Source organism: Procambarus clarkii, chromosome 55, assembly GCF_040958095.1.
Source record: "Procambarus clarkii isolate CNS0578487 chromosome 55, FALCON_Pclarkii_2.0, whole genome shotgun sequence".
NCBI classification, from domain to species: Eukaryota; Metazoa; Arthropoda; class Malacostraca; order Decapoda; family Cambaridae; genus Procambarus; species Procambarus clarkii.
This window is the reverse complement of record NC_091204.1, coordinates 12,634,676-12,706,764: the sequence shown is the minus strand read 5'-3', so window position 1 is coordinate 12,706,764 and position 72,089 is coordinate 12,634,676. Positions and strand designations below refer to the sequence as shown.

At 43.9% G+C, this 72,089-nt stretch overlaps 1 protein-coding gene across 1 annotated transcript; it reads left to right on the top strand.

Moving 5' to 3' along the window:
• The first annotated feature begins 38,556 nt into the window (after positions 1-38,556).
• On the top strand, positions 38,557-62,527 carry LOC138352936 (putative mediator of RNA polymerase II transcription subunit 26). The gene is made up of 5 exons (XM_069305592.1): positions 38,557-38,577; positions 46,637-47,122; positions 47,765-47,959; positions 48,092-48,286; positions 62,465-62,527. The coding sequence occupies exons 1-5, from the start codon at positions 38,557-38,559 to the stop codon at positions 62,525-62,527; spliced, it is 960 nt and encodes a 319-aa protein (XP_069161693.1).
• Positions 62,528-72,089: the final 9,562 nt, after the last annotated feature.

Below are 72,089 nucleotides of genomic sequence, written 5' to 3'. Positions count from 1 at the left end.
CAAGGTAATTAAGGTGAGTATCAGGAGAAAAGTGCTAAACTAGTGCCTCATACAAATACCTCATACATATTCGTGCCTCATTCAGGCGAACAGCTTATACATACGCATGCCTAATTCCAACGAAAACCTCATAAACATGCATACCTCACGTAAATGAATAGCTTATACATAAGCATACCTCATTCAGATGAATGCATCATACACACACTCATGCTTCATGCAAATGAAGTATGTGTGTACACGACTTGGCATATGCAACAAACGATGAGCTTTAGAACAAGAACAAATTGCATCTAAAGCGAGTGAGCTGCCACTACAGACGACTGGAACACACTAGCGGGCCACCCACAGGTGTTGCACATATATCAAGGGGTTTGAATCCCCTTCATCGGGGGGGGGGGGAAGAGGATTCATGAAAATCCCCCGATTTTATGAAATTAACATGAAAATCTTCTTGTCGTTCAACAGCAGCACGCATACACAGTTATCTTCCTCATACCTGTCTTCCTCATACCTGTCTTCCTCATACCTGTCTTCCTCATACCTGTCTTCCTCATACCTGCCTTCCTCATACCTGTCTTCCTCATACCTGTCTTCCTCATACCTGCCTTCCTCATACCTGTCTTCCTCATACCTGCCTTCCTCATACCTGTCTTCCTCATGCCTGTCTTCCTCATACCTGTCTTCCTCATACCTGTCTTCCTCATACCTGACTTCCTCATACCTGCCTTCCTCATACCTGTCTTCCTCATACCTGCCGTCCTCATACCTGTCTTCCTCATACCTGTCTTCCTCATACCTGCCTTCCTCATACCTGTCTGCTGACAGAGTCACATCATTTGGCTGGTAAATCACAGACGATTGGAAACTCCTCTCTACTCCAGCAGTGTTGAATCCTCCCTATCGTGGGTCCTCAGTGGCGACTACAGGGTATTGGATCATAAATCCTCATCAGGCGACCCTCCACCGCCCCCTTCACTCGAGTCAACACTCAACTGTGTCAATTATAAGCTTAAAAGACATTCAACTCAACACTTGGGACCCCAGACACGATTCCATGTTTTCAACTATTCCGGGAAATGGACTGGAAAACCTCTACACATTTCTGGGGATGAAATTTTACGCTCGTGTTAGTGTAAAAAAGTGTAGTGTAGTGTAGTGTCTCGTGTTAGTGTGTTTGTGTATTCCCCAGGATGTGCTTTAGGTCGAACATTAGCTCCCAAGCCCTGCCTTTCTGAACATCTGGTTAATTAATGCGATGAATGTCATTCCTTATGTTTCATGTCGTATTTTTGGAAAAATGGCTAATTGAATGTACCTGGATTGTCACTTTTTGTAGCCATTTCCATTATTTGCGACGCATACGGTAAAGATGGCAGGTCTTCCACTCATCTCTGTCTCTAGTGTTCACTGTGGCTTATAGTTCTATCATATCTAATTGTGAACAAAAGCAATTTGCCTGTAAACACAGAATAAGTTGTGCATATACAATATAACAAGCATATAGAATAATTACGTCTAGAATGCAAAGTTTGAACGACTGAACAAGCACAACACAAACTGAGCTGTTGGGTATTTATCTATCCACTAAGTACCGTAAACTCAAAGGGGGGCGGAGTAGTATTTAATCTCTAAAACTATTAAGTAGTTTTAAGTAGAAAAAAATAGTAGTTAGCAACAGTTGATTGGCAGTGGAGAGGCGGGCCGAAAGAGCAGAGCTCAACCCCCGCAAGCACAACTAGGTGAGTACACACAGCTAACATAACCCCAATATACAACAGGGTGAAAGGCACTGAACTACAGGCCGGTGTAGTTCACCGGCCTGTAGTTGGCCTGTAGCTCCATTAGTTCTCACTAATTTGTATTTCATGCAAGGTGATGAAGATCACGAGAAAAAATCAGTAGGTCATCTGGAGACTATGTAACACATCACCAGCACAAGGGAACTATCAGGAGGAAAGTGCCAAGGTATTTTGACTATATATCACTTAAAAGGGGTCAGGATAAGGATTTGGGATGGGACGGAGGGAAGGACTGTCGAAGAGAATATCTTTAGTATAGCATATGCCAGGTTGGCTAACATAAGAATGGCCATTAGAAACTTGTGTAAAGAATCATTTAGAACCTTGAATACCACATGTGTCAGACCAATCCTGGAGTATGCAACTCCATTGAGGAGTACATATCTAGTCAAATACATGTAATTAATTATCCAAAGAAGGCCCCAGACCGGAAAGACTATGTTGTGTAGCAAAGGAGAAGTTAGAGACAGCTGAGAGTTATGTCACCAGACTTGTCCTGGAGCTAAGCGGTATGAGTTATGAGGAAAGGCTATTAAAATTTAACCTCTCATCACTGGTACAGAGAAGAGTTAGGGAAGACATGATTACCACCTACAAAATTCTCAGAGGAATTGACAGGGAAGAAAAAGACAGAATTTTTAGTACAGGTGGTTCATGAAGAAAGGGACACAGGTGGAAACTTAGTACCCAATGAGCCACAGGGACGTTAGAAAGAATTTTGTCAGCGTAAAAGTAGTTAGGAAGTGAAGTGCGCTAGAAAGTGATGTGGTGGAGGCAGACGCCATACACAAGTTTCAAATGCAGCTGTAATAGAGCCCAATAGGCTCAGGAACTTGTACACCAGTTGATTGACAGTTGAGAAGCGGGACGAAAGGGTCGAAGCTCAACTTGGCGAATACACATAATACACATAATAAATACACACAATAAAACATAATGTTGTATTTGACGTTTTCTTGGTTGCTCATTTTAAGTGAAAGACGTATCTGATGAAGAAGAACATCTTCCAACAACCATTCAGAACAGCCCGTTCTTCCAGTGTTCCCCCCCCCCCCCCCCCCCCCCCGAAAAAATAAAAAGTCAGTGAACTATTGTAGTTCCCAAACCTAACCTGGAAGACCCCCGAACAGAAAACGGGCCATCATGTTAATTTCGCAAGTCGCTGTACATAGGTTTTTGCCTTTAGGGAAATTATACGTCAAAATGCGATGTAGTTTTCGAGAGAACTTGTAGGTTTTGAAGCCCTGGCCAGCAGTTATCCTTTGGCATCTGGTTCAACAGTCTCGACACCCAATGAGGAGGTTCCTCGTATTCCCTCACCAGCGGGATGGATTAACATTAATATCAAATCAATCTCCTTGGTGTTACAGCCAGTCTTGGTAGCCTGAACAAATCCACAAGGGCCGTGACGAGGATTCGAACCTACGTCCGAGAGCATCCCAGACGCTGCCTTAATCGACTGAGCTACGACATGGTCAAAAAGAGTTGAAACCAGAAGTTCTACTGAACTTGGATCCTGCAGCCTCTCCGAGACACAAACCAGGATTTTACCAGGTAAAAAAAAAACTTGGTAGCCTGGCTTGGAATAAAAGACCAGTCAGTCATACGGTCGCTGGTAATAGGTCTCGTTATAGCGGAGCTTCCACTGCCGCCACACCTAGTGTTGGTGGGGGCAGACTGAGGGTTGGTCCATCAATCTCTGAGAATAACCATTATAAACTCCTGGTTGATGGGGTGTAGACAGCCTGCTCTGCCTCGCCTCTGGTGCTCTTTGGCCAGGAGAGTTGAAGAGCCAGATGGTGATGACGAGGAGGCTAGAAGAGATGGGGGTCGGCGATTGACAAGGAAATGAGTACAAGAGGAAAAGAATGGAGATGAAGGAATAACGATGATGGAGGGAAAGAATGTTGAAGTGGATGAGAAAATATTATTTTTTTTAGTCTTGCCTTTAGGCTGCACTGAGTGCTTGCAATAGCATGTCATGCCCATTGACCAAATTGCTGACCATCGCTATGCCAATCTGGGGCCAGATTCACGAAGCAGTTACGCAAGTACTTACGAACCCTGGGGCCAGATTCATGAAGCAGGTACGCAAGCACTTACGAACGTGTACATCTTTCCTCAATCTTTGGCGGCTTTGGTTACATTTAATAAGCAGTTTACAAGTATGAAAACTTGCCAATCAACTGTTGTTATTGTTATAACCAGTAACGAACCTGTACATCTTTTCTCAATCTTTGGTGGCTTTGTTTACAATTATTCTACAATCCTCTACTCCCCGTCTTCCTCCTTCCCTAAGGTCACGTCTCTGGCCGGAAACGTTATGATATAACTCACTCTCTCTCTCTCTCTCTCTCTCTCTCTCTCTCTCTCTCTCTCTCTCTCTCTCTCTCTCTCTCTCTCTCTCTCTCTCTCTCTCTCTCTCTCTCATGTAATAATGGTGTATTTATGTAGGTTTATGAACGCATTAAGTGTTTTGTTTGTTTCTTTGCGTGGCCGGCCCTTCATTCCAACATGCTCCACCTCCCTCACACCCCCACACGGCTCACCTGACGAGGCGGGTGAGGTGGGATCAGATTCTGTTGGTGGTAAATTGGGAGAGAACTAAATCCTCAAGACATTAAAGTCAGATCTAACTATGATCCACCGACAACCAGGGGCCATATTCACGAAGCAGTTACGCAAGCACTTACGAAGCTGTACATCTTTTCTCAATCATTGGCCGCTTTGTTTACAATTATTAAACAGTTAATGAGCTCCAAAGCACCAGGAGGCTGTTTATAACAATAACAACAGTTCATTGGCAATTTTTCATGCTTGTAAACTGTTTAATAAAGGTAACCAAAGTCGTCAAAAGATTGAGGAAAGATGTACACGTTCGTAAGTGCTTGCGTAACTGCTTCGTGAATCTGGCCCTTCCCTAAGGCCCCCCCCCCTTCGTGAATCTGTGCGTAAGACGTGCAACTGAGATATTAAGCAAGTCCGGCCAGTCGGAGAGTTCGAGCCCTGCGCATGGTGGCTCGATGTTGTTTCTATCTTCTTGAGGTTATCTTGAGGTTATCTTGAGATGATTTCGGGGCTTTAGTGTCCCCGCGGCCCGGTCCTCGACCAGGCCTCCACCCCCAGGAAGCAGCCCGTGACAGCTGACTAACACCCAGGTACCTATTTTACTGCTAGGTAACAGGGGCATAGGGGTGAAAGAAACTCTGCCCATTGTTTCTCGCCGGCGCCTGGGATCGAACCCAGGACCACAGGATCACAAGTCCAGCGTGCTGTCCGCTCGGCCGACCGGCTCCCTCATTCCAACTTAGATGTGATATTATTCTTACCTTTATTGAGTTTTTTTTAATGTATTTCCGGTGTTGTTGATTCCTCCCATCAAGGCAAGGAATGAGGCCCCATCTCTCCTTATGTGGACTTGAAACATTACATTTTAGACGAGTGTATTCTGTTCATAGTGCAATAAAACCTAGATATTTAGCTGTATTTTCAACTTGATTGTATTTTTATGTGTCGTAATGGCTTGGCGCTTTCCCCTGATATGTGCCTTCTTTTGCGTCGCCGAAGACAGCTTTCAAAATTGCTGCAATATTAAAAAAATTGTCAGTTGGCATTTATTTGTCTACGAAAGTATAGAGCATAATCACATTAAAACACACGACCCTGTAAACAGTATACAATGTATACTAGGGGAAGTTATACATATGCAGGCGATGAGTCACAATAACGTGGCTGAAGCATGTTGACCAATCCACACACTAGAAAATGAAGGGACGACGACGTTTCGGTCCGTCCTGGACCATTCTCGACTTGAGAATGGTCCAGGACGGCCCGAAACGTCGTCGTCCCCTCATTTTCTAGTGTGTGGATTGGTCAACAAGTTATACATAGTTATGTATACCGGGGGGAAGCCATATTTCTGGGGAAGAAAATCAACAAGTTATACATAGTTATGTATACCGGGGGGAAGCCATATTTCTGGGGAAGAAAATCTCAAATTACAAAATACAGTTATTTTGGTTAAACATAATATAATCAACGTTGTATTAATCCGATTTGTGTTTGTTCTCTTAACAATTTGTTCTCTTAACAATTTGTTCTCTTAACAATTTGTTCTCTTAACAATTTGTTCTCTTAACAATTTGTTCTCTTAACAATTTGTTCTCTTAACAATTTGTTCTCTTAACAATTTGTTCTCTTAACAATTTGTTCTCTTAACAATTTGTTCTCTTAACAATTTGTTCTCTTAACAATTTCCACACTGCTGAGAGTAACAAACCCAGCTGATGTTACCCGATGTTCTAAATTACAAAATATTTTAATGTTTGACGCATTTTTGAATGCTCTTAAAATAGTTACAATTATTTGTTGACAAATCTGAAATGTTAACTGATTTAAAAACAAAATAATGATAATAAATTAAATAACGCCAGCAACACCCCAAAGATTAGCAATTAGTCCTTGGGGTGTATTGGCATACATAGACGCGATAAAGCACCTAAATTATTGGGATCGTCTCAAAGCTCTCCAAATGTACTCACTAGAAAGGAGACGAGAAAAATACCAAATAATATACACCTGGAAAATACTGGAGGGTCAGGTACCAAATCTACACAGTAAAATAACAACGTACTGGAGTGAACGATATGGAAGAACATGCAGAATAGAACCAGTGAAGAGCAGGGGTGCCATAGGCACAATCAGAGAACACTGTATAAACATCAGAGGTCCACGGTTGTTCAACATCCTCCCAGCGAGCATAAGAAATATTGCCGGAACAACCGTGGACATCTTCAAGAGGAAACTAGATAGTTTCCTCCAAGGAGTGCCAGACCAACCGGGCTGTGGTGGGTATGTGGGCCTGCGGGCCGCTCCAAGCAACAGCCTGGTGGACCAAACTCTCACAAGTCAAGCCTGGCCTCGGGCCGGGCTTGGGGAGTACAAGAACTCCCAGAATCCCATCAAGCAGCTAACAAGCAGTTCCTTAGGGTATTGACCTTTGGGTTCAAGCCCACTACGGGCTCACCATAGCCCGTGCTACTTGGAACTTTTATTCCGACTAGCTGAATCTAAAACAACAACCACCACCCTTTGGTTATTGATCCTAGTGGTATTGACCTTTGGGTTATTGATCCTAGTGGCAGTGACCCTTGGGGTAGTGACCCTTGGGGTATTCGTCCTTACGGTATTGGTTCTTGGAATATTGACTCTTAGAGGGTATTGACCTTTGGGATATTAACCCTTGGCATATTGATCCTAGGGGGTATTGACTCTAGGAGTATTCAGGTGTTGCAGGTTTAAATGCAATAGGACACAATAATATAGAATAAAATACGTTTTCTATCGGCTTTCTCTCGGTTAAGAAGGATGATTGAATACCACAGGTATATTACGCGCAATAGTACATACTTCCATAATTAAAATGCAATTATAGTACTAATAATTGTGCTATAATAATAGTAATAATAAATTGATATTGTATTGTGTGTGACCGTGTATTTTGTGAGGTGTTGTGTCTTTGTTTGGTTTGAGTCGTCTTGCTTAATGCTCTCTTCTTGCTTAGTGAGGCTAAGGTCTCTTGTTTGTGTCTTGTTTACTCCTGTTTTATATAGTCTTTGTTACTTGCATTATTTATAAGTTGCATAGCAATCGACAACCATTCTCCTATGAGGCTTTGTTTGAGATTTCGAACCCCAGAAGTATATATTGAACCACTGTAGTATAGAACATATATGATATATATTGGTTATAGCATCATGACATGATATATTGAACTCTGACAACATAGTATCAGAACAAAGTGAACCCTTCTTTTGCCAGGAGCGTCTTTATCAATTATAAGTTGCGTAGCTAATCAACAACCTTCCCTTTGGGCCATGAATCACAGTGAACCCTTTGGACTCTTTGGAGCATGAACCAGAGTGCCAGAGCGTGAACCACGAACCCATGAGTAAATACCGGTCCAGACAATGACCCAGCCACGCTGCCCACCGCCAAATTTACAGCAATTCCAGGCCGGCCGGGAAGAGCGGGAGTACAGAACAAAGCCTCCGACTCATCTGGGTCCCACGTCAGGGGCAAGGTTTAATATCGGCGCTAAAAGGCGCGCGGCGGCGTGGTACCTGTAACGAGGTTGTTGTCATGCCGAGGGCGGCCTCTCCCGCGCCCTCCGCCTCCTCTTCCACCTTTCCCAGCTCCACTATTGGCATTCTTCACACCGGTCGGATAAACTGTTCACCCCATATTAAAGCCCATTAGGTCCCCGACGCACAGGTAACCGGGGCCGGCGCGCTGCTACACGTAGCTTTGCGACGCCGAGCGCTAGGGCGGAAGCGACGTTCGGCCATACTGGTTGTCGGGGTGATGGAGAGAGTCGCACGCCTCGAAGCGTTCGAGGTCAGGGTCGCGCTAGGTATCGGTGAGGGAAGCTTACTGCACCAGCGACGTGTTCCGCACGCAGGGAGGCCGTAGCCGCACTGCGACACTCCAGAAGCAATGACCTCAACAACTGCGTCTTAAATCTATCTTTCCAAGAGTCCCGCAGTTACCAAAAACTGTGATGTAAGTTTGTAAAGGCAGGTGTGTCGCCCTGAAGCCTTTTGGTCCGCGTGGCGACGCATCGAATGAACTTAACGCTCAGGTGTGAAGGAAAGCAGGTCTGGTGCCTGCGAAGTGCTGGTCCCCTATGTGTCATGCATTTTCACGCAGACGGACACATGCCAAGGTCTTCAGCTCATCTGTTTTTAAATATATCTCCCCGCGAGGCGGTAAGCTCAGCCGGTCATGAAACATTGGTTTCCAGCGCCATGTGTGGAATAAATCTTGGGCAGAGTGGCGGAGGCAACAGAGTGAGACCGTCACGAATCATAAGTTTTAGCGCAGATATTCAGCCAAGGTTCTCGGTATCTATGGAGTAAACTGTTGTATTAATTAGAATTAATGAATACAAGCTCATAGCGTGAACCTGTTAGCGATTGTTTGGTTTATTCATTACATAGTTTATATATATATATATATATATATATATATATATATATATATATATATATATATATATATAATATATATATATATATAATATATATCTTTATACGAGTCGAGGAACTTTTATCCTATCTATGAATACTTGCGTTCATGGACCTGTTTGTGCATTCGTACTTAGCCTAGTATGCAAGGCTCGATTTGCCTAACAGGCAGAGGGATTTTTCTTATTTTCAAATATTTATTTTCAATTTTGTTTATTTGAATTAATATTATTATATTAAGAACGCGAATTACTGAATTTGTTAGGTTAGGTTTGATCAAATTTCTGTTTTAGCTCAAATAAAAAACATTTAAAACATACATAATATAAAGGGAAGGTTAGAGAGAAAGAGAGAGAGAGAGAGAGAGAGAGAGAGAGAGAGAGAGAGAGAGAGAGAGAGAGAGAGAGAGAGAGAGAGACAGAGACAGAGACAGAGACAGAGAGAGAGAGAGAGAGAGACAGAGAGAGAGAGAGAGAGAGAGAGAGAGAGAGAGAGAGAGAGAGAGAGAGAGAGACAGAGACAGAGACAGAGAGAGAGAGAGAGACAGAGAGAGAGAGAGAGAGAGAGAGAGAGAGAGAGAGAGAGAGAGAGAGAGAGAGAGAGAGAGAGAGAGAGAGAGAGAGAGAGAGAGGATCCACAGTAGCGTAGTTGCGCTTCTCTCTCTCAGATTATCAGAGATTCGAACTAGGGGCCTGAAAAAACACTTGATTCCGTTGTCGTATCAACTAAGCCATGGCTACTGAAAGAAGAATCTCAACAGCTCCTGAAGGAAGCAACATCAATATACGGGATTAAGTGATACCCTTCTCACCAGGGGGATCTGGATTTACCTGTGATAAGTACCCAGAGTAACTCAAATTCGGCGAATAGTGCGAGGCATTCAGCCTTCTTTCCAGTTGGACTGGACGGTAGAGCGACGGTCTCGCTTCATGCAGGTCGGCGTTCAATCCCCGACCGTCCAAATGGTTGAGCACCATTCCTTCTCTCCGTCCCATCCTAAATCCTTATCCTGACCCCTTCCAAGTGCTATATGGTCATAATGGCTTGGCGCTTTCCCCTGATAGTTCCATTCCATTCATCTTTCTTTCTTCTGTCTTTAAATCTTTCATTTAATCTTAACTGTGTGTCTGGGGAAGATTGTTTTAAGGCAAGAGGTGCATGCACAAATAAATATAGATCAGGGGAAAGCGCCAAGCCATTACGACTATATAGCACTGGGAAGGGGCCAGTATAAGGATTTGGGATGGGACGGGGGGAAAGGAATAGTGCCAACCACTTGGACGGTCGGGGATTGAACGCCGACCTGATTTCTCTGTGTATATATGTTTACATTTACAAAAATGTAAGAACTCTTGTATATATAAATAAAAATCAGAAAAATAAAAAAATAGGAAGACTTCTATTGTATGAAGAAACAAAATAGATTTATTAAACGAGAGATGGGAAGATTCCTTCTTATTATATTACTTGATGGTGTACCTTACCTTGAGATAGTTTCGGGGTTTAGCGTCCCCCCGGCCCGGTCCTCGACCAGGCCTCCTCAGGGTAAGCGGCCTTACCCAGACCAGGGTAAGCGGCCTTACCCAGACCAGGGTAAGCGGCCTTACCCAGACTAGGGTAAGCGGCCTTACCCAGACTAGGGTAAGCGGCCTTACCCAGACTAGGGTAAGCGGCCTTACCCAGACTAGGGTAAGCGGCCTTACCCAGACCAGGGTAAGGGATGGTGGGCAGGTCAACTCGGTGTTTGGGATAACTCAGCGTCATTCCCCATAACAAAGATGGGAATAGAGATAAGAAACGGGAACATATTCGACATTCCATCATATGTCGATTCATCACTTCTGTCTATTTGTCTGTCTCTCTCTCTTCCTGTCTCTCTATTGTTCTCTCGGTGTCGGTTTCTGCCTCTCTCTCTCTCTCTCTCTCTCTCTCTCTCTCTCTCTCTCTCTCTCTCTCTCTCTCTCTCTCTCTCTCTCTCTCTCTCTCTCTCTCTCTCTCTCTCTCTCTCTGTGGTACCAGTCTGTAAATGCCTTCTTCTCCACCCACTTCCCCATCATCACCCCGTCCCTTCCCCCCCCCTTCTCTTCCACTAGGGTAAGACATTTTGGCAATAATGTCACTATTTTGACACACTTTTGGTTAAAAGAGGGGGACCAGGGGAATGCTGAGGGGACAAAGTGATAGTGAGCGATGTTATGGTGGCCACACTGTGGAGAGGGCCCAGTAGGGTCCTGGTGGCCACACTGTGGGGAGAGGGCCCATTAGGGGTCCTGGTGGCCACACTGGGGGGAGAGGGGCCCAGTAGGGTCCTGGTGGCCACACTGGGGGGAGAGGGGCCCAGTAGGGTCCTGGTGGCCACACTGTGGGGAGAGGGCCCAGTAGGGTCCTGGTGGCCACACTATGGGGAGAGGGCCCAGTAGGGTCCTGGTGGCCACACTGTGGGGAGAGGGCCCAGTAGGGTCCTGGTGGCCACACTGGGGGGAGAGGGGCCCATTAGGGGTCCTGGTGGCCACACTGGGGGGAGAGGGGCCCAGTAGGGTCCTGGTGGCCACACTGGGGGGAGAGGGGCCCAGTAGGGTCCTGGTGGCCACACTGTGGGGAGAGGGCCTAGTAGGGTCCTGGTGGCCACACTATGGGGAGAGGGCCCAGTAGGGTCCTGGTGGCCACACTGTGGGGAGAGGGTCCAGTAGGGTCCTGGTGGCCACCCTGGGGGGAGAAGGGCCCAGTAGGGTCCTGGTGGCCACACTGTGGGGAGAGGGCCCAGTAGGGTCCTGGTGGCCACACTGTGGGGAGAGGGCCCAGTAGGGTCCTGGTGGCCACACTGGGGGGAGAGGGGCCCATTAGGGGTCCTGGTGGCCACACTGGGGGGAAAGGGCCCAGTAGGGTCCTGGTGGCCACACTATGGGGAGAGGACCCAGTAGGGTCCTGGTGGCCACACTGGGGGGAGAGGGTCCAGTAGGGTCCTGGTGGCCACCCTGGGGGGGGGAGACGATTAACATCGTGATTATCATTGACCACGAAGCAGGAGTACTTGAGTTGACAGTGGCTGGTGTTGACGCAAGTACTGCGTCAGCTATCACTCGCTGGTGTTGACGCAAGTACTGCGTCAGCCATGGCTCGCTGGTGTTGACGCAAGTACTGCGTCAGCTATCACTCGCTGGTGTTGACGCAAGTATTGCGTCAGCTATCACTCGCTGGTGTTGACGCAAGTACTGCGTCAGCCATCACTCGCTGGTGTTGACGCAAGTACTGCGTCAGCTATCACTCGCTGGTGTTGACGCAAGTATTGCGTCAGCTATCACTCGCTGGTGTTGACGCAAGTACTGCGTCAGCCATCACTCGCTGGTGTTGACGCAAGTACTGCGTCAGCTATCACTCGCTGGTGTTGACGCAAGTACTGCGTCAGCCATCACTCGCTGGTGTTGACGCAAGTACTGCGTCAGCTATCACTCGCTGGTGTTGACGCAAGTACTGCGTCAGCTATCACTCGCTGGTGTTGACGCAAGCACTGCGTCAGCTATCACTCGCTGGTGTTGACGCAAGTACTGCGTCAGCCATCACTCGCTGGTGTTGACGCAAGTACTGCGTCAGCCTTGGCTCGCTGGTGTTGACGCAAGTACTGCGTCAGCCATCACTCGCTGGTGTTGACGCAAGTACTGCGTCAGCCATGACTCGCTGGTGTTGACGCAAGTACTGCGTCAGCCATGGCTCGCTGGTGTTGACGCAAGTCCTGCGTCAGCCATGGCTCGCTGGTGTTGACGCAAGTACTGCGTCAGCCATCACTCGCTGGTGTTGACGCAAGTACTGCGTCAGCCATGACTCGCTGGTGTTGACGCAAGTACTGCGTCAGCCATGGCTCGCTGGTGTTGACGCAAGTATTGCGTCAGCCATGGCTCGCTGGTGTTGACGCAAGTACTGCGTCAGCCATGGCTCGCTGGTGTTGACGAAAGTACTGCGTCAGCCATGGCTCGCTGGTGTTGACGAAAGTACTGCGTCAGCCATGGCTCGCTGGTGTTGACGAAAGTACTGCGTCAGCCATGGCTCGCTGGTGTTGACGCAAGTACTGCGTCAGCCATGGCTCGCTGGTGTTGACGAAAGTACTGCGTCAGCCATGGCTCGCTGGTGTTGACGAAAGTACTGCGTCAGCCATGGCTCGCTGGTGTTGACGCAAGTACTGCGTCAGCCATGGCTCGCTGGTGTTGACGAAAGTACTGCGTCAGCCATCACTCGCTGGTGTTGACGCAAGTACTGCGTCAGCTATCACTCGCTGGTGTTGACGCAAGTACTGCGTCAGCCATCACTCGCTGGTGTTGACGCAAGTACTGCGTCAGCCATCACTCGCTGGTGTTGACGCAAGTACTGCGTCAGCTATCACTCGCTGGTGTTGACGCAAGTACTGCGTCAGCCATCACTCGCTGGTGTTGACGCAAGTACTGCGTCAGCCATGGCTCGCTGGTGTTGACGCAAGTACTGCGTCAGCCATGACTCGCTGGTGTTGACGCAAGTACTGCGTCAACCATGACTCGCTGGTGTTGACGCAAGTACTGCGTCAGCCATGGCTCGCTGGTGTTGACGCAAGTACTGCGTCAGCCATGGCTCGCTGGTGTTGACGCAAGTACTGCGTCAGCCATGACTCGCTGGTGTTGACGCAAGTACTGCGTCAACCATGACTCGCTGGTGTTGACGCAAGTACTGCGTCAGCCTTGGCTCGCTGGTGTTGACGCAAGTACTGCGTCAGCCATCACTCGCTGGTGTTGACGCAAGTACTGCGTCAGCCATCACTCGCTGGTGTTGACGCAAGTACTGCGTCAGCCATCACTCGCTGGTGTTGACGCAAGTACTGCGTCAGCCATCACTCGCTGGTGTTGACGCAAGTACTGCGTCAGCCATCACTCGCTGGTGTTGACGCAAGTACTGCGTCAGCCATCACTCGCTGGTGTTGACGCAAGCACTGCGTCAGCCATCACTCGCTGGTGTTGACGCAAGTACTGCGTCAGCCATCACTCGCTGGTGTTCACGCAAGCACTGCGTCAGCCATCACTCGCTGGTGTTGACGCAAGCACTGCGTCAGCCATCACTCGCTGGTGTTGACGCAAGTACTGCGTCAGCCATCACTCGCTGGTGTTGACGCAAGCACTGCGTCAGCCATCACTCGCTGGTGTTGACGCAAGTACTGCGTCAGCCATGGCTCGCTGGTGTTGACGCAAGTACTGCGTCAGCCATGGCTCGCTGGTGTTGACGCAAGTACTGCGTCAGCCATCACTCGCTGGTGTTGACGCAAGTACTGCGTCAGCCATCACTCGCTGGTGTTCACGCAAGCACTGCGTCAGCCATCACTCGCTGGTGTTGACGCAAGTACTGCGTCAGCCATCACTCGCTGGTGTTGACGCAAGTACTGCGTCAGCCATCACTCGCTGGTGTTGACGCAAGTACTGCGTCAGCCATCACTCGCTGGTGTTGACGCAATTACTGCGTCAGCCATCACTCGCTGGTGTTGACGCAAGTACTGCGTCAGCCATCACTCGCTGGTGTTGACGCAAGTACTGCGTCAGCCATCACTCGCTGGTGTTGACGCAAGTGTCCTTGTTCGTAGAGTGACCTTAATTGATGTTTTTGTTTAACTCTTTGGTTGGCAGTTTGTCTCAAAACAACTATGGCGTAATTCTGTCATGGTGCGTCCATGCTCTCTGCCTCCGCCTTTTCTCCTCCTGTGCCTCTTCCGTATCCTCTGCTTCTCTCCTCCTTTTCATTCCCTTCTCTGCTTCTCTGTTCTTCCTCCCCCCCCCCTCTTGCTTTTATCCTTCTCCCCCGCGTTTTACTCCTTTCATTCTGCATCTTCCCGCCTCATCATTCTCCCTTTTTCCTCCATGGCTGGCGGTCCAGCCTTCTGGCCCGTCCCTACCAATCAAAGAGGAATAATCGGCGAGCGTGGGTCAGTGCCACAAAAACGTCAGCGCACGAGCGATTCCACATAACTTGGAGGCTACAGCGAAGTGCGCCACAGCCCCTAACAGCGCACTGGAAGCCTCTCCTCTCCGCTGTAAACATCCCGGCAACCCTTAGCGGCGGCCCTCGCCTCCAAGTACACCGTATATTCATCATGCAACTTTATAGCGCCTGCCTGGAAGCTCCTAGGGGGGAGGTAGAGCCCGAAGAGTCCAGCTTGTACTGGATGCTGGAGCGTATTATGTACTCTAGCGAATGTATGCGATTAAATGTAGGAGGTAGCGGCCATCTCCCGACCTGGAAACCGGGATCCAGGCATGGTTGTGATCGAGACATCTAAATCATAGCTTCTGGCGTCTCTGGAACGGCCTGGAATCACTTAGAATTCGGGATAGCCTGGGCAGTTCCAGTCTTTCCACACCGGAGAACCTTTGGTCATGGATGTCTCAACCCAATGGAGTGTGAACGCCATTTCGGAGGCTCCAGGGGCCGTAGCCATCATGAAGACAGGGGTGATCTTAGACCTTAAAGTACTGGAATCTAACGTCGGGATTCGCATCTCCGTCCGGTGAATGGTTGGTGAATGTCCAGTGGGGGTCCTGGAACGATGGTCCCCTGGTTGGAATGGCGGCCAATTATCAGGAATATTTGGTGGTCATTCCTCATTTCGGAATCACCAGTCGCTAGAACAGCAGAATTATGGGCCTAGGAGCAGACCAGGACACCCAGGCTTGTCTCTCTTCCCTCCCCCTTCGTCCGTCTCCCTCAGCTCTCTAATCTTTATCTTCCTTCCACATTCTCTTTATTGTCTCCATTTTCCCTTCATTCATCATAGTCCCTCCATTCAACTCTTACCGAATCAGTACGAACACTGCCCTGACCACTACACATAGTGTTAGGCTAACACCTGCAGGCTACACCTGTGTTAGGCTACACTTGTATATGTATCATGACTACCTTAAGTATGTGTACTTGCAGCCAGGTAGCGGCACCCTGCACTAACCAGCCTCTCTGACGTTATAATTGATACAGCGTTTTTTTCAGTGCTTACACTGCATTCTTTCTTAATGAATTCCACGCGTCACCTGCTCTTCTCCGTGCAAATATTCCTTACATATCGTCCTATTTAAAGTTTTCAGTCATGTCTCCAAGCTCCTTCTATTGTCTGAGAACCGAGTCTTTAATATAAACACAATCGACTTGAGAATGGTCCAGGACGGACCGAAACGTCGTTGTCCCTTCACTTTCTAGTGTGTGGTCTGGTCAACATCTAATATAAACGTTTGTAATTCTTAATAAGGTTCACTCTTGCTCTTCTACAGTTTATGGAAGGTAATTGAAACCTTTACACCTGCATTCAAACGTTCCTTCACAGCCTTCTTTCACGCAGAGTTCGTAGTGCAGAGTTCGTAGTGCAAGCTCTAAAACCGGACCCTCTCAAAATACTTCACTCACGTAATGCAAATTATTATTATTATTATTATTATTATTATTATTATTATTATTATTATTAAGATAAATATTTAAGCTTTTGTGACTCATCATCTTCAAAATAAAACTCAAAAATTACGACTTAGAATGAAATCACATCCAGAATATTTTCCAAATAACATGATTTTCTAATGGACGATCAGGAGGCTGCTGGAGAAACTTGGAGAGTGGTATGGCATCTTAATGACAAGTCACTCACACATGCAAGACGGTCGAAACTCGCCATTAATCACATTTAATAATCGTGTTGATGAACGTCTTGTCTAGTAACCCCCCCCCCCCTCCCCCGACCCTTAAGTTACTCAAAAGGAGCGTCACAGGGTATTGAAAAAACACATTTGTTATTCACGACTTATCAGTACTGTAGTTATATAGGTATTATAGTTTTATAGTACTATAATAATATACGTCAGATATTATAGGGTTAATAATATAGGCTAGATACTTCTTACCTCCTTCTTTATTATATATATATATATATATATATATATATATATATATATATATATATATATATATATATATATATATATATATATATAATATTAACTGTCTTCCCATTGTGAGGTGGGAAGACAGTGAAGTGATGTCAGATACTCGAGTGAGGTGATGTCAGATACTCGAGTGAGGTGATGTCAGATACTCGAGTGAGGTGATGTCAGATACTCGAGTGAGGTGATGTCAGATACTCGAGTGAGGTGATGTCAGATACTCGAGTGAGGTGATGTCAGATACTCACGTGAGGTGATGTCAGCTACTCGAGTGAGGTGATGTCAGATATTCGAGTGAGGTGATGTCATATACTCGAGTGAGGTGATGTCATATACTCGAGTGAGGTGATGTCATATACTCGCGTGAGGTGATGTCAGATCATGAGGTTTGTTTTGGTTCTCACGCAGCAGTCGCCTTTGGTATCCATGGGAAGGTCTTTGTGTGTGTATTCACCTAGTTGAGTTTGCGGGGGTTGAGCTCTGCTCTTTCAGCCCGCCTCTCAACTGTCAATCAATCAACTGTTACCAACTACTAATTTTTTTCACACACACACACACACACACACACACACACACACACACACACACACACACACACACACACACACACACACACTCCTATGCACCTCCAGCCCACATTTAACCCCCTCACCTTGTGACCCCCTAACACCTTCCCCCATCTCCCTCTTCCCCTCTTCTACCCCAAAACCCCCACCTACCCCCGATTCCCCCCAACTAATATACCCTCTCTTCCACTCCCAGCACCCATGCTCCATTCTCATCTCAGCTCTCCGCCCTCAGTATCCCTCTTCCCCCCCAACCTCTCAACCTCTATCTGACTCTCAGTCTCACTCTATTTCTCAACCCCCCTATGCTATTCAGACCCCTAACTTTCAGACCCATTATGCCCTTCCTACCCCCCTAGATGCCCAGACCCCATTCGCCTACCAGGCACTCCCAGGCACCCCCCTAGCACCCCCCCCACTCACCCCCACAGCCCCCACTTGCCCCCCAGACACCCCCCAGTTCCCCCCAGACCCCTGGTGAAAGGGGGAACTCTGACACCCGAGTTTCCAAGAAGAGTCTCAAGGTTTGGTACACCAATGCTGATGGGGTAGCCAATAAAGCAGAAGAGATAAAAGAAAGAGTTAGTGAGGCAGACCCAGACATAGTGGCAATAGTGGAAACTAAAATAAATGGCATGATCTCGGATGCAATCTTTCCAGAGGGGTACCAGGTGATAAGAAAAGAAAGGACACAGAGACAGGGAGGAGGAGTGGCACTACTAATAAAGCGGAAATGGAAGTTTGATGAGCTGGAAAATCCGGGTACCAATGAAAGCACAAGCTTCATACATGGAACTCTGACAGTGGATGGGAAGAAGATTGTAATCTTGATACTCTACAATCCCCCACCAAACAGTAGAAGGCCCAGGCAGGAGTACGAGGACAGCAACAAGACATGTATGGATGAACTGCAGAGGGCAGCAACTTTAGCGCATAGAATGAGAGCGAAGCTGCTGGTCATGGGGGACCTAAATCACGGAGAGATAGATTGGGAAACGAGGAATCCCCATGGCGGGGAGGAGACCTGGGGAGCGAAGCTGGTAGACGTTATTGACAGGAATTTCCTAACACAGCATGTGAAAGAAGATACTAGGGAAAGAGGAGGGGATACGCCCAGCCTATTAGATCTCATTATCACTCAGAATGTAGAAGACATCGAGCAGTTGGAACATGAAATACCACTAGGAGCTAGTGACCATTGTGTCCTAGTCTTTGACTACATGATGGAGCTTAAAATTGTGACCAAAGGACAAGAGGTCCGGGAAAGGAGACTTGATTACAGAAAAGGGGACTACAGAAGGATAAGGGACTACCTGGGAGAAGTGCAGTGGGAGGAAAAACTTAGAGGAAAAACAGTGCAAGGTATGATGAACCAAGTCATATTGAAATGCAAGGAGGCTGAAGATAGATTTATTCCAACAATAAAGGAAAAAAGCAGGAGGGAATATAATAACCCATGGTTTAATAGACAGTGTCAGGAAGCAAAGGTGAGAAGCAGGAGGGAGTGGAGGAAGTACAGAAGACAAAGGACAGAGGACAACAGGATTAGATGTAACAGAGCTAGGAATGATTACATTAACATAAGACGAGTGTCGGAAAGAAATTATGAGAACGATATTGCAGTCAAAGCGAAAAAGCAACCAAAATTACTACATAGCCATATAAGAAGGAAGATGTCGGTAAATGACCAAGTGACAAGACTGAGGAAAACAGAAGGGGCATATACAGAAAGCGACAAGGAAATCTGCGAGGTACTGAATGCAAAATTCCATGGAGTGTTCACAACCGAGCCTGAGCAGCTCCCATTGTTAGAAGAGATTACCCAAGATGAAAGACTATCAGATATAGAGGTGACAGCAGAGGATGTAATGAAACAGTTGACAACACTGGATGCAAATAAAGCTGTTGGACCAGACAAAGTATCACCGTGGATACTTAAAGAGGCAGCGCAGGCTCTCAGCGTGCCTCTGGCAATGATCTTTAATGAGTCACTTATGTCGGGAGAATTGCCCAGTTGCTGGAAGGAGGCAAATGTCGTACCGATTTTCAAAAAGGGTGATAGGGAGGAGGCACTTAACTACAGACCCGTATCACTGACAAGCATCCCCTGCAAAATACTTGAAAGAATAATTAGGCTAAGACTTGTTGAGCACCTGGAGAGCATTGGGTTTGTAAACAAGCACCAACATGGGTTCTGGACAGGGAAATCATGCCTAACAAACCTTTTAGAATTCTATGATAAAGTAACAAGGATAAGGCAGGACAGAGAAGGCTGGGCAGACTGCATATTTCTTGACTGCCAAAAGGCCTTTGATACGGTACCACACATGAGACTGCTATACAAACTTGAGAGGCAGGCAGGAGTAAGCGGAAAGGCCCTAGTATGGGTGAGGAACTACCTAACAGGAAGGAGCCAGAGGGTAATGGTAAGGGGCGAAAAGTCGGACTGGCGAACAGTAACAAGTGGAGTACCTCAAGGATCGGTGCTGGGACCAATCCTCTTTCTAATTTACGTAAATGATATGTTTACAGGAGTGGAATCATACATGTCAATGTTTGCAGATGACGCAAAATTAATGAGAAGAGTTGTGACAGACGAGGATTGTAGGATCCTCCAAGAGGACTTAAACAGGCTGCAGAGATGGTCAGGGAAATGGCTACTGGAGTTTAACACCAGTAAATGTAAAGTTATGGAAATGGGATCAGGTGACAGGAGACCAAAGGGACAGTACACAATGAAGGGGAACAGCCTACCTGTAACGATTCGAGAAAGAGACCTGGGAGTGGATGTGACACCTAATCTAACTCCTGAGGCACATATAAATAGGATAACGACAGCAGCGTACTCTACACTGGCGAAAATTAGAACTTCATTCAGAAACCTAAGGAAGCTTTTAGGGCGCTTTACACTGCCTACGTGAGACCCGTCTTAGAGCATGCCGCGCCATCATGGAGCCCCCACCTGAAGAAACACATAAAGAAACTGGAGAAGGTTCAGAGGTTTGCGACGAGGCTTGTCCCAGAGCTACGAGGGATGGGATATGAAGAGCGGCTGAAGGAACTGAACCTTACGACACTAGAGAAAAGAAGGGAGAGAGGAGATATGATAGGGACATATAAAATACTCAGGGGAATTGACAAAGTGGAAATAGATGAAATGTTCACACGTAATAATAACAGAACGAGGGGACATGGGTGGAAACTGGAAACTCAGATGAGTCACAGAGATGTTAGGAAGTTTTCTTTTAGCGTGAGAGTAGTAGAAAAATGGAATGCACTTGGGGAACAGGTTGTGGAAGCAAATACTATTCATACTTTTAAAACTAGGTATGATAGGGAAATGGGACAGGAGTCATTGCTGTAAACAACCGATAGCTAGAAAGGCGGGATCCAAGAGTCAATGCTCGATCCTGCAAGCACATATAGGTGAGTACATATAGGTGAGTACACACACACACACACATATGAAGGAGCCCGTAACAGCTGTCTAACTCCCAGGTACCTATTTACTGCTAGGTAACAGGAGCATCAGGGTGAAAGAAACTGCCCATTGTTCCTCACCGGTGCCTGCGACAGTGTGTGTGTGTGTGTGTGTGTGTGTGCGCGAGCGCGCGCGCGTTACGAGGCGACTCTCATCATGTATTCATTAAATTTCAGGTAATTAATAAATGAGTTGAACAAGGGAGGGGCAGACATGCCCCTTGTTTTAATACGGCGCTTGTAATATGTGCTCTTGCAATGTGAGATCTCGCAATGTGTGATCTTGATGGGGAGGATCCCTATATATACGCATTCTCATTATTTTTAAAAAATCCAGACTCACATTATTGGAAAATATATTGGCCATTTCAAAAGTTTCGAAATATGTTTTAATAAATAATGCCTTGATGTATGTGGGCTTCGGTGCATAATATGATGAGTATTTACCTATCTATAATCTAGTTAAGTTTGGGAAATAGATGAGAAAACCTGTTATCTAATTACCCTTGAGAATTACGCAGAACCTCTTGGGTATTGCTCGAGAATATCCCTTTATCCTTTTAGCGAGGATGAGTTACAACGGGATCCATCTTGAGAGTATACGCGACTTGGTTAATGAGTGAAGGAAGCCTGAGCACGACATGGACGGTCCCTGGTGGTTGTAATGACAGAGTGAAGAGCGGCCAATGTGGGTGATTACCGCGACAGCTGACGTGATCCTGGCTACTACCTCTCGCTGGGGGCCTCCAGGATAAACGCTGCTCCCCGCTCAACTACCAGCTTTTCGGGCGCTATTATCGAGTATTAAATGTGTTATTTATTGGGTGTTGTAAACCAGAAATTATCGTGCCCGGGCGATTTACACCTCGCCTCGCCCACACTACCTTGGTTGTGGGCGATTTACCTCTCGCCCAAGAGCAAAGGGTTGTGGGGCGAGGGGTTAGTTGCTGTGATAGAGGCGAGGGCGGACCGTGGTCACCTCTGTAATTAGCATGGTTTTTATAGAGTATTATGTACAGAGCCTCGTATAGGAGACCTCCTTTGCTTAGAACACTTAAAGCTGATATAAGTGCAGGATGTGGCTGTATGTTCAGTGGCTGACATGATAGTTAACAATAGATCACAAGGATGGTTCTCACCTAGTTGTGCTTGCGTGGGTTGAGCTTCGGCTCTTTGGTCCTGCCTCTCATCTGTCAGTCAACTGGTGAACAGGTTCCTTAGCCTACTAGGCTCTATCATATCTACATTTGAAACTGTGTATGGAGTCAGCCTCCACCACATCAATGCCTAATGCATTCCATCTGTTAACTACTCTGACACTGAAAAAGTTCTTCCTAACGTCCCTGTGGCTCATTTGGGTACTCAGTCTCCATCTGTATATATATATATATATATATATATATATATATATATATATATATATATATATATATATATATGTATATATATATAGAGAGAGAGAGAGAGAGAGAGAGAGAGAGAGAGAGAGAGAGAGAGAGAGAGAGAGAGAGAGAGAGAGAGAGAGACAGAGAGAGAGAGAGAGTGAGTGTCAGACCACGAAGGAAGAATTGAAACATGAATTTCTTTAAGTACTTTCGTACTTAATAATACATCTTCAGAAGGTTGTATCCTTCTGAAGATGTGTCATTAAATACGAAAGTACTTGAAGAAATTCCTGTTTCAATTCTTGCTTCGTGGTCTGACACTGTCACATTTTTCATCACGTGTTAATTTTTGTGATTTACACACACACACACACACACACACACACACACACACACACACACACACACACACACACACACACACACACACACACACACACACACACATATATATATATATATATATATATATATATATATATATATATATATATATATATATACACACACACTGTCGGGGGTAGTTGAAAAATTAACTCTCCAAAGTTCACTTTCACATTTTATTTATGGTCTGACGCCTAGAAGCGTTTCGCAAGAACACTTTCAAATTTCAAAAAAATTTATTTCAAAAAAAATTTACATACTCAGATCGTACTTATATTCGTTTTTGTGTGAGGTGATAGGATACAAATTTTTTTGGGCGAGGTGACAGGATACAAATTAATGGGAAAAGAGAACACGAAACAATGGGTATATTGGGTGTTTTATCTTCTTCCTTCTGTGCTGGTTTGGGGTCTTGAAGTGGGTAGAATGTAATTATGTGTTAATTGGCAGTTGATTGTTGGATTTGACTTCTTGATGTGGAGAGCCTCGCTGATGTCGAGTCTCCTGTTAACGTTGTATCCGTCGATAATTTCTGTGTTGCTTGTTAAGATTTCTCTGGTGATGGTCTGGTTGTGTGAGGAGATTATATGCTCCTTGATGGAGTCCTGTTGTTTAGACAACAGGGCTAATATCAAACTTGTTATCCATTGAGTTTTTTTTTAATTTTTTTTAAGGACGTCGTTTTTTCGACGTGCTTTGCCATAGCAAAGCTACGTCGTACATATTATAATAATATATACAGTGAGAAAATTCACCCAAAGAATGTGTTATGTTTACCATATTTATCTGGGTTTGAAAATATTGTCAAGGCCTTGAAACTTTTTGATATACATGTATTGTTTAATTACGAAATTACTGTTGGTAAACTATTAGTTAGAAACAGTCCTCGTAGTGAGTATTGTGTCATTTATAAAATACCTTGTAAAGACTGTAATAGATAGGTTCTATGTTGGGCAAACATCTAAAGATTTGAAATGTAGAATTTCGCAACATAAATACTCTGTAAGACATGGCCAATTGTCTAATGCTTTGTGTGTTCATCTGTCAGAAAATTCTCACCAAATTGATTGGGAGATGGCTTCTTCAATAACGAATTGTAAAACCACTTTCAATAGGAACATAATTGTATCTGCTTTAATACAGATTACACAATCATGTAATTTGAACATTAGCAGTGGTTTGTATAATATAGATCCATTTTTGATTGATTAGTTAAAGGCCGATTTGATTAGGATCATTGATACACATTTGTCTCACTAATTCATTGTTAATATCTACTATCTTACGCTATTATTAACCACGTATGGGCCTATTGACCCATACGATGCATCTCTTATTTATATCCAGCCAATCCCATTCATATATTTGTCACTGTACCTCACTTCTCTTCACCTCTCTCCTGCCTATATATGTCCAATATACGAACTTGTAAATCATTCCTCCTGAAGATGTATTACTTAAGGAAATTCCTGTTTCACTTCTTCTTTCGTGATCTGACACTGTCACAATTTTCATCACGTGTTAATTTTCGTGATTTACTCGTCCCTCCCCAGTATTTCTAACTTCATGAAAATCGCATCTGAAGGTTGGGTTAGATACTGATATTAGTGTGGCATTGGAGCCGACACCCCCGCCCCCCCGACCATCCTATTGCTGCCCTGTTCCCCAGACCATTCACCCTGCAAAGTTGGGCGAGGCTAGCCTTAAGCCTCTGGCCTCCAACGTTGGACGAACAGACATTCTCTCATCGATATAGATTATTAGCAAGTTGTCACATTGGTCTTCTCTTGATGTGTTGATAGAATAGCTATGAATAGAATAGAATAGAATGTATATGTTAACTAGATAGAATAAAAATAGAAACTTGGTCCCTTAGTATAACGTGGACTCCTCAGTATAGCGTGGACCTCAGTATAACGCGGAGCTTCAGTATAAATTCTACACTCAGTATATTATGAACCCTCAATAGGACGTGGTCTTCAGTATATAGAAGAACCTCGGTGTAACGGCCACTCACAGTATAATTTGGACACCTTGGTATAATGTATGGACCCGCGGTATACTTCACACCACTCGATATACACACAGAAATCACACTAATGTGATGCATCAAATGAACAACTCCACAAGGGCCGTGACGAGGATTCGAACCTCCGCCCGGGAGCATCCCAGACACTCAGTCGATTAAGGCAGTGTCTGGGATGCTCCCGGGCGCAGGTTCGAATCCTCGTCACGGCCCTTGTGGATTTGTTCACTCGATATAGTCCCCACTACTGGGTATACTTCTCACTGCTTGATATAATTTTCACTGGGTAACCCTAACCATTGGATATATTCTTCCCAAATGAGTGTTCTCACTGAATATACCATGGTATTATCCTCCCCAATGGGGATAACACTGTTATATGCCCCACTGGGTATAGCATATACTGCTCTCCCCGCTATAAGCACATACTCTCAGCCCGGCCAGTTAACAACGGGCCCCAAACATTTCAGCCCCAACACCCAGCTCTCAAAAGACAGGCAGAACAATTTGCCAAAGTGTTCAGTCGGCCTTTGATGGCGTCTGAAAAGTTGGCCACCTCATATTTGATTTTCACCTCCGTTTTTTTAGCGGGGGAGCCGAGTGAGAAAATGGTGAGTAAAGTTTGTGAGGGTTTAGTGGAGGTGGTGTTTGAGAACCCAGTGTTCCGTCTGCACACAACAGCTCTTGCCTAATTATATGACTTTTGAGGAGTCTAGAGAGAGAGAGAGAGAGAGAGAGAGAAGGGAAGGGGGTAGAAATAGCCTAAGCTACTCTATCCCTTTGAGATGTATTTCTTTCTTGTCTCAATAAACATACTTGAACTTGAAGGTAGGGAAGGGAGAGCAAATGTGCTGATTGGTGGGGATGTGATGCTGTTGAGTAGGGGGAAAGGGGAGGAGAGGGTTGTTAATTAAGGGGTTGTATGGTGTTGTGAGTGTCTGAGAAGGAGGGGAAGAGTGTGTGTGGTGTTGATCGTGGGAGTAAAGTTTTTCTTACGTGACTCTGGAAGCTGAAGAGTTTATGGAACTTGGGGGAATTGTATTGTTTATTGAACGGGATTGCTTGTGGTGGTGGGATTTGTATCCGGTTGTATTCAACCGGATACAAACCGGTATTCAACCAGGGTCAGGCTTGTTTTGAAATTACTGGTATTAAAAAATGTTCATTCTTTGTCTTTATCAAAGACTGAACATTTTTGCGGCCAGCAGAGTTTTTAATCCTTATTTCTGTATTTATTATTATTTGATATTTGTATTTGTTAGCGGAGTTGTTATTCTTTGTTGTTAGCGTAATGTTGAGTGTATTTTATTTATGAACAGAATAGGGGGAAATAAGAATGTAAAGAATGTTCTTTTAAGAATGTAAAGACCTATTTAAAGTCTAATTTCCCTGTAGACACAGGAAGACTTTATTACAACAGGGTAGTGGGGGGGCCCTGTGCCGCCTGTAAGGCATATATAGATGACAGACAATACTGGTTATCTTGGGGTTATCTTGAGATGATTTCGGGGCTTAGCGTCGCCGCGGCCCGGTCCTCGACCAGGCCTCTTTTTTGTTTCATACCCCCCCAGGAAGCAGCCCGTAACAGCTGTCTAACTCCCGGGTACCTATTTACTGCTAGGTGAACAGGCGCATCATGGTGAAATAAACTCTGCCCATTTGTTTCCGCCTCCGCCGGGGGATCGAACCCGGAACCTCAGGACTACAAATCCCGAACACTGTCCACTCAGCTGTCAGGCCTGAAGCCAGCCCTTTTTCTTTGAGAAAGGGGGGGCGGAGCATGAGAAACCTTTCAAGTTGTAAGATGATCGTCACACTCAAAAGACACAACTGTTGTGATATCACTGTAGTCGAACCATTTAGGATATTTCCAGATAAAAATATTTGAGATTTTTTTTTTATTTTATTTTAAATTTTACCTTTTTTGTGTTGTTAATCCGAGTCAATAGGTTGCCTGTGTCTTAATAAACTACAAACCTATCTTAAACGACCTTCTTAAATATGTTCCTAACCACTCAGGGGACCGACAGTAGTCGATAATTGACTATTGACTATGGGTCTTTGGACGCCTTAATATTCGCCTATTTTTTACAGTCTGATGAATGTCAGGGGGGGGGGACCTGCCATGCGATATTGATAGATTACAAATTAAAGCTAGTATATTATTCAATTTGTCAATGATTGAATTTATTATGTCTGAGATTATCTTATACCCAGGGCTGAAAAAACAAAAAAAATCCTAAGTGCTGATTCTAGACCCCAATCGTAGACCCCAATCTAGGACCCCAGTGGTACTTCAATCTTTTCCCCACGAAGGACATCTTATATTTAAACTCATTTTTCTATGGATCCTGTTTTTTAAAGGTTTGTTTATTTGACTAAGATTAACTGTCAAGTAACAACAATCTCTTTTTTCAAGTTCCATCTCCCAGTTGAAAGACACATGTAGCAGAGTACGCAATTCAATAGATGGTAATATTAAAAAAACATGTTTTTATTTTTATTTATTTATATACAAGAAGGTACATTGGGTTTATGAGAGTACAGAGCATTGAAGTTATACTTTCTTGTGAAGCCACTAGCACACATAGCGTTTTGGGCAGAACTCATGTTTACCTCATGTTTAATGAGATGGTTGATGCTGCAATGTTGACACTATGTTCCTCATTTCAAGTTCAATGCCAGACGGTGTTAAGGGTAGATCTGGGTCCACATATATCCTGTCACATATAACACAGCTGGGAGAAAACCCGTTCATATAAATATGTAATGGGGAATGACATTAAATATCTCTGTGCTTTGGATACCACTAGTAAGGACTTGTCACATCCAGCCCAAACGTCGGATAATTTGTACTGACTGAAACTTGACCTTAGAATGCAGGAGTTTCTTATTTCTTGAGAGAGGTCATCAACGGACTCTACAGACTGGTCATTTGAGTCGGAAAAAGACACAAACACAAACAGCTCTATAGACCTGCCACCACAAGTGGGAACTAATGTCATGATAACGGTTTCTACTTGATCTTCAACTTAAAAATTAGTTACAGCTCTCCCTTGTAGGGAGAAATTAAAGCCATTCAAATATGTGAAAATGTCAAGACACATGTGATGCCTTAGCCAGCCACGAAAACGTATTGAACCACTCGCTATTATGGTGTTATCTTGAGGTTATCTTGAGATGATTTCGGGGCTCTTTTTTTTTTTTTTTTTAGTGTCCCCGCGGCCCGGTCCTCGACCAGGCCTCCACCCCCAGGAAGCAGCCCGTGACAGCTAACTAACACCCAGGTACCTATTTTACTGCTAGGTAACAGGGGCATAGGGTGAAAGAAACTCTGCCCATTGTTTCTCGCCGGCGCCCGGGATCGAACCCAGGACCACAGGATCACAAGTCCAGCGTGCTGTCCGCTCGGCCGACCGGCTCCCCCGGGTGTGTTTAGTCTTGAAGATTAATCGTATTTCATCACAACTCAGCTATTCAGGCCCGCCAAACACACACCGAAACTACGACGTTGGTACAACGTTCGAACAAGTTTTAACACCTCCTAACCAGTTATAACAACCAATATAGCAAGTTGTAACAACGTTCTAATACGTCATAAACACGTTAAGCCAAGATGTAACAACTTTATTACAAGTTGTAACAAGCGGAAAATAGAGACAGTTTCGGTTTGTGTTTCCAGGGGATAGTCTACCGTGAGACAACTAGGGCACCGCCCATCCCCGCTGACAAGAGCAGTTAGTCGCGGCCGCTAATCTGATATTGACTACGTTTTGAGAATTTAATTACTTTTAAGTATATTGCCTCTAAAAGTTATATTCTTTGTAATATATTTTGTATTTTGTTTCTGTTTTCTGTTGTTAGTCATTGTTGTTGTTGATGTTATGAGTCTTTTTATTGGTTGTGTTTAAACAATTGTTGGTTTGTTGGTAGTGGCGTTCATAATGTTATTAGCAGATGTGTTATTAATTGAGACTTATGAATAGGACGAAGGAATGTGTATTTTGTTCCTCTGAGGCTTATATACTCAGAGTATGAAGAAGCAGTGTATGATTCTGTATGATTCTTGAGACGCGATGGGTGATTGGTGGAACTTAAGGGCCAGTGCGTGAAATGGTGACCACTGCTTAGGAGAGAGAGAGAGTGAGACGCATCAACAGACCGTAAGGAGGTAGTCCAAATGCTCTGGAGTGAGAAATCGGAACCACGTGAACAATACGTGTTACCAATGAGCAGTGATACATCTGGCGAGGTGTTGAGCAGGTTATATGGAGTGCCATATATGGAGGGGGGCCTCGTAGCCTGGTGGATAGCGCGCAGGACTCGTAATTCTGTGGCGCGGGTTCGATTCCCGCACGAGGCCGAAACAAATGGGCAAAGTTTCTTTCACCCTGAATGCCCCTGTTACCTAGCAGTAAATAGGTACCTGGGAGTTAGTCAGCTGTCACGGGCTGCTTCCTAGGGGTGGAGGCCTGGTCGAGGACCGGGCCGCGGGGACACTAAAGCCCCGAAATCATCTCAAGATAACCAGGTGTGTGAGACGTCTTTAGAGAAACTCGGTCGCTTTTAGCAACTTCTTCGCCATGTTTGAGCTTGTCCTGAGGAGGTTGCATACCTGAGACCAGATTCACGAAGCACTTACGCAAGTACTTACGAACCTGTTCCTCTTTCCTCAATCATTGACGGCTTTGGTTACATTTATTAAGCAGTTTACAAGCATGAAAACTTGCCAGTCAACTGTTGTTATTGTTCTAAACAGCCTCCTGGTGCTTCGGAGCTCATTAACTGTTTAATAATTGTAAACAAAGCCGCCAAAAATTGAGAAAAGATGGACAGGTTCGTAGGTGCTTGCGTAACTGCTTCGTGAATCTGGCTCCTAGTTACTTCAAGCTTGGTAGTGTTCGTGTGTGCAGTGTTGCACGCTATATTGCGTCAAGCTCGGTACTGTTCGTGTGTGCAGTGTTGCACGCTATATTGCGTCAAGCTCGGTACTGTTCGTGTGTGCAGTGTTGCACGCTATATTGCGTCAAGCTCAGTACTGTTCGTGTGTGCAGTGTTGCACGCTATATTGCGTCAAGCTCGGTACTGTTCGTGTGTGCAGTGTTGCACGCTATATTGCGTCAAGCTCGGTACTGTTCGTGTGTGCAGTGTTGCACGCTATATTGCGTCAAGCTCGGTACTGTTCGTGTGTGCAGTGTTGCACGCTATATTGCGTCAAGCTCGGTACTGTTCGTGTGTGCAGTGTTGCACGCTATATTACGTCAAGCTCAGTACTGTTCGTGTGTGCAGTGTTGCACGCTATATTGCGTCAAGCTCAGTACTGTTCGTGTGTGCAGTGTTGCACGCTATATTGCGTCAAGCTCGGTACTGTTCGTGTGTGCAGTGTTGCACGCTATATTGCGTCAAGCTCGGTACTGTTCGTGTGTGCAGTGTTGCACGCTATATTGCGTCAAGCTCAGTACTGTTCGTGTGTGCAGTGTTGCACGCTATATTGCGTCAAGCTCGGTACTGTTCGTGTGTGCAGTGTTGCACGCTATATTGCGTCAAGCTCGGTACTGTTCGTGTGTGCAGTGTTGCACGCTATATTGCGTCAAGCTTGGTAGTGTTCGTGTGTGCAGTGTTGCACGCTATATTGCGTCAAGCTCGGTACTGTTCGTGTGTGCAGTGTTGCACGCTATATTGCGTCAAGCTTGGTAGTGTTCGTGTGTGCAGTGTTGCACGCTATATTGCGTCAAGCTCGGTACTGTTCGTGTGTGCAGTTTTGCACGCTATATTGCGTCAAGCTTGGTAGTGTTCGTGTGCGCAGTGTTGCACGCTATATTGCGTCAAGCTCGGTACTGTTCGTGTGTGCAGTGTTGCACGCTATATTGCGTCAAGCTTGGTAGTGTTCGTGTGTGCAGTGTTGCACGCTATATTGCGTCAAGCTTGGTAGTGTTCGTGTGTGCAGTGTTGCACGCTATATTGCGTCAAGCTCAGTACTGTTCGTGTGTGCAGTGTTGCACGCTATATTGCGTCAAGCTCAGTACTGTTCGTGTGTGCAGTGTTGCACGCTATATTGCGTCAAGCTCAGTACTGTTCGTGTGTGCAGTGTTGCACGCTATATTGCGTCAAGCTCAGTACTGTTCGTGTGTGCAGTGTTGCACGCTATATTGCGTCAAGCTCAGTACTGTTCGTGTGTGCAGTGTTGCACGCTATATTGCGTCAAGCTCGGTACTGTTCGTGTGTGCAGTGTTGCACGCTATATTGCGTCAAGCTCAGTACTGTTCGTGTGTGCAGTGTTGCACGCTATATTGCGTCAAGCTCAGTACTGTTCGTGTGTGCAGTGTTGCACGCTATATTGCGTCAAGCTCGGTACTGTTCGTGTGTGCAGTGTTGCACGCTATATTGCGTCAAGCTCAGTACTGTTCGTGTGTGCAGTGTTGCACGCTATATTGCGTCAAGCTCAGTACTGTTCGTGTGTGCAGTGTTGCACGCTATATTGCGTCAAGCTCGGTACTGTTCGTGTGTGCAGTGTTGCACGCTATATTGCGTCAAGCTCAGTACTGTTCGTGTGTGCAGTGTTGCACGCTATATTGCGTCAAGCTCAGTACTGTTCGTGTGTGCAGTGTTGCACGCTATATTGCGTCAAGCTCAGTACTGTTCGTGTGTGCAGTGTTGCACGCTATATTGCGTCAAGCTCGGTACTGTTCGTGTGTGCAGTGTTGCACGCTATATTGCGTCAAGCTCGGTACTGTTCGTGTGTGCAGTGTTGCACGCTATATTGCGTCACGCTCAGTACTGTTCGTGTGTGCAGTGTTGCACGCTATATTGCGTCAAGCTCGGTACTGTTCGTGTGTGCAGTGTTGCACGCTATATTGCGTCAAGCTCGGTACTGTTCGTGTGTGCAGTGTTGCACGCTATATTGCGTCACGCTCAGTACTGTTCGTGTGTGCAGTGTTGCACGCTATATTGCGTCAAGCTCGGTACTGTTCGTGTGTGCAGTGTTGCACGCTATATTGCGTCAAGCTTGGTACTGTTCGTCTTTGCACAGTTGCAATTGCTTATGCTGAGAGTGTTGCTCTCTCATGCTCCGTCTTTATCTTTGTCAAGGGATTTGAATTTTAGATTATCTTGAGGTGGCAATGTGCAACCTGTACCACTAAAGTGCAGTGTGCTGTTTGTACCGTCTGTACCAATAAAGTGTAGTGTGTAGTGTACTCAATCAACCCATTGGTTGCCTTAACTGATTGGTTTTGGTTACTGATTTGCTTCGAAAAATGTTGTCGTTCCGAAACTATTTTGTTTTTATATTTGTATATATTTTTTTTAATCGCCTCTTGCTTAGTTGTTTTACTTTGTTCTTCTGTTTTTCCTGATGTCTATCGCTTGTCTATACAAGTGTTCCTCAAGCTTTTTACTCTTCCGGAACCCTTGGAATAGTTTTCGTGTCTCAGAGAACTCCCTGCGTAAAAATTATATATAATATATTAATCTCACGAATATATATATTTATTAATCACAAAAAAATCAATCATATCTGTAAACACAAGAAAATAAACATTGACAATGTTGAAAAGGCATACGATAAATTAAGGCAATCTGAACAAATATGTGGGTTAAGATAGTGCAATTTTTGAAGACAATTAGATAATTCAATTTGCTACTCTTTTAATATTTATTTATTTATTTATTTATTTATTTATTTATTTATTTATTTATTTATTTATTTATTTATTTATATACAAGAAGGTACATTGGGTTTGTGAGGATACATAGCATGGTATTTACAATCTTGTAAAGCCACTAGTACGCACAGCATTTCGGGCAGTTTCGGGCAGCGTTTCGGGTAGTTTCGGGCAGTTTCAGGCAGCGTTTCGGGTAGTTTCGGGCAATATGAGACCAGTAGGTGTCATTTCGTTCACAAGTACTCAATCTGGAGTCGAATTTTGGACAAATACACGGGTTTCATTTTCAACTGAAAGCAGACGATTTCTGTGGTTGCTGTTGATACTTGGTACATACGTGCGATGTTGAGAACTGCAACAATGAGAAGATAATGACAGAAATCCAGAACTTGTGCAGAGATAGGTTAGTGAATCTCGTCTGGCGTGTACGAGCAGATCGCAGCTCACAAAGTTCTTCTTTTTCTCTTAATATCAAGTTCTCAGGACGAACACAGAAATGGTTCAAAAAATACATTTGAGTATGATTAACATTAGTTTATTTATCACTTGTCTCCTGCGGAACTTTACTAACATCTCGTGGAATCCCTTTTGACCCCTAGCGGAACAACTGTTGACCCCTAACGAACAACTGTTGACCCCTAACGAACAACTGTTGACCCCTAACGAACAACTGTTGACCCCTAATGGAACAACTGTTGACCCCTAACGAACAACTGTTGACCCCTAAAGGAACAACTATTGACCCCTAACGGAACAACTGTTGACCCCTAACGGAACAACTGTTGACCCCTAACGGAGCCCGTAGTGACCTCTTACGGAACAACTGTTGACCCCTAACGGAGCCCGTAGTGGCCTCTTACGGAACCCCTTAGTAACCTCGAGAACCGCATTGTGGTTCTCTCGAACTGTTGGTTCTAGCATAAAAGTCACTCACTAAAGTGAACCATTTTGTTTAATCGACACTAGCAAATATTAATGTCGGCAAATCACGTGGTCACTCTTAAGATTATAATTGTGATTGACAACTTAACACAGGTATTTACACTGCCACTCATGAGTCTACAATTAGATCTTCGTCTACATCTTTGCAGCATTGTATTAAAGTTTACATACAAATAATAAATTTTAAAATTATATATACTGAAGTAGCACGCTTTACAAAACTACAATTTTCATAATTGCTGTAATATTTATATAAGAGGGTAAAATGAAAATGCATTTAGCTTTGTTCTGTTAAAACTCTATTACAATGAATGGATTCAAAGTTAATTCAAATTCGCTTAACATGATTTTATGTTTGTCGAGTTAATGAGTTCGCTCTGGAAATGGCATCATTAAAACATTATCAAATCCCCAATTGCAGCATTATCGATGACCATACTTGGCAAGAGGCGGCCAGATTAATGATTAAATGGGAATTATCTGCAATAAATGCTAAACATCTATATCTAGACATTAGAATGTTGGAGATTGGAGGCCAGATGTCTAGGGCTATTCTCACCAACCTTGGCATCCTGATTGCGATGGGGGTACGTGCTCAACATGGTCGGGTTGGGGTCGAAGCACTTTATGAAACTAGCGCGTGTCACGATTGATTGATTGTTGCCGCCGGAGGCGGCTAGTTAATTGTGCACCCCATACCCATCCTGTGAGCCGTAGCGCAAAAAGCATTACAAAGGGCACAAAAGGTCTTTATCAGACCTCATCTTAGATTATTACATAAACAATTTCATCTATCCTTCACACGATCATTTTGCTCCATCCTGGACCATTATATGACAACGTTTTGGTCTGTCCTGGACCCTTACGGTCACGAATTACCACGAGTTGACATGGGTCCAGGACGGACCGAAACGTCGTCACTGCCATCTCATGAGTATGAGTTTGATTCTTATTTCCTTTCAAGGAGATAAAACTTGTTTGATCAAATAGTTAAGTGTCCCTGGTCAACTAGCCTCCATCCTTATGGCCACGTAGCTGTGCGTGTCACAGCTCTACTAGTTAGCATCTCCTTGTCCACGTAGCTACGTGTCTATAGGCTCTATCTCCTTCACCAATGCCTATAGGCTCTATCTCCGTCACCATTGCCTAGAGCCTATAGGCAATGGTGACGGAGATAGAGCCTATATCTCCTTCACCAATGCCTATAGGCTCTATCTCCTTCACCAATGGCAAGACTGGAAAATCATCAACGGGTATATGAGACATTTCCACAGTAAATTACGTCATTACCATACGTAAGATGAACATTGGAACAACCTACACCAATTAGCAACTACCGTTCTACGTGTAATTTGTGACGGTGCCAGTTAATTGGAGAGCAAAAGGGGACAGCAAGCGAGCGAGGAGACGGAAGAGACGCCGAACGAATGAGCAGACGGTAAGGGGAGACGGAATGACGGGAAACAGTAGCGGAGCGAGCGAGGAGACTGTAAGGACAAGAGGATGATGTTATAGATTCAGCTACTTGGAACAAGTTCCAAGTAGCACGGGCTATGGTGAGCCCGTAACTTACCTGGCACAGGAGCGGGGCAAGTAGCACGGGCTATGGTGAGCCCGTAGTGGACTTACCAGGCACAGGAGTGGTGCGGACAGGAGGAGACAGTGGGTGGAGGTGTAGTGCACCAACAGACGAGGTCTTCGGCCTTGAACGCGGCGACAAGCAAGCTCCCTCACACGCGTACGGGTAGATGAGTAGGTGAGCAACAAGAGCATCACTGGCCAACCATGTATGAATACCTCCTACCGTAAACATGCCACAAGGAGACCAGCCAACAGCCAGAGAGTTTGTAAATCTGTCAGAGTTACGTGTTTAGTAAGTCTTAGCCTCGTTTTAGTTCCGCCCCGCTAGGCAGCCGCACGAGGGCAGACTCAACTATGTCGATTCTGTCCCAATATTTGACATATGGAGTTCCCTCGAACGCGCGCTGATGGTATCTAGCGGCGTATTTCAGTGTTTGTTGACTTCCGATATCACCCTTGTGTCCAGGCGATGGCTTACGGGTGGAATGGTGATCCCTTGCACCAGGACGAGTGTCTGGGCAAGTGACCGCGGCCAAGAGGACTCTGGCAAGCCAAGAGGACGCTGGCAAGTGTGTGTGTATATAGCAGCGTCTGCTCAGACGAGCGAGGTCGTAAATCGTCCACGAGCGTCTCCCTGATGTGGGTCATTATTGCCTAATTTTTAAGGGTTGGGAGGTTACTCTGGCGACCATCAAGGGGTCGGCGCTGAATATTAATATGTGATCAGATCAGCCGAAGGTAGATTTACGAGTCGCGGGTCTCGTGAGGGGATGGCCCCGAGTGCTGACCTGCTCAGCCAAGCTGCTCGAGGTGCTGTGCCATTCAGCAGCTCTACTTCAGAGATTCAGAGATTCTACTGCATTCAGCAACTCTATCGGAGATCTTTCTCCACTCGACTGTTCTGATGTTGCTGCTTATCTCAGCAGTTCCGCTGGAGATGCTGATCTTCTCGCTCTCCCGCGGGTTGTGGCGGCGTCTATAGCCACTGTTTCCTCTGCTGTTTCCCGCGCCATACAGCGCAGTAATGGAGAAGCACGAAGGAAAGACCGTTTTTACCTGTGGGCAATTCCCCGAGCTAAAAAACGCTGAACGTCTTGTAGCGTATCCAGTTAAACGTGGCCGTTCACGTCACTTAGGGCCTCGTAACATGTCCGTGGCGACGAGATACTCCTTCCTGCCGCACTCATCCCAAGCTACCGGGCTGGAAACTGCTCCTTTTCCCTCCCTTTCCTGCTCCTGCTCTTCCTCTTCCTCGCTAACACACAGGCCCAGGACCCTCCTGCCTCGCCTCGCTGTGATGAGGTGACAATGAAACCAACAAGAACTGGTTGTTGGTCATGGTTCGATCGCTCGAGATGAGTTGGCGCTCGAAATCATCATTGTCATCGTCGTAGTGTTTAAAGAGGTTGCTGGCCACGGCGACTGTGTTTGAAAAATAAATTCTCGATCAGCGTCATAGTTCATCACCTGATCTGCAACTTCTGAGGCAGCCGCTGATAGGGCGACCGATAAGCTGGGCCAATTAGTGGTGTCTGTGACTCTGGTCTGGTCCACACGTCCCCCCCATCCCCCCATTTCCTTACCCCCCATGCCCCTAAAGCCACCTTGTTTGGTGGCTTTAGGGGCATGGGGGGTAAGCTTGTTTGGGTATAACGATGCCCGTCCGGTTGTGAGTCTGTCTTGTTTGTTGGCCCGTCCATGTGGCTGTCAGTCAGTCCGGCTGTCAGCTAGTCCACGTGTCTGAGAGTTCATCTGTCAACTTGTCCGTTCGGTCACCCCAGCATGTCAGTTGATGGGCATGATAGCAGTTATAGCCTGTCAATCTCCACACCGGGCTGGGTACTACAACAGGCTGTCAATCCACACACCAAGCTGGTTCCTACCCAGCCTGTCAACCCGAAAGCCGGGCTGGGGCGCTGAGTTGCCAGCCAGTCCGGCTTGAGGGTTGACAGCCCACGGTGTGACTGACAGCGCAGTGTGTAAGTTGACAGCCAAGTGTGAGGGTTGACAGCCGCGTGTGTGCGCTTATAGAGCAAGGAGAGAGTATTGTTGTTGTTGTTGTTTTAGATTTAGCTACTCAGAACGAAATGTCCATGTAGCACAGGCTATGGTGATCCCGTAATAAGGAGAGAGTAGTGTCCCAAGACACATACAGAAGCAAGAGAGGCCAAGAACATATATGGATGTTGCATTTTGCACTGCATTAATGTTGTAGTTACCAGAAAATAATGAAAATACAACTGGGAGGATGACTGGATGATGAGACATAGATGGATGACTGGAGGATGAGGAGTGGAGGATGACTGGATGATGAGACATAGATGGATGACTGGAGGATGAGGAGTGGAGGATGACTGGATGATGAGACATAGATGGACGACTGGAGGATGAGGAGTGGAGGATGACTGGATGATGAGACATAGATGGATGACTGGAGGATGAGGAGTGGAGGATGACTGGATGATGAGACATAGATGGACGACTGGAGGATGAGGAGTGGAGGATGACTGGATGATGAGACATAGATGGATGACTGGAGGATGAGGAGTGGAGGATGACTGGATGATGAGACATAGATGGATGACTGGAGGATGACTGATTTACATAGAATGTTATTCCCCTGATAGTTGCAATGGATGTGTGTTTAAAACTCGATGTACAATTTATAATAGGTTCTCTGTGGGCCAAACTGGTAAACATCTTAACCTGAGAATAAAACAACATTAATATAGTCTAAGAACAGGCCAAGAGTTCAATAGATTATTTGTTCACTCACGAGTGTGTAACCATTCAGTTGACTGGGCTAATCCATGCCAAATTGTGGATTGTAAATCAGTTACTGAAAGAAATATTATTGAATCAGCATTTATTAAAAAAATTTGAATTAAATAATATTAATGTCTAGGATTATACAAATTAGATAACTTTATAATTGGTAAGATTTGAAATAGGTATAAAAATAGTGTATGAATAGAGTATATATGTATCCAGTATGTATCCAGTTAGTATACATTTACCACCCAGTTAATATCCACTTAATTATCTCACCTTCATTGACGTTTTAGCTTGTGGTTCTTGGTCTACTCCGATTGATGAAGATTAAGCCACCCAAGAGGTGGCACGGGCATGAATAGCCCGTAAGTGGTGGCCCTTTCGAGCCATTACCAGTATCAAAAGATGATACTGGAGATCTGTGGAGGCGCAACTGCACCCTGTGTAATGGGAGATGTCTCCCGTGTGGTCTACTCTGGTGTAGCGAGGTATATATAGTCCCAAACCTCTGTGGCATCCTTCTTTACGGGCTATTCATGCCCGTGCCATCTCTTGGGCGGCTATATCTTCAGCTACAACCTGTCATCCTTCTTACGGGCTCACCATAGCCCGTGCTACATGGAAACTTCGTTCTGAGTAACTAAATCTGTAACAAAAACAACATGTCATCCTTCTGTCTGTATTTCCTTGATAATGTGTTGAAACAGAAACGTTCAGAACTTTCGTTTCATTTTCCTAGTGCATACTTACGCATATATATATATATATATATATATATATATATATATATATATATATATATATATATATATATATATATATATATATATATATAAGTATATATATATATATATATATATATATATATATATATATATATATATATATATATATATATATATAAACTGTGTGTGTACCGGCACACAGGTTACGAGGTTGTATGTGTTGGGTAAATAGTGGAGGTAGAGTCAATGGAATAAAACAACAAAAAAGCATAAAAAATGCACAAAGAACAAATGAATGTGAGTGAAAGTCAAACAGACGTCTTGGCCAGCAGGCCGAGGTCGGCGCCAGAGTGAGAATAACCAACAAAATACATAAACCCAAAAGAATGTATTCAAATCATTTTGCTCGATTCAAAAATGCAATATATTGTATAATGTCTGAAGATTCCTGGAGAGGGGGAAGAGGGGGGGGGGTGGTGTAGGAGAGCATTGTGGGAGGAAGGGGGTGGTGTAGGAGAGGATTGTGGGAGGAAGGGGGTGGTGTAGGAGAGGATTGTGGGAGGAAGGGGGTGGTGTAGGAGAGGATTGTGGGAGGAAGGGGGTGGTGTAGGAGAGGATTGTGGGAGGAAGGGGGTGGTGTAGGAGAGGATTGTGGGAGGAAGCGGGTGGTGTAGGAGAGGATTGTGGGAGGAAGGGGGTGGTGTAGGAGAGGATTGTGGGAGGAAGGGCGTGGTGTAGGAGAGGATTGTGGGAGGAAGGGGGTGGTGTAGGAGAGCATTGTGGGAAGGGGGTGGGGAATCATCCAGATTGTGAGAGGTACAAAAGACTGTATTGTAAGACTACATCAAGTAATTATGAACCCTTAAAAAGTAAATAAAAATAATTATGACAAACCGCTGCTCCAAATGACTGCCGTTGTGTTGTCCTCTTAGCGCTCACCAGTATAGGAACTCCAGCTGTTCGAAACACGCGTTCGAAATCCCCGGAGGCTGGCATGGTAGAATGAGGCGTTCTAAAAATACCTTCATCAGGTTGGGTACAGTTACCCAGCGCCCACTGTATCATCCTCAAAACGCAAGTTGTACTGTATCCGGCGCGCTCCTCCAATACATGGCGGGGGGGGGGGGGGGGGCTAAGATAAGTCATATGTCTTTGAAAACTTATTCAGGCTCTCAGGCAAAATCATATACCAGCACTATAATGGGTTCTATACTAATCAAGGGAACGCGCCAAGCCATTGCGACTATATAGCACTTCGAAGGGGGTCAGGATAAGGGTTTGGGATGGGACAGGGGAAAGGAATGGTGGCCAACCACTTGGACGGTCGGGAATTGAACGCCGACCTGCATGAAGCGAGACAGTCGCTCTACCGTCCAGTCCAAGTGGTTGGGCATTTAATGGAAGGAAATAAAATTCAACAATTATTCTACTAAGACTTGTCAAGGGTTGAAACTGCCCCCACCCGACTGGTAGGCCGTACGCGGACATTTAATCTCAAAATTTAACTCTATTCACTTAACTAGGCCTCACAAACATATAAATCGAGCATCAACTCTGAAAACGCAAGTTTTTAGCCCCGCTCCTGTGTCAGGTAAGTCCATCACGGGCTCACCATAGCCCGTGCTACTTGCCCCGCTCCTGTGTCAGGTAAGTCCATCACGGGCTCACCATAGCCCGTGCTACTTGCCCCGCTCCTGTGTCAGGTAAGTCCATCACGGGCTCACCATAGCCCGTGCTACTTGCCCCGCTCCTGTGTCAGGTAAGTCCATCACGGGCTCACCATAGCCCGTGCTACTTGCCCCGCTCCTGTGTCAGGTAAGTCCATCACGGGCTCACCATAGCCCGTGCTACTTGCCCCGCTCCTGTGTCAGGTAAGTCCATCACGGGCTCACCATAGCCCGTGCTACTTGCCCCGCTCCTGTGCCTGGTAAGTCCACTACGGGCTCACCATAGCCCGTGCTACTTGCCCCGCTCCTGTGTCAGGTAAGTCCATCACGGGCTCACCATAGCCCGTGCTACTTGCCCCGCTCCTGTGCCAGGTAAGTCCATCACGGGCTCACCATAGCCCGTGCTACTTGCCCCGCTCCTGTGTCAGGTAAGTCCATCACGGGCTCACCATAGCCCGTGCTACTTGCCCCGCTCCTGTGTCAGGTAAGTCCATCACGGGCTCACCATAGCCCGTGCTACTTGCCCCGCTCCTGTGCCAGGTAAGTCCATCACGGGCTCACCATAGCCCGTGCTACTTGCCCCGCTCCTGTGTCAGGTAAGTCCATCACGGGCTCACCATAGCCCGTGCTACTTGCCCCGCTCCTGTGTCAGGTAAGTCCATCACGGGCTCACCATAGCCCGTGCTACTTGCCCCGCTCCTGTGCCTGGTAAGTCCACTACGGGCTCACCATAGCCCGTGCTACTTGCCCCGCTCCTGTGTCAGGTAAGTCCATCACGGGCTCACCATAGCCCGTGCTACTTGCCCCGCTCCTGTGCCAGGTAAGTCCATCACGGGCTCACCATAGCCCGTGCTACTTGCCCCGCTCCTGTGTCAGGTAAGTCCATCACGGGCTCACCATAGCCCGTGCTACTTGCCCCGCTCCTGTGTCAGGTAAGTCCATCACGGGCTCACCATAGCCCGTGCTACTTGCCCCGCTCCTGTGCCAGGTAAGTCCATCACGGGCTCACCATAGCCCGTGCTACTTGCCCCGCTCCTGTGTCAGGTAAGTCCATCACGGGCTCACCATAGCCCGTGCTACTTGCCCCGCTCCTGTGTCAGGTAAGTCCATCACGGGCTCACCATAGCCCGTGCTACTTGCCCCGCTCCTGTGTCAGGTAAGTCCATCACGGGCTCACCATAGCCCGTGCTACTTGCCCCGCTCCTGTGTCAGGTAAGTCCATCACGGGCTCACCATAGCCCGTGCTACTTGCCCCGCTCCTGTGTCAGGTAAGTCCATCACGGGCTCACCATAGCCCGTGCTACTTGGAACTTTTGGTTCCCAGTAGCTGAATCTTTAACAACAACAACAACTCTGAAAACAAATATTACTGAAGCTGTCTTGATTATTTTTACATTTATAATATTGGTGAACTGAGAACTGACAAGAGCACACAAATCTTACACTCCGGCCTCCTAATAGCACGTCGTATTTTGACGTATACTCTACCTAAGGCCAAAAATCGTCGTAGTAGAAAATGGAAGCGGCTGGCGAAATTGACACACTGTCCCGTTTTCTGTTTTGGGTCCACTGGTAGGTTAGGAGAGACCACTTTACTACGACAGTTTCTTGACGTTTCGAAACCTTAGTAGTAGAATGAATCTACTAAGACAGAATAGGGGCCTGACAGCTGAGTGAACAGCGTTCGGGATTCGTAGTCCTAATGGTTCCGGGTTCGATCCCCGGTGGAGGCGGAAACAAATAGGCATAATTTCTTTCACCCTGATGTCCCTGTTACCTAGTAGTAAATAGGTACCTGGGAGTTGGACAGCTGCTACGGGCTCCTTCCTGGGAATGTGTTAACAAAAAGGAGGCCTGGTCGAGGACCGGGCCCCGGGGACGCTAAGCCCCGAAATCACCTCAAGATAAGATTAACTTATGGCTTAAGCTTTGCCAATCAAATCCGGATTCCACTAAAAATCAATAATATCCAAAATGTAACGAGGCAATAAATCAAGGAAATATTAGTGAAATGAGCACAAGAAAACTCTAATATCGTTCTTCTGAACGAAACTAACTCAAGGATTAAGGTAGAAAGAAGCTGCTTAGCTGCAGTGCAGACTTTTTTTTCGCAGGGATATTCCTGCGCGGGCCCTAAGCCTCTGGCTGGCCCACTAAGTGTTGCTTGTTTCTGTTTTACTTGGGCGGAGTATGAGTATATTGTCCCATGTGTTTAACAACTTCGTCTGTTCTGTTGAATCGAAGTTGAAATCTTAACTTAGTTAAGTTCAAGTGAAGTGAAAGTGAAGGTTTGTAACTGTGTACTGTGGGATGCAGTGCAGGCGACAATCACCTGACTCCCTGAGTCCTGCTATCATACAAGCAGACTAGAGACTTTTGGTAATCATCCGCAGCATATCTTTTCACAACCAAAGATCACATTCACTCCCCCAAAAAATTCACCATTTACGGGCTATTCATGCCCGTGCCACTTCTGGGGTGGCTTAATCTTCATCAATCAATCAATCACTAGAGACTGCAACTAGTGGCTCGCTCACTCCCAATAGTGACTAGCCGCACGGTGTTGCACCACCTCTTCCAATGTTCCCTCCACTACAATCTTGGTCAAAACACGCTACCATCGCCGGCTCTAAAGAATCGCAGTGACAATTCCGTTTTTTCTTGGCAGCCGGATAGTAATGGTAACGCTGGGGATAAAATTAAAATAATCGATAAAAATAGTCTGGATAAAATCGATAGTCGGCTTGGGCCTCACACGCATGGAGGCAGTGGTTCGAGTCTCCTAGTGCCCAGATGAATGACACTCTGTGGCTCTTTCACTGTCTCACTCCACGGAGTTGCAACCGGAGGTGAGTGAACGAGGACTCCAGGTAGACAGTGCCCACAGATGAGCAAATCCACAAGGGCCGTGACGAGGATTCGAACCTGCGTCCGAGAGCATCCCAGACGCTGCCTTTCCCACAGATCTCGTGTCTCTTCAATAGCGAGCTCGAGAGGTTAGTTTATAAAAGTGCAAATGATCGACTATGGCATTCAAACACCAGTCTGATCTTCAGCCAATCACAATTTTACCGGATTGAATATCTTTGCAGTTATAATATTATATCATAAAATTGTAAAAAATCGTCTGTTTTTCACTTTCATTGAATGACCCAAATTCCATATCAGATTGGGAAAATCTTGGAGTTTACAAGACATGGTGAAGGAAACAATTCGTGTCAATAGATAGCCTAGGGAGCCGGTCAGCCGAGCGGACAGCACACTGGACTTGTGATCCTGTGGTCCTGGGTTCGATCCCGGGCGCCGGCGAGAAACAATGGGCAGAGTTTCTTTCACCCTATGCCCCTGGTACCTAGCAGTAAAATAGGTACCTGGGTGTTAGTCAGCTGTCACGGCCTGCTTCCTTGGGGGTGGAGGCCTGGTCGAGGACCGGGCCGCGGGGACACTAAAGCCCCGAAATCATCTCAAGATAACCTCAAGAAGCCATTATTGCCTGCCACTCTGACTGTAATATATATATAGTGTTACCTGTGTTACAGACATGTAACACTATATATTACAGTGTAACCTGTGTTACAGACATGTAACACTCTATATATTACAGTGTAACCTGTGTTACAGACACCACACCAAGCGCCTCGGAGCAACCTGTGTACTCTTGATTTGCCACTCCGTTAAAAATCCATCCTACTAATCAGAAGCCTAAGAACTCGAGCAATTCACCTAACCTGTCAAATTCGCTGCATAGAAAACGTAGATATATGTGAGCTGTCACTTTTCGTAGGTTGAATTTGTACTGTTGATTACAATAACGTACAAAAAACGACCTATTAGCTGAGAGAACGCTGATCTCTACAAGACATAATCTTTCTCAGCCACAACACAATAAGTTACACTTTACAAACATGCTAATTATCAGAGTTTAAAATTGAATGTCAACAGGAGTCAACGGATGAGAAACGGTAGTGGTCAACAGGAACAACAGGTGCCCTTGATTGTTAAAACTTCTGTTGACCCGTTTTTGGCTTCTTAATTAATAAAGATAGACTTAATTTAAGGTATAGCGGGACCAATAAAGAGTGTGTGTATATCTGCTGAATATCTGTTATTGCATCAGCAGTATTTCATGCTTCTATTGCAATAGCATTTGCTGCAGTTGTTATAGATTCAGCTACCGGGAACAAAAATTTCCAAGTAGCATGGGCTATGGTGAGCCCGTAGTGGACTTACCTGGCACAGGAGCGGGGCAAGTAGCACGGGCTATGGTGAGCCCGTAGTGGACTTACCTGTTTTATTGCACTGGTTTTAATCTTGTTTTATTAACATTATCTTGGTGGCGGATGTAGATGCAGAATGTTCACTAATGAGTCCCATTCCTCAACAGCTTTTCTAATCATTGTAGTGGCGGTGGAATGTGTATCTAATGCAGCTGCTGTCGAACTGTAGTTGATTGATGATTGATGAAGATTAAGCCACCCAAGAGGTGGCACGGGCATGAATAGCCCGTAAGTGGTGGCCCTTTCGAGCCATTACCAGTATCAGTAGACGATACTGGAGATCTGTGGAGGTGCGACTGCACCCTGCGTGACGGGAGATGTCTCCCGTGTCCAAATGGTGAATACATCTCAAAGGAATGGATTGATTGATTGATTGATGAAGATTAAGCCACCCAAGAGGTGGCACGGGCATGAATAGCCCGTAAGTGGTGGCCCTTTCGAGCCATTACCAGTATCAAAAGATGATACTGGAGATCTGTGGAGGCGCAACTGCACCCTGCGTGACGGGAGATGTCTCCCGGACCAAATGGTGACCAAATGGTGAACTGTAGTTGTTAAAGATTTAGCTATTCAGGACGGAGTGTCCATGTAGCACGGGCTATGGTGAGCCCGTAAGTGAACTGTAGTTGATATGCACACTTTTATATACACAGGTGTAGGAGAGGTGGTAATTGTCGTTAGAGCAACGACAACAATTGTAATACCAAAACCCCGGGGGTAAATACAGCTGTAGCAACAGTAGAACAAGAACAACAAAATCACGACAATAGCCTTCATAAACACCCATAAAAGGAGTTTCATAATAGTACGTATAAGAACCGGAATATTAATTGACGCATCGATACATTGGTAGCAGGAGTAGCGGAGGACTCTGGAGCAGTCGCAGGTAAAACAAGGGTGTGGATGAGACTTGCATCTTAACTTTCGTTGTCTTGGAGTGAAGGCTGTCTTGGCTCCATCAGCTGTCAAAATCGAAGATGAAAGTTTGGTCATATTAATCACTTTCTCTAACCACTTGGGCTTGACGGTAGAGCGACGGTCTCGCTTCATGCAGGTCGGTGTTCAATCCCCGACCCTCCAAGTGGTTGGGCAACATTCCTTATCCCCGTCCCATCCCAAATCCTTACCCTGACCCCTTCCCAGTGCTATATACTCGTCATGGCTTGGCGCTTTCTCCCTTATAGCTCCCTTCCCCCTAATCCTTAACTTAGATTTTAAGAATAAATACCACTGAAAATAATCATTCGTTGATTAATAAGTAACGTTCATTAGTAAGTCACAATAACAACTAAAGATCCACGAAAGAAAGAGGTTAATACACGTAGCATACATGTACCAAAGGACTAATTTAATTCCTATCCAAAGTCTGCATAATAGCAAGACTTCTACTAAATAAAGACATTACAATTGTCTAAGAGTCCCCGGCCATAACAGACCAAAATAGATGCAATTGCAAAGATCTCTGAATTTTTAGCACGTTGCTTCTCTAACTGAACCTACAGAGGGGCAACAAAAACTGAAATTGCAGCAGAAGCAACATAAAACTGGGTAGACAGGAGTTACCCCGTATAGGCCAATAGGCTTCTTGAAGTTTCATTACTACGGGCTCACCATCTTGAGGTTATCTTGAGATGATTTCGGGGCTTTTTTTTAGTGTCCCCGCGGCCCGGTCCTCGACCAGGCCTCCACCCCCAGGAAGCAGCCGGTGACAGCTGACTTACTCCCAGGTACCTATTTACTGCTAGGTAACAGGGGCATTCAGGGTGAAAGAAACTTTGCCCATTTGTTTCTGCCTCGTGCGGGAATCGAACCCGCGCCACAGAATTACGAGTCCTGCGCGCTATCCACCAGGCTACGAGGCACCATAGCCCGTGCTACTTGGAACTTTTTGTTCCAGGTAGCGAATCTTTAACAACAACAACTCTGGAAGTTTTCCTTCGTTTTATGTTCGTATTACGAGAGTCAATAAGGCTGAAACCTCTTGGTGCCGGCGCCAGGAGAGTCTTGAGAAGCGTGTAGGTGATACAAGAACCTTCTAGACTTATATAGACGATTCTGTTGACCAAACCACACACTAAAAAGTGAAGGGACGACGACGTTTCGGTCCCTTCACTTTCTAGTGTGTGGTTTGGTCAACATTCTTCAGCCACGTTATTGTGACTCCTCGTTTGTAAACGATTCTGCTGTTAACAGGCGGCCACGATACTGGATTCATTAGAGGACTGGCATGATTGTGGTCTTAGACTCGATAACACAAATTATATCAAAAGCAAGAGAATCGCGGACCGTGATAACAGGTTATTTGTTGTTCAAAGAACATATTAGGTGTGTCGAGCAAAACAGTGGCTCTAGATACAGCGACATGGGGATAACACGACAACCTGTCACCACTGACGTCATTAATATTGCTAGCAGCACGTCCAGCAGCAGCACGTCCAGCAGCAGCAACACGTCCAGCAGCAGCACGTCCAGCAGCAGCAACAAGGACAGCAGCAGCACGTCCAGCAGCAGCAACAAGGACAGCAGCAGCACGTCCAGCAGCAGCAACACGTCCAGCAGCAGCACGTCCAGCAGCAGCAACAAGGACAGCAGCAGCACGTCCAGCAACAGCAACAAGGACAGCAGCACGTCCAGCAGCAGCAACAAGGACAGCAGCAGCACGTCCAGCAACAGCAACAAGGACAGCAGCACGTCCAACAACAGCAAGGACAGCAGCACCTCCAACAACAGCAACAAGGACAGCAGCACGTCCAGCAACAGCAACAAGGACAGCAGCACCTCCAACAACAGCAACAAGGACAGCAGCACGTCCAACAACAGCAACAAGGACTGCAGCACGTCCAGCAACAGCAACAAGGACAGCAGCACCTCCAGCAACAGCAACAAGGACAGCAGCACGTCCAGCAACAGCAACAAGGACAGCAGCACCTCCAACAACAGCAACAAGGACAGCAGCACCTCCAACAACAGCAACAAGGACAGCAGCACCTCCAACAACAGCAACAAGGACAGCAGCACGTCCAACAACAGCAACAAGGACTGCAGCACGTCCAGCAACAGCAACAAGGACAGCAGCACCTCCAGCAACAGCAACAAGGACAGCAGCACGTCCAGCAACAGCAACAAGGACAGCAGCACGTCCAGCAACAGCAACAAGGACAGCAGCACGTCCAGCAACAGCAACAAGGACAGCAGCACCTCCAGCAACAGCAACAAGGACAGCAGCACGTCCAGCAACAGCAACAAGGACAGCAGCACCTCCAACAACAGCAACAAGGACAGCAGCACCTCCAACAACAGCAACAAGGACAGCAGCACGTCCAGCAACAGCAACAAGGACAGCAGTACGTCCAGCAACAGCAACAAGGACAGCAGCACCTCCAACAACAGCAACAAGGACAGCAGCACGTCCAGCAACAGCAACAAGGACAGCAGCACGTCCAGCAACAGCAACAAGGACAGCAGCACGTCCAGCAACAGCAACAAGGACAGCAGCACGTCCAGCAACAGCAACAAGGACAGCAGTACGTCCAGCAACAGCAACAAGGACAGCAGCACGTCCAGCAACAGCAACAAGGACAGCAGCACGTCCAGCAACAGCAACAAGGACAGCAGCACGTCCAGCAACAGCAAGGACAGCAGCACCTCCAACAACAGCAACAAGGACTGCAGCACGTCCAGCAACAGCAACAAGGACAGCAGCACCTCCAACAACAGCAACAAGGACAGCAGCACGTCCAGCAACAGCAACAAGGACAGCAGCACGTCCAGCAACAGCAACAAGGACAGCAGCACGTCCAGCAACAGCAACAAGGACAGCAGCACGTCCAGCAACAGCAACAAGGACAGCAGTACGTCCAGCAACAGCAACAAGGACAGCAGCACGTCCAGCAACAGCAACAAGGACAGCAGCACGTCCAGCAACAGCAACAAGGACAGCAGCACGTCCAGCAACAGCAAGGACAGCAGCACCTCCAACAACAGCAACAAGGACTGCAGCACGTCCAGCAACAGCAACAAGGACAGCAGCACGTCCAGCAACAGCAACAAGGACAGCAGCACGTCCAGCAACAGCAACAAGGACAGCAGCACGTCCAGCAACAGCAACAAGGACAGCAGTACGTCCAGCAACAGCAACAAGGACAGCAGCACGTCCAGCAGCAGCAGCACGTCCAGCAACAGCAGCACGTCCAGCAACAGCAAGATAACCAGGAGTGGAAGGTGAGATAACACACAGTAATAGGGGTCAACAGTACTACCAGACACACTGATAACAGGTCTTGCCGCTGGTGCATTAGTTGCATAACTGTATATAACAATCTCTCCCACAGAGAGTGATTGTAAAGTGATATCAAATTCTTTCAAGCATTCTCTTGATATTGTTAAATTGATATCACGGAAAAGCTATATAAACGCTATATTTTTCACTATATAAACACTTGCTAGGGTTCATCTGTGTGTTCTGAAACTGAACAAGTTCAAGTTGTTATATATTTTGTGCAATATGGTGTTGAGAGCTGATCTTTAATGCTGTAAGATAGCATTAAGACGTCATCTTCCTAACTCCGGTCACAGAATATTAAATATAACAATTTAGTATGCTGAATGTGTGTGACTTTCTTGTAGTAAGGAAAGGCTGTCTTCCAGCTTCAGGTTGCTGGAAGACAGAAAAGTTTGAGAAGACATGATTACCACATACAAAATTCTCAAGGGAATTTATAGGGGTAGATAAATATGTAATATTTAGCATGGGTGATACTCGCACAAGGCCAAGTGGACAGCGCTCGGTAGTCATAGTCTTAAGGGTTCGATTCCCGACCGAAGCAGAAACAAATGGGCAGAGTTACTTTCACCTGATACCTCTGTTCACCTAATAGTAAATCGGTACCTGGGAATTAGACAGCTGCTATGGGCTGCATCCTAGGGAAAGTGTGTTTCAGAGAGAAATGTAGGAGATATGATAGAAAAATAGGTCAGGCGTCATACATTAGTCAACCGACGGTTTGAAAGGCGGGGTCCAAGAGCTAACAGCTCAATCTTGCAGGCACAAATAGTAAATACACACACACACAAGATGGGGATACCCGACATTTAAATTTCTACTAATAAATTAATAATTAGAATTTCGGAGTTATTTGTATCTTCCATTTGGCATGTATTTAATATTAAAATATTTTACTCTTGCGTTTTACTTTTAAAGTTGTATTTATTTTTTAACGAAACAATAACATTCGTTTCAGAATTTATTGACTGGTATAAGCCTCTTTGGCCCCGTCAGTGGGACGAGGCTTGTAACACTTTATTTCTCGACTTTTTGAGGCTTTTTGCTTCTTTACCAGAGAGAGAGATGAAAGAGACAAGAGGGAGAGGAAGAGACAAGAGGGAGAGGCAGAGACAAGAGGGAGAGGCAGAGACAAGAGGGAGAGGCAGAGACAAGAGGGAGAGGCAGAGACAAGAGGGAGAGGCAGAGACAAGAGGGAGAGGAAGAGACAAGAGGGAGAGGAAGAGACAAGAGGGAGAGGAAGAGACAAGAGGGAGAGTAAGAGAGAGACGCAGATTACCCACTTCAACCTTCCATCCAAAGTGTTGCAACAAAGATTGCCATTAATATAGTTTCTCACGTGTTAATAGCTTTCCCTCGCGGAAGGATGGGTTTTCATAACTAATGTTATTTCCTGCGTTATTTTGTCCAGTAAACGGGACGCAAGCTGCCATTGTCAACTTAGGAGGAGCGTCGCCAGGTGAACCATCACTCCTACAGCCTCATCCTCTTACTGGGATTAAAAAAACTGGTATTAAAATGAGATTGTTCTATGATAAGGCTGGAAAAAAAATCGTAAACCGGGTATAGTGTGTGTGTGTGTGTGTGAGAAGGTAAACGACTTCACTGAATAAATCAATATATATATATATATATGCAACAATGATCACAAAAACACTGATCCAAGTATGCAGAATAACCACATATGAAAAATAGAAAATGCTTAACGCGTTTTCGGCTAATTCGCCTTCATCAGAGCAAAGTAGAATCAACTTTGCTCTGATGAAGGCGAATTAGCCGAAAACGCGTTAAGCATTTTCTATTTTTCATATGTGGTTATTCTGCATATATATATATATATATATATATATATATATATATATATATATATATATATATATATATATATACACATATATATATATGCATGTAGCCTCACAATATATATGTGCATGATTTCTCGCATATTATATTTGATAGACTTTTTTATCTTTATTTAAGAAAATACAATATAAATTACATATACATAAGTTTTACAAGGCAATTATACATTACAATTCTTAGTGAACAAGTGTTTCATTAGTACAGAACAAGATCTTTAAAAAAAAAAACCCTGAATGTTATACTTATTTACCTATAATCGATTTACAAAAATTGGAGAATAAATTTACATTAAAATACAGGGGAAATTATTACATTTATATATATTTGATATAATTCTCAGTAAACAAATTTTCCATTGATAGACTCGTGGAATACTAGGCTCGCCTCGTGTGGTAAATCAAGAGAAGGATTATCAATAAGGAAATCAAGAGTGGAAATCAAGGATCAACTGTGTCCCTTACCATATATATTGTAGTGATTGTAATATCAACACTTCTAGTTATAATATTATGTGTACAGGTTATAACATCACTTGTACTAATTATGACATTGTACCAATTATTAATTATACCATTTATAATACTATACCAATTATAACCTCACTTGGACGCATCAGCAATGACTAGGAAAAATTGGGTGAAGCCCTAACATTTGTTCTACATTTCCATTTATAGATAGATATATATTAGTGCGTGTCTGTGTGTAATCCTATTGCAAGATTAGGAACAAGTAACAAGCATGTTATTTCTGTTTATGTTAAATGCTGTTGCATTCTTCCTTAAGCTATATTCACTTAAATGACATCGTTTTTGTTCAACGTATGCGCTTACGGTGAACGCTCACTGCCCCGTCCCTCCTCGTTAATGATTATAATGTATTTTGCCAATAGACGCATTGCTATTAGACGCATTGACTAGTAGAAATAATGTTCTACTGGTCAATGGGAACTCTATAAGATTTTCTAATGTTTTGCATATGAATCTTAATTTAACTAGCATTAGGCTTGGGTCTGAGGTTACTGATTATAATTTTTTGGGGGGTTTGTGGTCTATATAATACCATGCAAATTGCGGGGAAAATAGTTTGATTAATTGTTCCTGCCAAAAAAAAATCAAATATATAAGTGTAGTCGACCATCAAGATCATATTAATACAGAAATATAGATATTGCCGAGTACTGCTTGTAATTATCTTTGAGATAACACGGAAGATACTGGAAGGACAGGTCCCAAATTTGCATAGTAGAATAACTACATAATGAAGCGAAAGATACTGAAGGAAATGCAGAATACAATAAGAGTGAGTTGAGGTGGCTCAGTCTTGCAACAAGGCTGGACCAATCTGGTTGTAAGGGATATGTAGGCCTATGGGCCGCTACAAGCAACAGTGTTGGGCTCGAGGGAGTAGAAATCTTGAAACTTTCTCTAGATTAGTGCTCCAGGTATCAGAATGGTGTTTATTGGACGCTTCCCGTTGCGAACTGAAATTAATTTATTGTTTTATCTCCTCTCGTATCTTAGTTCAAACGTAAGTCTCTCTATCCCAAGTTCATTACGGGATCACCATAGCCCGTGCTTAGTCGTTGAAGCACTAGTACAATATTATAAAACTTCTTACTGTCTGGGAAGCGCTTAATTCAGTTTCAGTAGCTCGGTCGATTAAGGCAGCGTCTGGGATCCTCTCAGACATAGGTTCGAACCCTCGTCACGGCCCTTGTGGATTTGTTCGCTTAATTTAGTTTGGATTAAGCTTGCTGTTGAGGTTGGTTATTGCCTTCCATCACACAGACGCTCAGAGACTTTCCCTGGCGGTTTGTGACAGACGCGGAAGCTAAGCCCAATCAATTTTTTTCAAGTGTAACATGGACTCGAACCTGGTCTTAGAGCCTAGCAACAGCTGGAGGATATTAAGGCCACCACGATAGCCTCCACAATCGACTTGAGAATGGTCCAGGACGGACCGAAACGTCGTCCCTTCACCTTCTAGTGTGTGGTCTGGTCAACAGCTTCCTGTCCTACCGTCACGTATACATAACATAACCTCGAGAAACGAAATATACCACTCAGAGTATACCGTATATTCTTATGTAATGAGATCTAATAATGGCATATTGACCCAGGTCACTAGGTACGAGGTAACTGAAGCACCAGTTAAAAAATCATTGGATATTATTATCTATGTGTATGTTCCTTAATGCAGTGGCGTTTATATGCTGTGTATATGTGTGTACTCTAAATCTGTCAGTTTGTCTCTCAATATATTGTTGGAACTATAAATACGTTTGTCCAGATCCTAAAGTATCTTTTTCTGTGCGCATATATATATATATATATATATATATATATATATATATATATATATATATATATATATATATATATATATATATATATATATATATATATATATATGTGTGTGTGTGTGTGTGTGTAAATCACGAAAATTAACACGTGATGAAAAATGTGACAGTGTCAGACCACGGAGGAAAAATTGAAACAGGAATTTCCTTAAGTACTTTCGTATATTAATACATCTTCAGAAGGAATCTGAAGATGTATAAATATACAAAGGAATCTGAAGACATATTAATACATCTTCCTTCTGAAGATGTATTAATATACGAAAGTACTTGAGGAAATTCCTGTTTCAATTCTTCTTCCGTGGTCTGACACTATATATATATATATATATATATATATATATATATATATATATATATAATATATATATATATATATATATATATATATATATATATATATATATATATATATATATATATATATATCGCTGCAACGATGCTTCGACCCCATCAACTAGGTTTTGGTGTCCCCCATGGCTGTGAAGCAGCAGCTCATGCAGCATGAGCCTATATTAAGCACCTCCCAGAAAATAAGGCATTAATTAAATTAGACTTTAAAAATGCCTTCAACCAGGTAAAAAGGGACGTGGTACTGGAAGCAGTTCGAACAAGCTTTCCTTGTCTACTTCCCTTCGTTTCAGCAGGGTACAGTAGGGAACCGACACTGCTGTTTGGTGAACATGAAGGTGTTTACGCAGGTGTCCAGCAGGGAGACCTGCTAGCCCCTTTACTTTTCTGCATGGCAGCTAAAGAGTTCACAAGCAGGTTGTCCAGCGAATTCAACATCAGGTTCCTGGACGATGGCACCCTGGCAGGGACACAGGAATCCCTGCTAGGAGATCTACAGTTAGTGAAATCTAAGGGAGAGGAGTTAGGCCTCGCCCTAAACACATCAAAGTGTGAAATCATCTCATCCAGCCAACCAATCATAGATGCAGTTCGAATCTTATTGCTAGGAGCCCCAGTGATCTCTCCCACCAACAGTGTGCTGCTAGGGGCACCTCTGGGCTCGAGCGCCATTGAGGTAGTCCTTGAAGAAAAGCTGAACGACCTGAGGAGGATGGAGGGAAAAATAGGGGCTTTGGATGCTCACGATGCTTTGTACCTTCTTACAAGGTGCCTGGCTTTGCCCAGACTTACCTATTTCCTCAGGTGTGCTCCCTCCTTCGATAGTCCAAAATTAACGGAATATGACTCACTCCTAAGGTCAATAACTATGAAAGTGTTAAACCTCTCCTAGCAAGATGACCAGTGGGACCAAGCAACGCTCCCAGTTAGACTCGGGAATATAGGTATTCGCAAGGCGACACAGTTAGCATTGCCGGCATTCTTATCCTCGACCAGTGCTACAGGTGAATTGTGAATGAAATACTACCAGAATACCTAAGGAACTCCATTGGGATTCATGATCCCAAATTTGCGGAAGGAGCTGGTCAGTGGGACACTTGCCAATTCACACCCTCGACCAGCTTTTCCAAACGACGGCAAACAGGCCAAATGGGATAGCCCCATAGTTGAAAACATAGCCAAAGCATTGCTGGAGGCAGCTTCTGAGAAGGACAGAGCGCGTCTCCTAGCTGTGCAGGCCCCCCATGCCGGGGACTTCCTGTTGGCAGTCAATAATTCCGCCTTGGGCACCCGCCTGGACCATCGGGCCCTGAGTATTGGTGTTGCCCTGCGCCTTGCCGCCCCTATCTCCACCGAACACCGGTGTATTTGCAGCCATGCACGGGCGGACCAATACGGCAGCCATGGTCTCATCTGTCGTAAGACACAGGGAAAGATTGCCAGACATGAAGCAGTCAAAGACATCATCAAGAGAAGTTTGGCAACAGCTGGGTGTCCAGCACAAAAGGAACCTCAGTTGTGCAGTCCTGACAACAGCCAAAAACGCCCAGATGGAGTCACCCTGCAGCCGTGGAGGGAAGGTAAACAGGTCGTATGGGACTACACGTGTGTATCTACATTGGCTGATACCTATCTACGTTACAGCACAGCTGAGGGAGGTGGGGCAGCCACCTTCAGGGAGACCCAGAAAACCAACAAGTACAGAGACCTAGAACGTTGTTACAGGTTCGTGCCGATAGGCTCTGAGACTCTGGGCGCCTGAGGTAAATGTGCACTTAAGTTCTTAAAGGAGGTGGGCGAGGAACTCATTGGGAAAACTAAGGACTCACGAGCGGCCAGTCTCCTGTTCCAGCGCTTCAGTGTCGCAGTTTAGAGGGGAAATGCGTGCTGTATCCTGGGTACGCACCCAACCTCCGAGGAGGATGGACGAGGTCTTTGAACACTGATTGCCATATTGTTATATATATGTGTGTGTGTGCTCTGTAAACTGTAGCATTGCAATAAAATTAAAATAAAATAAAACAAAATATATATATAAATAATAAGGTGGTAGAAGAAAAGATTAAGGTGTTCAGTGAGAATCCACAAGGTCTTCTCTGAATACTCTTTATTTTCTTCTTCGAGGCTGTGGGTCCCTACAATTGCACCAGAGGTATATATATATATATAATATTGTGTTACAGTTTACAGAAAACACGCACACATATAACAATCACTGTTCAAAGACTGTTTATATATATATATATATATATATATATATATATATATATATATATATATATATATAATTTTTTTCTTTTTAATCCTAAAAGGGGTACCACCTCTGGTGCAAGTGTAGGGACCCATAGCCTCGGAGAAGAAAATAAACTACTCAGAGAAGACCTTGTGGATCCTTACTGAACCCTTTAATATTTTCTTCTGCTACCACCCCTATTCTTTTTATGTATATATATATAATATATATAATATTTACACACTTTTGTGTATGTCTAAATGTCTCATCTATATATGCATTTCAGCATCTCCTTCTCAGATATATCTGTCTTTCTGAATATCTATATAGATATACACATTTTTATGTATCTGTTGTCTTGAGCTTTGTATTTTGTGTACTTATCTCAGTTTTCGTCTCCAGGTGTATATATATCTCTCGAGCCGGGAGATAAGTATACAGACTGTGTGTATGACCATGTATTACATTCTGTTAACAGTTAACACATATTGGGGTAGTGGAGTGGATTTAACGGGATTGAAGCACTCTGGGAAAGTCATTTATCACTAGGCTGGTTCAAACACGAACGAGTATGTGTATAACATTCATATTTAAAGAGATAAAATGTAGCTTAAAAAAAATCCTAATTCGTGTTCTTGAAATATTAATGTTTAAAGAGAATTGTATATGATTTAAAAAAAAATTGTTTCTGTATTAATATTTTCAAAATTCTTGTTTTGACCGCATTTGGAAAATAGATTTAATTTCTTCACAACCTCCTATTTTGAAATACTAAAGCGTAACGTTATTTGTTCTAGTTCTTAAGTTTTCTAAGAACCTTTTTTTTTCAACCAACAGCTGATTTGTAGTAAAGTCTCATATTAACTTATAATATTAACTTATAATTTGAAGACTGCAGTTTGATGGTCATTATAACTGCCAATTTTAATGTAAATATAATCTCCAATATTGTAAATCATTTAAAGAAAAATAAGTATAACATTTATTGATTTAAAGTTCATGCTCTGTGATAATGAATCACTTGTTTAATGAGAATTATATTACTGTATATGTAATGTAGTATTGCCTTGTAAAATTTATGTGTATATATATATATATATATATATATATATATATATATATATATATATATATATATATATATATATATATATATATATATATATGATTTATTTTTATGATTTATATTGTATTTTATTAAATAAAGATAAAAAAAATATCTGCATTGATAGGCCGTTCTCTCAGTTAATATAAGTCGCATTTTTACCGGAGTCGACCAAGACGTTAAAAAGTGGTTGTATTAGTACAAATTAGTGTATAGGATTATTGACGTATTCTGAGCGTCACCCACGGTAGGTTAGGCGACTAGCTCGCTTCGCGTATGTTTGGGTAAGCAAAACGTTTGCATTTTGTACGAAGTGACAAATCGAGAAAACGGTTTGATACGTTAAATTTAAAAATATTCCGTTGTATTCTGGTGATTAGCATATGGAACTGTGTAGTCGTTCAGCCCGTTCTGGCAACCGTTCCCCCACGTCAAGAAATTGTCGTATTAAATTGCCTTATCCTAGCCCACCAAAGGACCTAAAACAGAAAACGGGACATTACGTCAATTTTGCGAGCTCCTTCCACTTTCTAGTACGACAGTTTTTGGCCTTAATTAAAGTATACGTCAAAATACGACGTGCTATTAGGAGGACGGGTTGAGTCCTTAAAGTAAGCATTAGTTTCTTATTCAAATACTTTTGAAAAAGGATCTCGGATTACTTTAAGAATGGGCTAAAATGGGTTTGATCGAGTGAGGTTTGGTTTCTTTAGTAGAGGTAAAATTTGGTAATTATAGGCTAGGCTTGGTTGGCATTGGCTGGGCTCAGTTGGTAAGGATAGGCTTGGTAATGATAGGATAGGATTCGGAACGTTAGACTTAGATATGATTGGTAAAGCTTGGTTAGGATTAGTTAAGTTTGGCTAGGCTAGTGATGTCTCTGTTTAGATTAGTGAGGCTAGATTATAATAAGCAATCGATGCGCTAAAATAAGAAAAGAGCTCGATTAGGATAATTTAAGAATGGTTATGATTGGATAGCCTTGGTTCGTGGATAGCCTTGGTTTGTTCAGTTAGGTTCCATTATTTGTTATGGCTTGGATTTGTTAACTTTTAATTGGTTAAGCATGGTTTGGGTAACTTAGTTAAACTAGGCCAAGCTAACCCTGGCTAGGAGAGGCTTCATAGGTAAATAAACTGAGGTTAGTTTAATTGAGATTATATACATAATTGGGATTTAAGTATTGCTACTATGTAACCTTCAGTACATAGATCTTCACAACTAATGAAGGACTAGAATGGTTGGAGGTGACAGAGGTAGTCTCGTGAACTACCTGTGATGATGGGGGACAATCAACAATTTGGTTTGCTTGACCACGTCAGAATCTGTGTTTTGCTGGACATTATGGATGGATTCACCAGCTGATGTGGTCAGTTGTTGAGTGGAATAGAAAGTGATGCATTCTCTGTCTCTCCCTCCCCTTCCATCTGGCTGTCTAATGACATTTCTGTTATTTGAATTTCATCTATCCGTATCATTGTCCTTGCTCTCTCTCTCTCTCTCTCTCTCTCTCTCTCTCTCTCTCTCTCTCTCTCTCTCTCTCTCTCTCTCTCTCTCTCTCTCTCTCTCTCTCTCTCATATAATTGTACTTCTTAAAGTAGTTTGTCTCCCCAGTGGATAACCTTGGTTTAGGCCGAAAATCATATATATTTTTCCCCAGGTATTACCATGTACATTTTAGCTATGTGTCTAGGTCTCAAAGAGAGGAGAGATGTAACAAGCAAAGTACCAAAGATGAATCAAAACAAATAATGACGTAATATAATGTCAAAAACTAAGCCTAAGGCAAGACCTGAGGTAATTACCTGAGTTTATGGTAATTGGAAATTGAGTGGTAAGTTCCCAATAACAATATGGAATGAGAGGAAGACAAAGTCAGGGTTTGAAGAGTGGCATGAGCTCTAGCCTAACACCATAAACACACGAACATTTTAGAATCTAAAATAGTTATATAATCTAAAAATCTAATATATCATTATATAATCTAAAAATCTAATATATCATTATATAATCTAAAAATCTAATATATCATTATATAATCTAAAAAATCAGTGACGTGCATGAAGATGAACATCAGAATTGCTTTCAGGAATATAATTAAGGGAGTATTCAGGACGCTGTATCTTAGGAATGTTTTCAAATAATTTTGAATAAGGATCTCGGAGTAATTTAATAATAGGTTAAAATGGGTTTGATCGAGCGAGGTTTGGTTTCGTTATTAGAGGTAAAATTTGGTAATTATAGGCTAGGCTTGGTTGGCACTGGCTGGGCTCGGTTGGTAAGGATAAGATTGGGAAAGTTAGACATGTACATGACGAGGCCTGGTCGAGGACCGGGCCGCGAGGACGCTAAGCCCCGAAATCATCGCAAGGTGAGGCAGAAAGAACAAAAGTCAAGCTGGAAGAAGTCCACAAATATGCCACAAGATATGCTTCTGTGGTGAAGGAGTGTCCTATGAATGAAGACTAAGGAACCTGGACGTCTTTTCATGGACGAAGCAAAGGTGACATGATAAGAAAAAACAATTTTTTTAAATAAACTAGACGAACAAAAACGAAATAGTCTATAATATGAGGAAAGGTACAAATATCCAAAAAAGTGGGCATAGATATTAGGAAATTAACTTTTTAATGTAAGGGAAGCAACTGAACTGGGTTAGGAATTGTCATAGTAGAGACTAATTCAATACATAGTTGTGAAAATATAATAAAAACGTGCATCACTGTTTTTAATTAATTTGTAATAGTCATTTTATTAACTAAAAGGCAGGGGGGGGGGGACTGGAGAGCTAGCGCTCAACTTTTCGAGCCAAATGAGGCGAGTACAGATCCACAGCACTGTCATAATTATCTAGTAGTATTTCATGCAGCACTTTTATTGTTTGGATAGGCGGGAAATGGCGATTAAATTGCCAGTTTTACAATGGCAGGTGTGTTGAATGATGCTGTTATGAATGATACTTATTCTGTATCCCCTCACATACCTCTCTTTCTCTCTCTCTCTCTCTCTCTCTCTCTCTCTCTCTCTCTCTCTCTCTCTCTCTCTCTCTCTCTCTCTCTCTCTCTCTCTCTCTCTCTCTCTCTCTCGTATATCATTTTTCTCTGTATGGGTATGGGGGTGGCGGACGGACATCGCGCGCCATCTATTGAGCGCCTGCAGAACCAACTCCCCAGCTGGCTGCGGCTGCCTCCTCCCCGCCTCCCTCTGTTCCTGGCGCATTTCTCCACACTCGCTCTGGTATATTGGTTGATATAGTGAAGGAAATACCTTAATTTGTTAAAACTTATTTCTTAGTAGATGCTATTACACGTAGCGAATATTTTTGCTCTTTACGGGCTACTGAGGGTAGTAGTGTGAGGAGCACTGAACTGGGTATCTTTGTTGGGTATGTGTGAGGAGGAAAAGAGCAGTCTTGCCCTCTTCCGTCTTGTCCTCCTTAGCTTCCCGTCTGGTGTTGCTCTGTGGGGTCGACTACAATCGTCCCCTGTAGTGGACCCCACAGCCAGACGGCCGCGTCGTCTGGCTGTGGTTCTGCGTCAGAGCTCTTCCGTCTTTCTTCAAATTCATCTGGATGCGTTGAGCCGAAAATTTTTCACCTGCCGTGTTGACTTGGTCTTAGACAGGCTGCGTATTGTTGAATATTTTGTAGCGAGTAAGCACTTGGTCCGCTTCCCTCGCCTCTGCTTTCTTCTCCTTTTTTGTTGACTCTTTGTAATTGAAATTTCAAATTTGTATATTTGTGCGGGCGCAGGCAGGGTCAATACGGGGAGCCAGGAGCACCCGGTGCCGTGAATGGGCGGCATCTGTGTGGCAGCAAACTCGACGGAGACTCTCTGGCATTCTTCCCTGTGCCCGAGGAGTGAAAAAATCCCATTACGCTCTCGAAAAATAAAAGCTTCATAAATAGGTGTGTTTGCCGAGGTCTGAAACTTCCTCGTTTCCTCTTGCTCTGAAGACATGACTATTTTTTCCCCGTTTTATTATCTTTAAATTATTTTTAAATTTCGTAGATAAAGGGAAAGGAAAGGAATTATGAGAAGGCACTAATTCAGAATGAGTAAATAATGAATGGAAGGGATGTGAGTACAGGAAAGGAGCTGAAATAGGGATGGAGTAAAGAGTGCCCAACCCCTTGACCCATCGGGGATCGAACGCGGTCCTGCACGAAGCAAGGGAATGAACATTAAAAACAACAGTTAATGTTAAATGAGCATCTTCAGAGAAGTAAAGTATAGCACTAAATATATAATCCCACATTTCTACTGTGACAACGCTGTTGTTGTTGTTGTTTTAGATTTAGCTACTCAGAACGAAATGTCCATGTAGCACGGGCTATGGCGAGCCCGTAATGTGTGACAACGCCCGTTGAAGGAAACTTATTCTGTGAGACCACCTCAGGTAATTCTCGTCCTTGTTGGTAACGTGTCCTGTTAAGCCTGGTAATGTGGGACCATTCTGCCCCATGTGTGGTGGTGGGCTGAGCTTCCTCTGAGCACAGAGGAAGTTGGACTGTGCGAGGCTTTGTCTTGCTCTCTGTGATATTTATGCTTACTAAGTGGGACAGGTGTAGGCTTGCTGCTCGCTGAGTGGGACAGGTGTAGGCTTACTGCTCGCTGAGTGGGACAGGTGTAGGCTTGCTGCTCGCTGAGTGGGGCAGGTGTAGGCTTGTTGCTCGCTGAGTGGGACAGGTGTATGCTTGTTGCTCGCTGAGTGGGACAGGTGTAGGCTTGTTGCTCGCTGAGTGGGACAGGTGTAGGCTTGCTGCTCGCTGAGTGGGACAGGTGTAGGCTTGCTGCTCGCTGAGTGGGACAGGTGTAGGCTTGCTGCTCGCTGAGTGGGGCAGGTGTATTCTTGTTGCTCGCTGAGTGGGACAGGTGTAGGCTTGCTGCTCGCTGAGTGGGGCAGGTGTAGGCTTGTTGCTCGCTGAGTGGGACAGGTGTAGGCTTGCTGCTCGCTGAGTGGGGCAGGTGTAGGCTTGCTGCTCGCTGAGTGGGACAGGTGTAGGCTTACTGCTCGCTGAGTGGGACAGGTGTAGGCTTGCTGCTCGCTGAGTGGGACAGGTGTAAGCTTGCTGAAGGGGATGGATGATATTGATGAATCTAAAGATGTGTGGATATCTGGATGAGGAAGAAGGGTGAGTAGTGTGTATGAGCACTGTTTTCCCAGCGTGGTAGGAATACTTTTTGTGCTATTTCATATCTGGGAATTAATTTCTGTAGACAAGACATACTTATTGATGACAGTTATTTGTTCAATTGATGAGTATTGATGGTAAGTATTTGTTCAATTGATGAGTATTGATGGTAAGTATTTGTTCAATTGATGAGTATTGATGGTAAGTATTTGTTCAATTGATGAGTATTGATGGTAAGTATTTGTTCAATTGATGAGTATTGATGGTAAGTATTTGTTCAATTGATGAGTATTGATGGTAAGTATTTGTTCAATTGATGAGTATTGATGGTAAGTATTTGTTCAATTGATGAGTATTGATGGTAAGTATTTGTTCAATTGATGAGTATTGATGGTAAGTATTTGTTCAATTGATGAGTATTGATGGTAAGTATTTGTTTACATTGATAAGTATTGATGGTAATTATTGGTTTACATTGATAATCACTGACTTACGTTGATGTTTATTTACATTGATTATTGTTAGTTTACATTGATAATTATTAGTTAACACTGATAATTATTAGTTTACATTGATAATTATTAGTTAACACTGATAATTATTAGTTAACATTGATAATTATTATTTGTTTGCATTGATAATTATTCGTTTCCATTTCTCTAATTTTATTTATTCATGTTTACTGTTTTTATTTGTATTTTGTTGTTTGACTGTGTACTGTAAACAATTATCATTTTAGCTCCTGGTTTATTTTCATTATTGAAAGTATTGTATTTATTAGTGAAATATTAGGTCGATTTATTAATAATTTCCTAAGTTATTCTCCTCTGGCAGGTCTATGAATACATATTCATGTACACATATTCATGCATTCATAATGCATATGTATGTACACATATACATTAATATACAGCACGTGGTGATGAATAAGGATACTGCAGATGAGGAAGACAACAATGAAGTGTCACCGTCATAAACAAACATATTAATCTACGATAATCTACGATTATCGTAGATTAATATACTGCTGGCTTAGGTCTTGAGTGAAGACATCGCTACAGTACTTAGTCTGGTAAAAAGTAAAGGGGATTTTGTAGCGCACTGAGTACCTCCAGGGTATTGTAAATCGATTGGCCAATGAGCCTTGCAGGAAAGAATGTACAGACTATGATTTTGTGACCATCTAATGCTATTATTAACATACAAATTTAAATATATTAGGTTTAGAAGAGCTAAGATATCCGCGAAGATCTGAAAGTTGCAGTATTAAAAGCTATGACAACTTTTGTAATAACAGGTACTTGTATGGTGAGCACAGTAACCGGAGCAGACAGTGTGGTGTAGTTGTGAGAATTCTCCCTGGCTGTAGGTCCACCTGGCTGGTTGGTGAGGGTATAGGCACATCTGGCAGGTTAGTGAGGCTGACCTACTACCAGAATATTCAGATTGTAAACTCTGTGACAAACCGTCAAAGGCATTCACTTCAACACTATATTATTGAATGTGAAACTGTAAAATATTTTAGACCTCCTGGCCTATTGTAGCGTAAATAACTATTTAACTAAGCGTAACTCTGTAGTAACTCTAACTCATCGTAACTCTGTAACTATTTATTGAATATATGGTATAATAGAAACATCCTAGCAATTTATAAAAAATATGATTGTCCATCTTTAAGAAGGAATAGCAAGGGAAAGGGTGAATTTTTGTTTAAGCTGCATTTTTATGAATCCATCGCTGCCTTGTGTGGCAGAGAACAATAGAAAGTTGCATTCATAAATTCGTAAATTAAATATCTGTAATATCTGATGTGGGAGACTGTAACCCCATGAAATATGGTTAAATCTACAATTTTGGGATCTTATATATTATGTATGATTTATGTAACCTGTGTGGCGGTGAATACGAGCAGCGCCTCACTGTAATAAGACCGAATTGACTTCGATTAGGCAAAAATGTATATTGGTTTCGTCAAATTTTGTCTCTCTTTAAGAGCTCTGGGTTGTTTCATGTTTGCTAAATAAATAGGAATATGTAGAACTTGAAAAATAGCAGTATATTTAGTAATGGGTTTTAAGTTCTCTATAAATGCTTATTTTAAAGCAATAAAATGTGTTTTTAATTTTTTGTTTGTAACAACCATCATAATATTCACTTTTTAATCATTTTGGAGAATTATCTCATACAAATTATCGTTAGTTTATTAAAACATATGAATGCCATTACATAATGTATTATAAGTAATATATTAAATAGTTAACAGTATCACCGTTCATGACATGTAATAGATTTCAGTAACTGAAACTTAATAATAATATCAACGTATAATATGTATTTAGACTGTAGTATTGCATTAAAAAAATCTCAAATTTTGCAAGGATATTACGGGCCTCAAAACTAGCGAGGAAAGATTTATTTGTTGTAAAATTTTAATATCTTGCAATGTGGCTGTGTCAACCTGTGTTTGATGCTGTCACATTTCTGTAGATAAAAAATCAACTTTCATTTTATCTTTTTTTAAATGCGTGTGTGTAAACTGCTTAAAAAATGAGGATTCGTTTTAGCACTGTTTTATAAGTTTATAAATTGATGAAGAGCAAAGAAGGGACAGTGAAGTGAGCCGCGGGCCGAGTTTTGTCGACAGTGTGAGAGCGTTTGTTGCTGACGGGGAGGGGAGAGACGGGTACACAGACGGGTACACAGACGGGTACACAGACGGGTACACAGACAGATCGCGGTGTAGTGGAACACCAAGTAGATAGTACATGTTTCGCTAATAAGCTACGACAGGCCAGTTATCGTCAGTATACTCTATCAACTTACACTCCATCAACACTGCTCTGATGAACCAAACAAGGAGATACACTGAGAATGGGAAAAAGTGAGATAATTAGAATAAAAGGCAAGAGACAGACAGATAGACGGAGTTAGATAAAGAGAGAGAGAGAGAGGGAGAGAATAATGAGGGTGGGAAGGGGGAGGGGAAGGAGACCAAGAGGACGAGCATTAAGGAAAGGACTTACCTCCCCGGCTCCACTTGCCTTGTGCATACCAAATCAGAATGATAATAATTACCTAATTATACCTTAATATATTCACGATGTTTCACAAGACAACACCAGCCCTCCTGCTCACTGTTATCCCCAGTGAGTGAGCTGCATTAGCTGTGGCCTTTGTATCGGCTTCCACATAATTATTTCGTCAAGGTAAAGAGGCAAGTTGTTTTAGACTCCCCTTAAAAGCCGTGTCGTATTAAACTCCATTGTTCTTACTTGTGATTTAATGGCTTTCTCATTACTTGAGCGGAGGCGGAGTGACTTAACAGTGATTAACAAATTGAACTGTGAATCGTCTAAGGAAGCTGTGAAGTACTATCAGGTTTAAGAACATAAGAACATAAGCAGGCGATGAGTCACAATAACGTGGCTAAAGTATGTTGACCAGACCACACACTAGAAGGTGAAGGGACGACGACGTTTCGGTCCGTCCTGGACCATTCTCAAGTCGATTGAGTTATACATCGACTTGAGAATGGTCCAGGACGGACCGAAACGTCGTCGTCCCTTCACCTTCTAGTGTGTGGTCTGGTCAACATAAGAACAAAGGTAGCTGCAGAAGGCCTATTGGCCCATACGAGGCAGCTCCTTTTTATAACCACCCAATCCCACCAGTTTAAGGATGTTAAATACTTGGCTTCAGCAAGTGGCAGTGGATTACTGAATGTTTTCTCAGCTGCTCTGAGGGAGTCCCGCCTGTTGAAAATATTGGGGATTTACCCCCTTTGGTTTTAACTGACTTTCAACACTAGTCGTGAAATGCTACTCCCTTCCTACCCTTGAATCCCTTCCCCTATCCTCGCTCCTCGTAACTGTCCAAGCACCTGAATATTACACGACTATCCAGCCAGCTGAGAACTACATTACTGTATTGCATCATTAATACTAATTGTATTATATTATCCTATCAATATTATGTATAATGACATGAGTTATACATAGGTATACATAGGTTAGGTTGACTGTGGTGTTGAATATGTATCGACTTGACATTTTTCCTCTGCTATTCATTAGTGTCACTATACACAAAAAAGGGCAAGAATGCTAATCAGTATTATTCATTTCTTCATTATTATGCGTCCGTCGATGCGGCTATGGACGTGCAGATTACAGGCGTTACAGCGTCTGTTTGTAGAACTCCTGTACCCCCCCCCCCACCCCACACCCCCCCCCTACACCCCCTCCTTAGCCTCTAATTGGATAGTTTGTTTCCGTCTTAATTGTGACCGTTTCTGTACGTTTATCAGTGCCTGTCTATTCTGTCTAAACATAGTTCGTTCCCGTTATCTTGAGGTTATCGTAAGATGCTTTCGGGACTTAGTGTCCCTGCGGCCCGGTCCTCGACCAGGCATCCTTTTTTTGTTACATATCCCCCAGAAAGCAGCCCGTAGCAGCTGTTTAACTCACAGGTACCTATTTACTGCTAGGTGAACAAGTGCATCAGGTGAAAATAAATCTGCCCATTTGTTTCCGCCTCCACCGGGGATTGAGCCCGGAACCTCAGGACTACGAATCCCGAACGCTGTCCACTCAGCTGTCAGGGCCTCCGTGTCGACTGTTTGCAAATGATGCAAACCTTAACGGGTTATTAAGGTTCCTCCTTTGCGTCTGTTGGTCAACATTTCTCCCTGTTGTTTTGTTTCCCTGTTGAATGTTGCCGTTTTTGGTTATCTTGAGGTTATCTTGAGATGATTTCGGGGCTTTAGTGTCCCCGCGGCCCGGTCCTCGACCAGGCCTCCACCCCCAGGAAGCAGCCCGTGACAGCTGACTAACTCCCAGGTACCTATTTACTGCTAGGTAACAGGGGCATTCAGGGTGAAAGAAACTTTGCCCATTTGTTTCTGCCTCGTGCGGGAATCGAACCCGCGCCACAGAATTACGAGTCCTGCGCGCTATCCACCGGGCTACGAGGCCACCAATCATCAATGGTGGATCAATGATTGACTCTAAACCTTTGCATAATGGAGTTAATTGCTATAAATGTAGAGTTGGTGCGAGGATGTGATGTAGAAGGGGGGGGAAGGGGGAAGGGAAGGGAAGGGAACTCAGGGGTAAAGCGCCAAGCCATTACGACTATATAGCACTGGGAAGGGGTCAGGATTGGCGGGCGATTGGGTCTTTCTTGCAGGTAAATTTTAACTTTATCGTTATTTTACATATATGTTTTTTTTTATTTCTAATAGTTACGTTTATCTCTTGGTGTGAACATTAAATATTTGTATTATTATTATTGTCGTTATTGATAATTTTTATTAACAATATAAATCAAGATATACTTGTATCTTGTATACAACTGTATACAATTGTATGACAGCTCTGTATAGTCTGTAGTACAGTACTACAATTTAAATACTTTGATCATACAACATTGACAGTATTGTTCTGTATATTAATAATTTTTGGATGAACTTTATTAACATCATTACACACAGAGATCACACTAACGTGATGCATCAAATGAATTTGTGCCTCGGAGAGGCTGTGGGATCCAGTAAGTTCAGTAGAACTTCGGTTTCAACTCTTTTTACCCTGTTGTAGCTCAGTCGATTAAGGCAGTGTCTGGGATGCTCCCGGACGCAGGTTCGAATCCTCGTCACGGCCCTTGTGGATTTGTTCATTTAATTTATTAACGCTGGCAGATTTATTGTTGTTTTATGTACGTTATTGTTTGATTTGTATTGTGCTAATTTATATTATTAATTATCTTTATAAAAACAATGTACATTAATGTTAATAATTGTCCTGTTAATGCCGTACTGTAATAAAAAATATATTTTAATTATTGCATAATTTTGATAATGTATGATTATCATCATGAATATTCTAGTTAGAGTTCTGAAAGCTTTGGGGTAATGAGAACTGAAGCTTTGGGGTAATTTATAACACTGAGATCAGTGTTAATGTGTTGTTTCTGACTTCCTTCGTGTATGGCTCGGTTGTTACCAGGTTGTTGTTGTTGTGTAATACAACCTCTTAATTAACAACTTACTGGAAGAAACTTCGTTTTTTACGCAATCGATTCCAGCGTAAAAATTGCGGTGGTTTAGGGGATTTAAAACGCCTAAATATTAACGTTTCTTAGGATTAGTAAGTATTGCCTCCAATACATCTGGTGTCAGATTCACGAAGCAGTTACGCAAGCACTTACGAACCTGTACATCTTTTCTCAATCTTTGGCGGCTTTGTTTACAATTATTAAACAGTTAATGAGCTCCGAAGCACCAGGAGGCTGTTTATAACAATAACAACAGTTGATTGGCAAGTTTTCATGCTTGTAAACTGTTTAATAAATGTAACCAAAGCTGTCAAAGATTGAGGAAAGATGTACACGTTCGTAAGTACTTGCGCAACTGCTTCGTGAATCTGGCCCCAGGTGGGGAAACATGTAGGTCTTGACGCTTTTGGGTGAGGATAAACAACTGTGTTTTTAACGGAGTGGCACGGGAGAGAATGGTCTCGTTTAGCAGTGTACCAGCGAGGTTTACTGAAATGTTTACAACATTATATAATGTTATAGATGCAACTTGCCTTATAACGAGCATAGTGGGTCAATTATGTCAATTATGGTAATAATTAGAAGGGGGTTATATGAATAATTACATAATGTGAATATGTTGGTATGGATGCAGGTACCTGGTTGATACCTGGTTGATACCTGGTTGATGGGGTTCTGGGAGTTCTTCTACTCCCCAAGCCCGGCCCGAGGCCAGGCTTGACTTGTGAGAGTTTGGTCCACCAGGCTGTTGCTTGGAGCGGCCCGCAGGCCCACATATACCTGGTTGATGGGGTTCTGGGAGTTCTTCTACTCCCCAAGCCCGGCCCGAGGCCAGGCTTGACTTGTGAGAGTTTGGTCCACCAGGCTATTGCTTAGAGCGGCCCGCAGGCCCACATATACCTGGTTGATGGGGTTCTGGGAGTTCTTCTACTCCCCAAGCCGTATGTACTCCCCAGGAATGTCGCATATAAAACGTGCATCCTGGCATTTACACACTGTGATTGTGTTTTACCAACATGGTTCCTCCAGCCACTGGGAACCATGCATGATAACATTGTGGAGGTTGGGGGTCTTGGGGGTTCAGAATGTAACTGTGTTATTTTGACTTTCTCGTGTATTCAAAGGCAAGGTGACTCCTGCGGTCATGATTCATGTCTCTATGTTTTGTTCTTGTGTGTGTGTGTGTGTGTGTGTATGTGTATGTGTGTATATATGTGTGTGTGTGTGTGTGTGTGTGTGTGTGTGTGTGTGTGTGTGTGTGTGTGTGTGTGTGTGTGTATGTGTGTATATGTGTGTGTGTGTGTGTGTGTGTGTGTGTGTGTGTGTGTGTGTGTGTATGTGTGTGTGTGTGTGTGTGTGTGTGTGTGTGTGTGTGTGTGTGTGTGTGTGTATATGTGTGTGTGTGTGTGTGTGTGTGTGTGTGTGTGTGTGTGTGTGTGTGTGTGTGTGTGTGTGTGTGTGTATATATGTGTGTGTGTGTGTGTGTGTGTGTGTGTGTGTGTGTGTGTGTGTGTGTGTGTGTGTGTGTGTGTGTGTGTGTATGTGTGTATATGTGTGTGTGTGTGTGTGTGTGTGTGTGTGTGTGTGTGTGTGTGTGTGTGTGTGTGTGTGTGTGTATATGTGTGTGTGTGTGTGTGTGTATGTGTGTATATATGTGTGTGTGTGTGTGTGTGTGTGTGTGTGTGTGTGTGTGTGTGTGTGTGTGTATGTGTGTATATATGTGTGTGTGTGTGTGTGTGTGTGTGTGTGTGTGTGTGTGTGTGTGTGTGTGTGTGTGTGTGTATATATGTGTGTGTGTGTGTGTGTGTGTGTGTGTGTGTGTGTGTGTGTGTGTGTGTGTGTGTGTGTGTGTGTGTGTATGTGTGTATATGTGTGTGTGTGTGTGTGTGTGTGTGTGTGTGTGTGTGTGTGTGTGTGTGTGTGTGTGTGTGTGTGTATGTGTGTATATGTGTGTGTGTGTGTGTGTGTGTGTGTGTGTGTGTGTGTGTGTGTGTGTGTGTGTGTGTGTGTGTGTGTGTGTGTGTGTAAAACACTGTAGTCTAATTAAATCAGTGTGAGTCTCGGGTCGTAATTATACAAGACTTGCAGCCCAAATCTTCGTTAATGAGAGGAAATTATTTAAAATGCGTGAATGTCAGCCAACTTAATTATGTATATTCCTAAGGGCTGCCTCAAGCCACTAAATACATCTTGAAAAAAAGAATTTCTGTTTCGTAAAATAATGAAACTTTAGGGAATCTATGGTGTGAACTGTGGCATATTGGCCCTGTAAGAATATGAGTCCTGTAAGAATATGGGTCCTGTAAGAATATGGGTCCTGCAAGAATATGGGCCCTGTAAGAATATGAGTCCTGTAAGAATATGGGTCCTGTAAGAATATGGGTCCTGTAAGAATATGGGTCCTGTAAGAATATGGGCCCTGTAAGAATATGGGCCCTGTAAGAATATAGGCCCTGTAAGAATATGGGTCCTGTAAGAATATGGGTCCTGTAAGAATATAGGTCCTGTAAGAATATAGGTCCTGTAAGAATATGGGTCCTGTAAGAATATGGGTCCTGTAAGAATATGGGTCCTGTAAGAATATAGGTCCTGTAAGAATATGGGTCCTGTAAGAATATGGGTCCTGTAAGAATATAGGTCCTGTAAGAATATGGGTCCTGTAAGAATATGGGTCCTGTAAGAATATGGGTCCTGTAAGAATATAGGTCCTGTAAGAATATGGGTCCTGTAAGAATATGGGTCCTGTAAGAATATGGGTCCTGTAAGAATATGGGTCTTGTAAGAATATAGGTCCTGTAAGAATATGGGTCCTGTAAGAATATAGGTCCTGTAAGAATATAGGTCCTGTAAGAATATGGGTCCTGTAAGAATATGGGCCCTGTAAGAATATGGGTCCTGTAAGAATATGGGTCCTGTAAGAATATGGGTCCTGTAAGAATATGGGTCCTGTAAGAATATGGGTCCTGTAAGAATATGGGCCCTGTAAGAATATGGGTCCTGTAAGAATATGGGTCCTGTAAGAATATAGGTCCTGTAAGAATATGGGCCCTGTAAGAATATGGGTCCTGTAAGAATATGGGTCCTGTAAGAATATGGGTCCTGTAAGAATATGGGTCCTGTAAGAATATGGGCCCTGTAAGAATATGGGCCCTGTAAGAATATGGGTCCTGTAAGAATATAGGTCCTGTAAGAATATGGGCCCTGTAAGAATATGGGTCCTGTAAGAATATGGGTCCTGTAAGAATATGGGTCCTGTAAGAATATGGGTCATGTAAGAATATAGGTCCTGTAAGGATATGGGTCCTGTAAGAATATGGGTCCTGTAAGAATATAGGTCCTGTAAGAATATGGGCCCTGAAAGAATATGGGTCCTGTAAGAATATGGGTCCTGTAAGAATATGGGTCCTGTAAGAATATGGGTCATGTAAGAATATGAGTCCTGTAAGAATATGGGCCCTGTAAGAATATGGGTCCTGTAAGAATATAGGTCCTGTAAGAATATGGGCCCTGTAAGAATATGGGTCCTGTAAGAATATGGGTCCTGTAAGAATATGGGTCCTGTAAGAATATGGGTCATGTAAGAATATAGGTCCTGTAAGAATATGGGTCCTGTAAGAATATGGGTCCTGTAAGAATATAGGTCCTGTAAGAATATGGGCCACTGAAAGAATATGGGTCCTGTAAGAATATGGGTCCCTGTAAGAATATAGGTCCTGTAAGAATATGGGTCCTGTACGAATATGGGTCCTGTAAGAATATGGGTCATGTAAGAATATGGGTCTTGTAAGAATATGGGTCCTGTAAGAATATAGGTCTTGTAAGAATATGGGTCCTGTAAGAATATGGGTCTTGTAAGAATATGGGTCTTGTAAGAATATGGGTCCTGTAAGAATATGGGTCCTGTAAGAATATAGGTCCTGTAAGAATATGGGTTTTGTAAGAATATGGATTTGTAAGAATATAGGTCCTGTAAGAATATGGGTCCTGTAAGAATATGGATTTGTAAGAATATGGGTCTTGTAAGAATATGGGTCCTGTAAGAATATAGGTCCTGTAAGAATATGGGTCCTGTAAGAATATGGGTCCTGTAAGAATATGGGTCCTGTAAGAATATGGGTCCTGTAAGAATATGGGTCCTGTAAGAATATGGGTTTGTAAGAATATAGGTCCTGTAAGAATATGGGTTTTGTAAGAATATGGGTTTGTAAGAATATAGGTCCTGTAAGAATATGGGTTTTGTAAGAATATGGGTTTTGCAAGAATACTTTTTTGTAGTATATTTAGGGTCCGGTTTCTTTATCTGTCTCTCTATCTCTCTTCGTCTTTGTCTCCCCCTCTCCTTCTTTTTCTCCCTTCTCTCTCTCTCTCTCTCTCTCTCTCTCTCTCTCTCTCTCTCTCTCTCTCTCTCTCTCTCTCTCTCTCTCTCTCTCTTTCTCTTTCTCTTTCTCTCTCTCTCTCTCTCTCTCTCTCTCTCTCTCTCTCTCTCT

Coding starts and splice junctions, on each gene's coding strand:
- LOC138352936 (XM_069305592.1), top strand. CDS start 38,557: ATGCACAAAGAACAAATGAAT. Junction 47,123..47,764: donor AGCAACAAGGACAGCAGCAC/GTCCAGCAACAG, acceptor GTCCAGCAACAG/CAACAAGGACAGCAGCACGT. Junction 48,287..62,464: donor AGCAACAAGGACAGCAGCAC/GTCCAGCAACAG, acceptor ATTAATATACAG/CACGTGGTGATGAATAAGGA.